The 71,883-nt window shown below is 32.8% G+C and overlaps 7 protein-coding genes across 7 annotated transcripts in view; 2 read left to right on the top strand and 5 right to left on the bottom strand.

Moving 5' to 3' along the window:
- Positions 1-17,065: 17,065 nt before the first annotated feature.
- Positions 17,066-18,762, bottom strand: LOC18588998 (EG45-like domain containing protein). Its single transcript, XM_007013784.3, has 3 exons — positions 18,597-18,762; positions 17,354-17,630; positions 17,066-17,253 (listed from the first exon to the last, which is right to left on the bottom strand). Exons 1-3 carry the CDS (start codon positions 18,691-18,693, stop codon positions 17,247-17,249), a joined length of 381 nt encoding a protein of 126 aa, XP_007013846.3. The 5' UTR covers positions 18,694-18,762; the 3' UTR covers positions 17,066-17,246.
- Positions 18,763-22,964: 4,202 nt separating this feature from the next.
- SHS1 (Mitochondrial substrate carrier family protein) lies at positions 22,965-27,454 on the top strand. Its single transcript, XM_007013783.3, has 3 exons — positions 22,965-24,137; positions 26,503-26,664; positions 26,746-27,454. Exons 1-3 carry the CDS (start codon positions 23,586-23,588, stop codon positions 27,217-27,219), a joined length of 1,188 nt encoding a protein of 395 aa, XP_007013845.1. The 5' UTR covers positions 22,965-23,585; the 3' UTR covers positions 27,220-27,454.
- Positions 27,455-29,211: 1,757 nt separating this feature from the next.
- Positions 29,212-31,656, bottom strand: LOC18588996 (uncharacterized protein At2g34160-like). The gene is made up of 5 exons (XM_007013782.3): positions 31,390-31,656; positions 30,983-31,031; positions 30,446-30,508; positions 30,288-30,352; positions 29,212-29,562 (listed from the first exon to the last, which is right to left on the bottom strand). The coding sequence occupies exons 1-5, from the start codon at positions 31,513-31,515 to the stop codon at positions 29,473-29,475; spliced, it is 393 nt and encodes a 130-aa protein (XP_007013844.3). The 5' UTR covers positions 31,516-31,656; the 3' UTR covers positions 29,212-29,472.
- A 486-nt stretch (positions 31,657-32,142) lies between these two features.
- On the bottom strand, positions 32,143-39,527 carry CESA1 (cellulose synthase 1). Its single transcript, XM_007013780.3, has 14 exons — positions 39,282-39,527; positions 38,521-38,716; positions 38,237-38,418; positions 37,570-37,690; positions 37,289-37,475; positions 36,723-36,989; positions 36,254-36,599; positions 35,463-35,600; positions 35,234-35,359; positions 34,707-34,919; positions 34,345-34,609; positions 33,817-34,013; positions 33,378-33,728; positions 32,143-33,235 (listed from the first exon to the last, which is right to left on the bottom strand). Exons 1-14 carry the CDS (start codon positions 39,360-39,362, stop codon positions 32,648-32,650), a joined length of 3,258 nt encoding a protein of 1,085 aa, XP_007013842.1. The 5' UTR covers positions 39,363-39,527; the 3' UTR covers positions 32,143-32,647.
- A 3,089-nt stretch (positions 39,528-42,616) lies between these two features.
- On the bottom strand, positions 42,617-44,737 carry HY5 (Basic-leucine zipper (bZIP) transcription factor family protein). Its single transcript, XM_007013779.3, has 4 exons — positions 44,512-44,737; positions 44,002-44,185; positions 43,722-43,878; positions 42,617-42,800 (listed from the first exon to the last, which is right to left on the bottom strand). The coding sequence occupies exons 1-4, from the start codon at positions 44,606-44,608 to the stop codon at positions 42,726-42,728; spliced, it is 513 nt and encodes a 170-aa protein (XP_007013841.3). The 5' UTR covers positions 44,609-44,737; the 3' UTR covers positions 42,617-42,725.
- A 9,042-nt stretch (positions 44,738-53,779) lies between these two features.
- On the bottom strand, positions 53,780-55,988 carry OCP3 (overexpressor of cationic peroxidase 3). The gene is made up of 3 exons (XM_018126801.2): positions 55,372-55,988; positions 54,784-55,101; positions 53,780-54,129 (listed from the first exon to the last, which is right to left on the bottom strand). The coding sequence occupies exons 1-3, from the start codon at positions 55,864-55,866 to the stop codon at positions 53,980-53,982; spliced, it is 963 nt and encodes a 320-aa protein (XP_017982290.2). The 5' UTR covers positions 55,867-55,988; the 3' UTR covers positions 53,780-53,979.
- Positions 55,989-71,139: 15,151 nt separating this feature from the next.
- LOC18588989 (tail fiber) overlaps positions 71,140-71,883 on the top strand; it is a 4,856-nt gene continuing 4,112 nt past the window's right edge. The window contains exon 1 of the mRNA XM_007013775.3: positions 71,140-71,451. Coding sequence (XP_007013837.3) covers positions 71,342-71,451 — 110 coding nt within the window. The 5' untranslated portion in view covers positions 71,140-71,341. The remainder of the gene's footprint in view (positions 71,452-71,883) is intronic.

Genomic DNA, 71,883 nt, shown 5'->3' with positions numbered 1-71,883 from the left:
AAAAATAATTGATTAAAAACCTAAGATTATGATATCCCTCAACACTTCATCTGAATCCTTTTTCTTTCTCTAAACTTACTTCAATGGATTGAGTTGCTAATGTAAAGTCTCAAGTTATTTATAGGTCTTTGTCGATGTGCTCATAAAAAATATCTCTCTCAATTAATTTACTATATGTTTATGTATATTCAACTAACGACAGAATCATTAAGTTTGAGTTCTATTCTTGGTTACATGCGACTACAAATTCTACTATCCTATATAAAAATCAAACCAACTAAGTGAATTTGAACACATGCTATTCCATTCATGGCCTAATCTAAACTCCCTTTGTCAAGTTATATTTAGATATCCAAATGAATCTAATTGGTAATCAAGCAATTAGAAGCATTAAATACGAAATTGGAATAAATAACTTATACCCATTGAAAATAAGCAAAAGAGATATTAAAAATTCAAATTATATGTTGAGTTCAATCATAATCCTAGAAAAAGCAAAATTAGTTCATAACTACTATTGAAAACATCAAAAGAAAATTAACTATTAATCCAAGTCAAAAGAAGTAAGATAAAAACAAAAATAGAGAGAGGAACTAATAATTGAAGTTTTCGAATCTCAATTCTCCTTTGAATTTGCTTGCTTTCTTACTTTATTTTTTATCTTTTTTTTTTCTCCAGAATAGTTACTCTCTATATCCCCTTTGAAACCTCTAAACAAGACCCTTTAAATACTCTTTAAAAAGACCCTAGGTTCAAAATTATTGTAGAAACACATCTGGCATTGTCGCCTTGGTCTCTTTGGCGCCACGGTGCCCTACTCTTGGGTCAATGTGTGGGATGTTTTCTCTTATGTTGTCTTTACTGCATTACTTCATCTTGTGACATACTTTTCTCCTTCTTTTAGGTTGAATTGGGCAATGTAACATAAAGTTGTAACCCTATCTCTTAGATTTCTAATGGTTTAAGAATCACATCAATTAATTGGGCTTCTGTAGTGAAAGTTATACTTAAAATATTACAACATGTACGAATGAAACTATCACCATACTTTCAAAGATAATCACCAAATAAGACCTTTTCATAAAATTTTCTATAAAAGCAATAAAAAAGATTAGCAATAACTAAACTTAAAGTAATTTAAAGCAATATAACATAAAATTAAACTAAAATAACTTAAACTAAACTACTCAACATGCATTAAACTTAATTAAGAAAAACAACTAAAATACTCAATTTCAAACCTAAAATCTCAAAAACTTAGCTACTTAAGCACCAAAATGTGATGAAATAACTCTATATAATAGAGTTATCATTTCTTACATTATTCATTGTGAGAAAACCATAAAATGTAAATAACATATCATATTTTATAACTAAAAATAATTTAAAATAAAAAAATTTATGCCATCCGCTATATATAATAATTGGCATAAAATTAACAGCATAATATATTAAATTTAAATTTTTTATGTTTGAAGTATCCAAATATAGAAAAAGTGTTAGTCATAGTATCAAAATGATGAAACTAATTGTTTTTGAATGATTTGATACTTTACATATACACTACCAAAGTTTAGGTGGTTAATAAAACAATCAGGCTCTTTAAATACTACAAGTATTATGAATTGTTGAAAATATACAATTTATTTGAAAAACACTTCATTGTAACAAAATTAAGTAGTAAACTTAAACAAGACTTTAATTCCTTTCACAATAGAATAAGTCTAGAAAAAATTTAGGCACCTTATAATTAGATTCAGGACATGTTTAGTGCTACTTGTTTATTAATGGGGCAAGGTGCAAGTAATGAGTCGGGGCTATATAATCATATAAGTTATTAGGTAAAATATCTTGACTTTCTTAAGTTTTGGCCATAATTTCACGTGATCCATTAGTGTTTAAAATGGACAGTCCACCTAAGGGTGTAAATGGTGTTAACAAGTAAATATGAAAAGGGCATTCTAAAAAATAGTCCTTAAAGATAAGATGTTTTTAAAAGTAACATTCTTTATAATTTTAACTATTTTTAACCAAGTTAGACAAAATTACCCTTAATGAAGTTACACGCTATGATGTTACACACCATGTACAAAAACCTGTGACAAGCCATGGTTAGTGTGTTACATGCCATGTACAAAACCCTGTGACAAGCTATGGTTAGCATGTTGCACGCCATGTAAAAAAACCTATGACAAGCCATGGTTAGCGTGTTACATGCCATGTACAAAACCCTGTGACAAGCCATGGTTAGCGTGTTACACGCCATGTACAAAAACCTGTGACACGCCATGTACAAAAACCTGTGATAAGCCATGATTAGCGTGTTACACTCCATGTACAAAAACCTGTGACAAGCCATGGTTAGCATGTTACACGCTGTGTACAAAAATATGTGACAAACCATATACAAAAACCTGTGACAAGTTATGGTTAGCTTGTTATACGTCATGTACAAAAACCTGTGACAAGCCATGGTTAGATTGTTACACGCCATGTTGAAAAAAAATACTATTGTTACACGTCATGTACAAAAACATATTACACGTCATGGTTAAAAAATGTTGTTACACGCCATGTTGAAAAAAAATACTAATGTTACACGCCATGTTGAAAAAATATTGTTGTTACACGACATATTCAAAAACATTTTGTTACACTTTAATACCTAAAATGTTGTTGTTACTTACGAACCAAAACTTCAAATCCTCTCAACTTTTTTCTTTTTTTTTTATTTTTTTGATAATTTGACACAAATTAAAGTGTTTCTAACATGTTTTCATAAATCAAAATACAAATATTTTTTTATCTAAAACACCTACTTTGACTAAAAATAAAAAAAAAATTATTTGAAAACCTAAATTTATAAATTTAAAAATTTTGAGTTTTTTGGTATCTAGGTCCCTAATTGATTCAATTAAAAGCTATTTCATACATTTGTGATTATTTCTACCATTTTAGTTTTATCCAAAATACCTAAAAATTGAATTTTCCAAATAGCCACCCACCAAAACACGTCAAAACCATTGCTTGGTGTCTTGAAAGCGTAAGAAAGAGAAATCTAAAAACGCGAGAGAGAGAAATCGAAAGTATAGCAGACGAATGCTGAACAGAGAAATCAATAAAATTTGAGAGACTGGGATGGTGAGAGAGAAATCCGAAGCACAAATGGGGAGAAATTGTGATGAATGGTTTAATTTATTTGAAATAGTTTAAAGGGTATTTTCGTCTAGTCATGACTAAATATGACTAAAAACAGTTAAATTTATTTTGATGGTTACTTTTAAACTGTCTTTATCAAAAAAGGTCATTTCTCACAATTTTCTCAATATGAAATGTTTAAAATATCTTTCTTCTTTCTCTACTTTTTTTTTTCTCTTAGGCCGATTGATGGTTTTCCTTTATGCAAGTTGTGGAAACACCAGATTTGGTTCTCCTATGGCCAGATTTGACTAAGGAAACACTAGATCTGATGCTCTAATGGCCAAATTTGGCAACATCGAAAAGCATGAGGGAGCTCCAAATCTGACATTCTTGTGGTCGAATCCAATCAAGGAACGTTCGATTGACATTCACTGTTGCCATCTGCAATTGAGAAAATTTAGTGAGAAAAGAAGAGACAATGCTTAGGTAAAGAGAGAAAGAAATTGTAAAATGAAGAAATTGTATTTTATATAGTGGTAATTTTTAAAATTAATGAAAGGTAAAATTATCTTAAAAACATTATCACGTCATCAAACTAATGGAAAACAATGACCGTTGACTAACGATAAGACTTATATTAGTAATTTATAAAGTTATTTTGTCACATTTTGAGTATTAAAATTGGCTAAATTTTTGAGTTTGTATTTGAAATTGTCACTTTTTACTCATTTCTTTTAAGCTTAGTTTTAATTATTTTAAGTAGTTTGATTTTAGTTAGATTTTATGTTGATTAAGTCATTTTTATGTTAGTAACTTTGTTTTGTTTGTTCTTGAAGATGCACGATTGAAAGGCTTCAAAACAATGAAGAAAAAAGAAGCCAAGCAAAAAATAGCAAGTTGGGTGCTGCGGCCATGGAAGAGTAGGCGTCACGGCACCAAGAAGATGAGGTAGCCGTACATGGGGTAACAAGTAAGGCACTGCGGAGCCAAGGCATTAGGGAGTTGGGCATCGTGTCACTAGAAAGTGGAGGCCGTGGTGCCAACACGATATCTTTTTCAGAATTTTTTTTTGGATTTGATTTAAAGTAAATTTTTTGTAAGCTATTTAAAGGCACTTTTGGAGCAAGCATGTTTGAACTAGGGTTTTTCTGAAGGAAAAATAGCTGTCAAGCATACAAAAAAGGCAAGAAAGACTTTAAAGGATTGAAAATTGAAGATTCCACAAATCTCTAGTTTTCTTTTCTTCTTTATTTCTTCTTAGTTTTTCTTGTATTGTAATTGATGGTTAAACTTTTTTTGCTTATGTTTTCAATATTTAGGATGAGCTAGATTTATTTTTCTATGATTACAATTGAACTCAACATGTAGTTTGGTTTTCAAATACTCTCTCTTTCTTATAATTAATGGTAGTTGTGATGTTTATTCCAATCTTGTGTTTAATGTGTCTGATTGACTGATCACCAATTAGATTGATTGGATAGCCAAAATAAACATGGAAAAGAAATTTAATGTAAGTCATGGATGGAATAGCAATTGTTCAAATTCATTTGGTTGATTGAATGATTTGTTTCGCAAGTTAGATAGGAATATACTTACATGTCATATGTAACCATTATTAGAGTCTAAGCTTAATGGGTTTTTCTTTGATTTAATTTGCATAAGAATATAGTGAATTGGTTGAGGGAGATATTTTTATTAGAACATCGGAAGATTCTTATAAATAAATTAGAACTCTAGGTTAACAACTCATTCTATTTAGTAAGCTATGAGATAGTAGAAGAGATTCAAATGAAGAGTTGAGGAAAATTGTAATTCTAGACTTTTTCGGATTAATTTCTCAAGTTTAGATTATCATTCTTATTGCTAGTTTAGATTTTTATTTTACTCCTTAATTTAAATTGTGTATTTGGATAAAATTAAATTGTTTTAATTTTAGTAATTAACAAATTTTGGTAATAAATCCTTATGGGAACGAACTCTACTTTTCACTATTTACTTGTTAGCGATATGTGCACTTGTATAAAAAATCAACTATATCAACGAAAGATATTTTTTTGGGACGGACTATCCATTTCGAATACTAATGAACTTGCATGAAATTATGACCAAAACTTAAGAGGGTCAAGGTATTTTACCATAAGTTATTTAGTGTGTGCTTACTTTGTGATCTATGAATTTTTTTTATGTGGATTTTTTTACTGAAGTCAAAATTCAATTAATAAGCTGCTTGAGCTAAAGCTACCAAAAGCAAGTCCTGCTATACAAAGACGTAGCAAGATACATAAAATAATGATAACAAAACATCCAAATCGACACTAGGAAAGAGTTTGAACAAGCATCAACCATACATAAGAAAAGACTATTTAGCTTGTTTCTGCCTTTACTCCAAAAAAGAGAAGCAACCTAGCTTCAAAAGGAGGAAAATATTTTCGAATCAGCACAATCCACAAATAATTCACTTCTGTCCACACCTATTTTCGCAAGCAAGTCAGCAAAGTAATTCACTTCAGAGAGATATTCCTAAAAAATAAATAAAAAAAATTGGAAAAGCCTTCATAGTTTCCAAAGCCTTTGCATGGGCTAAGAATCCACGTGACAACAACCTTCGAGTTGGATTCGATAAATGAAGAATTTATTTCCAAGCCAAGATGATTCACAAAAAATTCCCGGAACTACTTTAATAACATAGAACTCAGCATAATTAGAATTAAATTAACTAACGAGTTCAAAGCCATCGACATTAAACATGATGAAGTCAGGTTTGGGGAGGTTTCTATTGGGTATCCATACAGCAAAGTGTCTGCTTAGTGGCATGTGCTCTGAGGATCTTCTCAGATCCGTCCACCCAATGATCTCAACAATGTTGTTTTCCTCCACAGCTAGCTTTTATCCAACACAGAGAATGAAGTTTTACTTAGTTTTAATTTTCTTTTATTTTTCAATCAAACGCAACGTCATTTGCAGTCCCCAAATAGACCATGAAACCGCCTCACAAACTGCTCATTATTGTGTCTTACATCTTGCATGTCCTACTAATGAGCCACATTGCTGCAAGAAGAGTTGTACACAACAAGGGAGACAACATGCCAATTTCCACTGTTTCAAAATTTCGAACTCCATAAGCAAGAAAAAGAATATTGTTACACCAAGGGCATAATGTATTTTCCTCAACTAAATGCAATTCCTCTCGACAACGGAAAGGTTTTTTTTGTCGAAATGCATTCGAAAGCAAACCATAGCAAACATTGAATCTTGGGAGAGATTTTGAGATTCCACAAAGCATTAAGAGTTGCATCTGAGCCTTCTTCACCATAACTACGAAGGGAGAAAGAGAGTTTCTTAACCAAAAAGATTACATAAAAATTTTTATGTGCATTTGATTTAATGATGAGTATATGTATTGTTTATAAAAAATTCAAATCCCTTGGTTTTTTTTTTAAAATTATTTTTAAGAAAACATGCCTTAGTGAAATTATGAGTGTACAATATGGTAATTGAAATGCATCAACTTTAAAAACCTGAATTGCATATCAAATAATTTAAAAAATTAAATATTTATCTTTATGTTTCAATCTTGCAACAAAAATATGCTTTGCATTAATGTATTTGCCACACCCCGCACTACATGTGTAAGCTATCGTACAAGAACAAATGACGTGTATCTATCGAGAAACCAATATAACTACTTTTCTTTTAGTCAAAACAAATCATCAGCTGCGGCAGGATCATCACCAGAAGCAGGAGTAGGATTAAGGGCGGCATCACTATAGGCAGCATCAGCCCGATTCGATTGCCTCTACTTAATTACTTTTAAAATGGCACGAATGGTAACATTTATCTCTCAAATAGTGCCATGGATATCCGATTGGTGACTAGGGTAACATTTATCTCTGGAATCCTACCATAGATATCGGATAGGTGCTTGTGATGTAAACTTTATCAATTCTTTTGATGTTTTGCTCTGTTCTTTTTTTAAAATCTCAATTCTTAAAACACGTTCTTAACTAAGTTCTTAATGTTTTTAGCAACGTTCTTTAACTTATCGGATTTGGGAAGAAAAGATGACAAAATTGGAGGAGGCAGAGCATTGCTTGTGGGCGGAGTTGGAAGAGGCAGAAAAGGGCGAGGAGAGGGAGTTTTCAAAAATGACGTAAGAAAGAATATGAACATAGCCATTAGAGTGGAAGCCAAGAATGGTGCGTTTTGTACTAAAAGGGGATTTGCATGCAGAAGCTAGGAGGGGTAGGGCTGGGAGGAAGAGATGTTAAAGAAGGCTAAAAAGGATATGGGAGAAACGAAATGAACATGTTAGGGTAAAAATTATTAAGTTAAAAGGGGAGGCTATTGATTTTGCTAGATAAATGTTGATTTTTTACTTTATTTATTGTTTCAATGATTTCATGTATATGGCTGTTCTTTGTACAATTTTGAAATCTAAGTAATATAATTATTTTTAGTTCTTTGTACAACTAAAGAAAGAGTCTCGATCTAAATAATATAACTATTTTTTGGTATAAGGGAATGTTCATTCAATTTTGAGTTATATATATATATTAACATATAAAATAAAAGTATTCATAAATTAGACCTAAAATAATTTTAAAAAGTGTTGAATTATTATAATGAGAATTTTAAGTCAATAATGAAAATACCATAAACCTTCATCACGCAATAAAATGGAAAAGTGTTACAACATGCAATGTCATTAACGAAGACAATATATAGGTGTACCAGGGTTAATTAAAATTCCATTTCAGATGAAGCACACTGTTCTTAAATAGTCTTGGAAGTTTTAACAATTTCTAGCATCGCAGAAAGATATTCATTTTAGGTTGTTCAACCAGTTCAATGCCTATATTCTCTAGGGAACCAGTACTTCCAAAAATCAATTGCACGGAAACCACACCATTATCAGACAAAACTAAACGAAAATGTTATTTTTCTTTAGTATTAACTCTAATTGCCTTTCCCACCAATATAACTACTTTTCTTTTAGTCAAGGTAAAACCAATCACCAACCGAGATAGGGCGGCATCACTAGAGGTAGCATCAGCCCGATTCAATTGCATCTACTTAATTACTTTTAAAATGGCACGAAGGGTAACATTAACCTCTTGAATACTAGCATTGATATCCGATAAGTGCTTATGATGTAAAACTTTACCGATCCTTTTAATGATTTGCTCAATTCTTTTCTTAAGATCTTAATTCTTGAACACGTTCTTGACTAAGTTCTTAATTTTTTGGCAATGTTCTTGAACTTATCAGATGATTTGAGAAGAACAGGTGACGAAGTTGGAAGTGGCGAAAATGGGCAAGGAGGGGAGTTTTTGAGAACGATATAAGAAAGAATATGGATTTAGCCATTAAAGGGTTCAAGTCTAGAATGGTGTATTTGATGGGTTTGGTTATGGACAACATACTTAAAATACACAACGAAAAGAAAATTAAAACTTTAAAGCTAAACAACCAAAACATGCCTCCATCTATGGATCACTTTAGTAATATTTAACGCATAAAAGAATAAAATTAATTTTTTTTTAGGAAGTTACCTTACCAAGTAAATTCGTAATCACATTGGCATTTCCCGAAGCAATCCCACGAACATCACAAAGAGTAAAAAACCCCAACCAATTAAGTTTTAGGCCTCCAACGGTAATACACACGATTGCACATGAACTTTAAACAAAGGAGAGAGTTTTTAAGTATACTTTGTACTAGCAAAGAGGACAATAATTGTCTTTTTCTTCTTTTTTTTTCACAATCTTAGCCAAACTTTTCTTGAAAATTGCTTCAAAAGCAATTTTCTCTTTCACACAAAAGGAATAACGACAAAGAGAGAAAACGTTTTTTTTTTTTCTGACAAAATCTAGGTTTTCTTTAATTGTGAAAAAACTCTCATATGAAAAATAGTTAAAAGGTGACTTATATAGTTAGGTTAAAATAACTTCAATTTGGCAATTAAGCCCTCAATATTATAACACATTATAATATTGGCCCATTACTTAATTAAAGTCTTTTAATTAAGTCCTTGAAAATTAAAATCAAAATTAATTTCTTTTATATTTTGCAATCAGGGCCTTATAATTATGTCTAAAACTTAATTAAACTATTTTAATTAAGTTTATAGAAGTTAATTACCTAGTATGTGATTTAAGTATGACTTAAATCATCACTCTCCCAATTTAATTCAAACGCAATCATTGTGTGTGACCCATTAGATTCCTAACATATGGGCAATAGAATTGATTAATGACTTACTAATTAATATAAATTTCAATCAATTAATTTATAATCAATTCTATAGACCAAGATTGATATCTAACAATGCATCATGACCACCCAATTGTTAGGAGAGTCAAAGGGTTCTTTGATAATCTTTCAGTATATAGTTTATTAGTATAATTAAGTCCTTCATTATATATTCTAAAGATAATAAGAGCTTAGTACAGTGTCTACTCTTATTGACCTCCATCTTTGTTCCTAAATTATAACAGTAACTTTATATAGACTTATAAAACTTTTTCATAATCTCCATGTCGTCTTGGCCAAGAACTTCAATAAGCTAATGTTAACTAAGAACCGATAGGATATTTCTCCTAAAATACTTGAGGTGATGATTTCTATCTTGACCACTCATTTACCTTCACATGCTTCATACTATACACAAAAGCATCCTGTTTTGACATCTTTGGTTAGGCATTTGTAAGGATGAAATTAAAGCATAGTACTCCACATATAAAACAACCTGATATCTCAAGTCTATGGAGTATGTACACGACTAACAATGAGAAGTGTTGCATAGACACTGTATACACATTTAAAATAAAAAATAATAATAAAATATAAAATATAAAATAAAATAATTAAAAAATTAAAAAAAAAGAAAAGAATAGAGGAATGGCTGGGCGTATGCCCAGCCATCCCTTCCCCCAACCACCATGAGTAATGGGGGCTCTGGCTACCAACTCTTTGGTGCCAGAACCCCATTACCGGGTTATCCAAATTTTTGGACAACCCCATTTTTAAAGAAGAGGGGAGAGCAAAGCAAAAAGGGGGGATTCATCTCTTGGCAAAAAAAAAAAACCATCTATTAAAAAAAAAACTGAAACAAAAAAAACACAACAATTAACCCAAAAAGCCACAATCAAACACAAAAAATAGAGCAAAAAGAAAAAAGAAGAAGACGAAGAGAGAGAGAGAGGTGAGAGGTCGGCGTAGGGAAAAGGGAAGGAGAAAGAGAGAGGAAAGAAAGAGAGGCACCGGCAGTGGGGAACGCTACGGCTGGGAGAGAGAGGAAGATGGAGAAAGAAAAGAAGAAAAAGAGAAAAAACAAAGGAAAAAAAAAAGAGAAAGAGAGAGAGAGAAAAAAAAGGAGGACAGCAGCTCCAAAACGACATCACATCAGCTGGAGAAAGTCTTCTCCCTCTCCCTCAGGTGGGCTGGTTGCTAGATTGGATTCGGTGGGCTGTGCACAATTACTTTGGGTCATTATTCTGAGCCCAAACTAAGGTAAAATCTTTTTCTTAATTGTCATATGGGCTTGTTTGCTGACCCAATGTGATGTTAAGGAGCATTGAAAGTATAAGAAAATTAAGAAAAAGAATTAGAAGTGTTATTATGGTTAGAGATTTTAAAAGAATAAAGAAAGTTACAAGTAGATAATAGATGAACGTTTAAATTTAAATAAGTAAATATATTTATGCATGGAAAACATGGTGACCAATTTAGGTAGGAGGATAAGTCAATTTTAGTAGGTTATTAACTAGAATAAAAAGATAAAATACAAATGAGATGTTAGGAGAAAATATAAAAAAATATAAAGAAACAAAACAAAATGAAATAGGTGAGAATAAAAATAGAGTGTTTTGTAATATAAAAAATGGGAGTAGATGGAAATATAGGAATACATATATTTAAATATATGATAAGTGATAATAAGATTAGGTTGAAATAGTTATTTAGTTATAAAAGCAGACCCAAATGTAAAATATATAGGGAAACAAAAAATACACTTAATTACTAAAATTAAATATATAAAATATATATATGTAAATAAAATGTAATGGAATAAAATTGGTAGATGACGAGCTAGTTAAAAGAGATAGTTTTATATAAAATATAGAGATAATGAAAATGGGACACGATAATGAATTATTTAATATAGATAAAAAAAATCATGATACAAACATAAGAATTATAATTATTATAAGTAAAAAAGTAATGATTATATGAAATTTCACTTAAAAAGGGCAAAGAGTTACCTTTTTCGGGTGAATTTTTTAGGTACGAAGTTTGAGACGGATTTTCACCGAAGCGTCGGGATAAATCCGAACTCTACACTCCAATACTCATTAATTCAAATAAATATATATATATATATATTAAAAAATAATAATAAATATATGAACAAGGTAATAAATCACTTTAAATGATTAAATATTTATATCGCATGAATAATGAACTAACTACATTAACAAATGCGTTCATGTAGATATCACCATTTTATCCTGTCATAGCATGCCACGTTTATATTCTTAATGAGGCGAAAATTCCGATGATGGGATTTCCTCGAGGAGCTTGTAGAGACTAGTTCTTCCGGGGATATCTTTAGGTGAGAAAAATTTCGAGACTTCACCAAAGCGTTGGGATGGTCTTCGAATGATGTTCCAATAAAAGATTACCGTCCCCATTATTTAAAATAAACAAGTCATGACATCATTTTACGCTTGCATCATGTGCATACGTAAAACCAAATAAAATAAAAAAACTCAATCAGCCAATTTAATAAAAAATTAGTTAATAAGCAGGGATTAAATCAAAAGTAGGCTACAATAAGATAACTTAAGATTAAATGGTACTGTTCGTAGAACGGGCGTCACGGAGGTGCTAACCCTTCTCCGTGCGTAACCGCACTCCCGAACCTATCTCTGAAAAACGTGGATCAGTTCTCGTTCTGTCGACGAACCTAAATTTAATTTAGGACTTCGTCGATTAGAATCGGGTTAATAGGTGTCCAATCGCACCTAGATACAAGACGATTGGTGGCGACTCCAAGTTATTTAATCTTCGCCGACGTCTAGCGGTCGAATTCTCGGACCCGCACGTTACGACAGACACTTGAGTGTATTACCAAATGCACTTCTCATGTCGAGTCATGTTCAGTGAACTTGCTCTTCTAGGCAAGCACCTATATTCTCATTCTAAGTATCTCTATACTTCAATCTATAAGATCGATTGCTTACTTCTAAAGTAAGGAACATAGAATATACTAGTCTTTAAGCATCATTGATGTCTAGTCTCTCAATGATACATTGAACAAAAACATTTTAAAATTATGCTTTGATGCATAAGGATCTCATAACTGCAACCTATTACAATTCTCTTGCAAGACATATGAATCTCATGAAGTTCATCCAATTAGACTTATAACTCATTATAATGGATGACCTATTAATGAAGGAAACCTTTAATCATTTAACATGAATGATATTATTGCATGATTGGAATCAAGCCCTAACCAATCCCAATTTGCTGCACGGCTTATCCCAACTGTAATTTTTGTTGGATTTTCAAAAATAATCACTCAAACTAAAAACTTGAAGGAACAAAAATGGAGACAAAAACCAATAATGAAAGAAAATGCTCGAAAAGGAAGGAGAAGAAAAGCACAAGATATCTTGTTTTATATTTAAAGAATTGGTAGAAATGTGATGTTTTGAACATGAAGATTTGGAACCAGAACAGTTGGAATTTAAGCAAGTGAATATGAAAATGAAGTGACTCTCCAAACTAAGCTTGGTTTCAATCAACAATAAGCATATTAGCATCATGAAAATAGTTGACACAAAGTATAAATTCAAAAGGTGTCTTTCTTTAGACTGCCCAGACTATGCTTTGGAACTAATATATGATTACAATGCTGAGTTAAAGTTGAAAGCAATGTTTGCAAAAAGGCAATTTAATATGGTTTATCCACTGTATTGAGATCAAGGTGTGCATTTGGGGTTTGAAGCATGTCTAAACGAGTATCCTCAACCACTGAATTTTGATTAGTCATTTTGGCTATAGTGAGAATTTGAACAAAATGATATTTCACATATAAGATGATTTTGTTTGAATAAAAGTCAATTATGGAGATTTTGGTTTTTGCTATCTTTGATTGTATTGATTCTAGGAATGAACTTGTTTACTATATGTATTAACCAGTAGTGGGAATTGCTTTCTTTTTTGCTTTCTAGAAAGGTACAAATGTTGTTTTGTTGTTTCTTAAACTACTGGCAAGTAATAAAGAGGCCAGCGATCACTTATGGCTTGTATAGTTTTTTGTGTAAAGGTTGTTATGATGATTGAGGTTTGTTACTCATAATTTTGAGAGCTACAAACTTGAATCAAATTATAACTTTTTTCAAAAGTGAACTTTTGGTTTCCTTTGTCTTGAATATATCATCAACTTTAAAAAAAAATGGTAATTTGACTATATAACAAAAGGCATAAGAAAACGACAAAACATTGAATAAAGAAATAGATGTTGCATAACTGTAAACTTGTGAGTTGTCCTTTACACACACAGATCGAATAAACTAGAAACACGTGGCCTTTACAATACCAAGACAGTAACAACCAAACGAAATTAAAAAAGGGCATGTGAGAACCATGACTATATAACTAATTAAGAGGGCACGTAAGAGGCACAGTCATGTATCTTTGCTACTTTGGTTTAAAACTTCGTGCCAAATAAATGCAAAACAGTATTCCATTTCAATAGTTTTGGACTAGAAGGGATTTGTTGAAGCTGAGGAAAGGCAAGAGTGGAAGTTTTAGGAGGAAATGTTCAAGGGAAGGCTAGAAAGGAAATGGAATAGACTTAATGGAAATGTTAGGACAAAAAATATTAACCTAAAAGGGGAAGCCATTGGCGCAATACATTAGTATCGCACGAAAACTACTCCATTATTGCATAGAATTAATAAAGAAAGTTATTTTTTTTTAGAATTACCATAGGCAAGGGGACATCAAAGAAGAGGTAGCGATGGCTTGATTTGATTACCTTTGCTTAATTACTTTTAAAATGGCACAAACGGTAACATTTACCTTTCGAATACTGACATTAATATTCGATAAGTACCTGTGATGTAAAACTTTATCAATACTCTTGATGGTTGGCTTTACTTTTTTCTCAAGATCTTCATTCTTGAACACCTTATTAACTAAGTTTCTAATGATTTTGGCAATGTTGTTGAACTTATTGGATGATTTGGGAAAAATGGGAGATGGAGTTGGAAGAGGTGAAAAAAGGCGAAGAGGGGGAGTTTTCGAAAATGATACAAGAAAAAATTTGGATTTAGCAATGAAAGGGTTGAAGCTGAGAATAGTGTGTTTTGGATTGGAGGTTATCACCTCACGAAAGCTTAGCTACTAAACTCCCTTAATAAAGGACAAAAACTAAATAAAAGCCTCATGCATCAATATAAAACTTGTGGTGTGTATGAACTAACGTATCGGACTTTAACCACTACTCTCATATCCCTCTATCTTAGATTCTCTGCATTTATTAAAGCAAAATAACAACAAAAAATATGTAATCATAGAGAAAATGAATAAAATAATATTATTTAAGATTCAAGAAATAAAAAAACATAAATTAATTAAGATTTAGGATAACTTATGATTCTTAATTGGCTCGACTCTCAACTTATCCAAGTGGAATCACCAATTTATCATCACGTGCGAGTTTGTTACCCATCAGTAGCTACCCACCATAAGTGAGGAATCCATAGGGCTTAGCACCTCAAGCATGACCGTACCTATTCTATGGAATTTCTTTATGCAGAGGTTCATCCCGGCATATGTGCAAGCAAGGCCGATAATGGGAATGACTCCCTTGGACCCCATCTCGATACCAAACTTGGATGATCCTCGAGAACAGGAGAAAGTGAAAAGTTGCTCCTCTAAAACCCATCAAAAGTATGACTTATTAAAAAAAAGGTTATGCATGGTGGAAAGGATGGACATGTACTACTCCATGGACGCGATAAAGTTATGCCTTATATAGGATCTGGTCATCCTAAAATTCTAAATTTTCGAATTTGAAAAGTACAATGGCACTAAATGGTCAGTTACACATATCACCATGTATTGTAGGAGTATAAATGCCTATGCACACGCTGACAAACTCCTGATCCACTACTTTCAAGATAACCTCACGAGTTCTGAAACAAAGTGGTACATTAAAGTAGACTGAAACGGGATTCATATGTGAAAGAATCTTGCTAGGGCATTCATGGCCCAATACAAGAATGTTACAAACATGGCTCCGAGTCTTCTATCACTATCAAACATTAAGTAAAAGTTGACTAAGACTTTCAAGGAGTATGCTACAAAACATTGAGTAAAAGTTGATCAAGAGTTTCAAGGAGTATGCTCAATGATGAAGGGATATGGCTTCCCAAGTTCAACCCCCGTTCATTGAGAAGGAAACAAAAACTACCATTATGTTTGTCAACACCCTTCGAGCTCCTTACTAAGAGAGGTTAGTTGGAAATGCTACAAAGAACTTTGTCGGCATAGTGATTTCTAGAGAAATGATTGAGAGTGCTATAAAACAATGGAAGTTAGCAAGGAATGAAGCAATGAACTTGAAGAAAGAATGGGCCTCTAAGAAAAAAGATGGAGAAACCCAAGTTATATCCTTGGAACAGTCACAATATGAGCTTCATAATCCTTACCATCCATACCCTTCATACCCTTACTACCCAACAGTGAATAACACTTCTCAAGGTCTATACCCATACCCACTAATGTCAAACGACTTGCATAATCCTTTCCCATACTCTCTTGTTTCACAAACACCATATTTTGCAAGTACTTAACCATATGCTCCGACACCTATCTCTGTTTCAACCACACAACCCACAACACTTCCTAACAATACTATAAAGGGACCAAGAGGATGGTTGAACAAACAAGAGAAATCGCAACTCAACCCAATTTCAATATCATATGCTAACTGTTTACCTAGTTGGTCGAGAGTCATTTGATGGCATTATGAGGGGATTTGTTGAAGTTGGAGAGGAGTAGAAATGAGAATTTTGGGAGGAGATGTTGAACGGAAGGCTAAAGGGAAATGGGAGAAATATAATGGAAATGTTAGAACATAAATTATTAAGCTAAAAGGGAAGTCTATTGGTGCAATGCATTAATGTCGCATGGAGACTACGCCATTATCGCACAAAATAAAAAAGAAGGTTATTTTTCTTTTCGTTTTAACTCTCATTGACTTTTAAAAAAAATGGCTTGGTGATATAGGAGGGTTTGAAGGTTTACGAAAAGAAAAGATTGTTCCTATCAATTTGGTGATTTTGCTTATAAGCTCATGAAAGTTGGTTGGTGTACCGGTATCTATTATTCACTTGTTAAATTTCATTATGTTATTGCCAGTCTTCTTGCTCTTTTAATTATAAATATTTTTTTCTATTGTATTTTAAGCTTTATTTAGTCAATACTTATGCTATTTATCTCTTGTTATTTATTTATTTTTTCCATAATAAACAAAAAACAAATAATTAAAATTTCCACCAAACAAAACGTTAATAATTTAAATCATATTCAAGAAAATTATATGAACATTCAAAAATTGATGAATTTATTAATATCAGTATAAATGAATATAATGTCTACATAATTAGAAGGTGGACATGAATTAAGAAGAAATTAAAAAATAAAAAATACAATCTTTAAAAGCATTTGCCCATAGCATATAGTACAAGGTCAAATAAAATTAAGATAGTGAAAACTTGCTCGTGAATATATTTGCTGGGTGTTGCTATTGGCATCGATTTTTACTTCTTAGTACGTAGATTTTCATTTGGCATATAAGTTGTTAAAATAAAAGCATGTCAATTGCCAGAAGAACTGCTAAATATACTGCACAATTCTGTTTATATTCCAATATTATTGATTAAATAGGCAATTACAAATAAGAAACACGTAGGGATGAAAAGACAAGGGCATCAAGCACGATATATATAAGCATGCATTAGTCATTATACATCGGCCTTTAAGTATAATTAAGCAGCTGCAGATGGAACTTAGGTCGAACCAAGTCATACCCTGCAAGAAAATCACAAAAATAATTTAGCTTCATATATGTAGATAAGGTATTTGAGCATAGAAGAGAAAGATTAGAGGTACGTAGTAGAGATTAACGTACTGCACATATTCTATGTTAATTCTGCCACCAGGACGCGAGATGGCGTTAAAAGCAGTATTGGACATGACCATGGCGGCTGGACATGGCGATTTAGGGCAGAAATCCACCACCTTCACATCAATATTACCACTTTTGCATGGCCTTCCATTGCCACTCAAACACCTCACTCTGTAACGCCTCCCGCAAGCAGCACCATTATCCCACAGTCCTTCACTCACAGCGACAAACAAATTTCCTGGTGGAAATTGCTCTTCACTATTACCATAGCACTTGGTAGCTGAATAAAAATTGAGGTTAAAGGGGAAACAAAAAAAAAAAAACAAATCAGAAAGTTGAGACAAACGTATATTTCACAGTGCTGCATTGGCCTGCACAATTTTGCAACGTGACCAATAATTCATATACAACTAATAAATTAATGATGCATCCAAATATTTGATTTAATAGTAGTTGTATATGTTCCATGCTCAAAAGACTTTAAGAGCCTGTTTGACTTGATTTTTTTCTAACTTAAAAGTTATTATGAAACTCTTGTGAAAAATAATAACTTTTAAAATTAAGGTAAAGTTGTTTAGTAAATTTCTTTTTATAAGTTATAATTTTTGTTAAAATTATCATAGAAGGTATTTTTTTTTTTGAGAGAGTAATATTGTAATTATTTTTAATAAATGAGGATATTTTTGAAACAAAAATAAAAATTCTCTTATATTTTTAAAAGAAGAAAAGAAAAAGCTCCTCCTTAGAGCTTTTTTTTAAGTTCTTTTTTTAAAAATTTTGTTCTTAAAAAAAAAGTTACTTTTTTTTTATGAGTTTATCAAAAAATCATATTTGACTTGGCTTTTGCTTTTAAGAAGTAGATAAGCTGAAAAAAAACTAGGCCAAACATGCACTAAATTTGAATACTCTTTTCTCAAAACTAAAATAATAATAGTAATAAAAATAAATTAATGATAAATGAAAAAAGCTTGCAAAATCTTTCCTTTATATGTCGTTACCATTAGAAACCTAGCTCTATACTACAGAGTCCACCTTCTTTGGTACCAAAAATAGCATTTGGATTCGAATTTAGGAATTTTATTCATATCTTATCTCTCTTTTACCACCTAAGTTAAGCTTTGACAGCTAAACCTAAACCTCACCATTAGTTGGTAACTGTAAGTTCTGACATGTTTCGCATTCAGGCTTCAATTATATACGGTAGTAGCATTTTGTAAATACAAGCAAAAAGGTAGGATTTACTCACGTATGTAGGGAGGATCATAGGATGCGGCAGTTCCAACATCCCCAAGAACTTCTCTGCCCAATAAGCTTAATACCATCGCCACCAACAAGAGAGCCATGATTTCAGAAAATGGAAATTAAGGTGAATAATTATGTTGAAGGAAAACAAAGTCCAGTCAAGTTTATATACTAGGATTTGGAAAACAACCAACTAAAAAGGGAAAAGAAGAATATAGCTTATCGTGTGAATTTTCTATTTTTCTTGTGTCATTGTGTGGATACGTAGAAATCCCACCCTCATTGTTCCCTTTCTTCTAGATGATAGATATATATAACTCGTCAATCAAGGGAGTATAAGGCTACTTTTGACACTTTATTGTTTTGTTTAACTTATTATAAAATAGAGATGAGAATGCTAACTTGATTCCAATTCTCTACACAACCGATTACTATATATATATATATAGATTCATCACATCGTGAATCATGCGTGATTCTTAAGTTGGCATATATACCATTAGTGATCAACACGTTTTAGCTTTTCAAAAAAAAAAATGATCAATACGTTTTATATCTAGAACCTATAAACGTGCCATGAAAGGGTATATACTAAACTAACATATAAAAACGAATGAAGACTTTAGTTGAGTTAGTATCATATTGATTCGGTTTTTACGATATATATATATATATATATATATATATAATCTAATTTTTTTTATTAAACACAACCTTGGTGTATACTAAACTAATATATATTATGCAATGAAAGGGTTATTATAACATCAATTCCAATCTCTCTTTTTGGAGGATTTAATTTGAGTGATTTTTCACTAAACTCAACCCAATCCTCCTTTTTAATTTTTCTCCCCGTATCCCTTCAAAGAACAAAGGGATTATGATATGTGGCATACAAAAACAAGAAGGAAATTGGCTCAATGAACTCAGCTCGACACAGCAGAGGAAAAAGCTTTGATTGCAGTCTAAATCGCAGCAGAGGAAAAAGGATTATGATACTTAGACTTACTTGGAGTGCTTATCTATATTTGGATGGAATGAAACAACAAATTTCATGGAAGGAGAAGAGATGCAATTCTAGTTCTGTCATTCTAAATCGCAGCAAGGCAGTTATTAGAAGTAGGCTTGACCAGGTGCTAGAGGAAGATATACATGTTACTATAGTTGTTTCTTTTTATTGGTTTGTTGTTATTCTTTGTTCACAAACAATGCTGTTGCCTTGTGCAGTTTGTACTTTTTGTAGCAGGCTTGCCTGCTTCTTTGAATAATAATTAAAAAAAAAAAAAAAAAGAGGGAGAACCAGCAAGGCATTTCTATGGATGTGGTAGACCCAAAGCTTCCTGATTCATTCATAAGGGAAGTTTGACTCGGTGATCTTATTCTCTTTAATTGTACGCTGTAAACATTGACTGATTTTTCTAATTCCTTAATTTATGGTATAACTAATGACTTTACTTTACGTAGCAATTTATTGTAAATATTTCCTTTCCTTTTGTATTAATATTTTAACCTGTATTTAAACGCTACATGCTTCATCAATAAAACATCCAGACAATAATATTCAAATTCTCCATGATATAAGAGGAGAGGTTACAGACAACCTAAGCTATATTTTAATGGCTAATAGGGATGAGGAAGAAGTAAACAAGGGTAATGGGAGTTTGGTGTCAACTACAGCTGCAAGTTAGGGCATATTCTCTTGGATCGCCTCTCAGTGATTCCAAACTTGGCTGTTACTCATACTAGGGAAGACAATTTTCTCTGTGATGCTTGTTGTAGGGCAAAATCTCCTCCTTGATAGCTGGAAGCTGAACGCAGAAGTTAATTGTTGCAATTAATGCCAAAATTAACGGCCAAAATATCAGTGATGAAACCCCACCACACCCACCCACTTACAACTGGGCATGCACTTTTTAAGAGGATAAAGCACTAGCTGTATTCATTAATCAGGCGGCTTATTCCACCCAGCAGATTGCGGGGCTATCTACTATCAAATATATACAAGACCAAACGGAAAACTTGTAAACAAGCACCGTTCAGTTTTGGTGGAGATATCAGATAATAGTATTATCATAAAATTTTTATTCTATACACAAGGGTTGAAGTTTTTAAATTTCGTATATGGATTTATAGAGTTATTAATATCACGCATTCATTCAATAATTATATTAATATCTTTAAATATAACCTAACAAACATGTTGCATTACAACCTTCTTAACTCATTATCGCTGCATGAGATAATATTTCATTTAAGAATTTTATAACGTGAGAAAGTACGAATGATTTTATTAAAATCTATTAATCAGAGAGTTCAATTAGTTTTTGGTCAGACTGATCATTGGTTCTGAAATGATTATTATCTTTGAATAAATAATATACATAGTTGTTATTTGAATTTAATTCTAATATACGGGACAAGTTTCAAAATATGAATATAGATATATTTTCAATTGTTTTTTGGATAAAAGTAGATGGGTTGGGTTTAGCTTTGAAAAACTCAGGTCCAGTTGAAGGCCCAAAGTCACCCATTGACAATGACACCTCCGCTTTCATCTCTATGAAGTATGTTGCACTTGGGTTGGGCCTTATTTGTACCATGTCCCCAAAAAAAGTGCAAATCAGTACCAAACAAATGAACGTGGGAGAGAACAACTGCATTTCTTCACCGGAATAATGAGAGTTATAGTAATTATTGAATGTAATAGTGAAGAGTTGTGGACGAGGCCTTGAAACTAGGCTTCAGACTCTAATTCAACCATGTTTTCTGCCAACTTTAAGTTCATTTTTTTTTATAAGTTTATATTATTAAATGTAATTCTTGTGTCATATATCTAAAAAATTTATTAAATTATAATTATTTATAATTTTTAAAATTTGAGTGAAGAGTTTCAAAAACTTAACATTGATTAAACATTTTTAGTTTTTCTTTATTTTTCTGCTAATAAAAATTTGAGAAAGTTAAATGCCATTTAGGGGGTTTAGTTTGATGCTCTGTCCTGCTTGTTCAAATGGCTAATATGTGACCATTTTGAAGTAAAGGAGTATAAGAATGGTGCTTAATGAAATTTTAGATCAATTAAGTTTGGGTGTTTTAAATAAATATGACAAAAAAATCCTCACTTATTATTAAGTTATTTTTAATTATCTATTCATTTAAAATTTAATAATATATCAAAATAAAAAATAATTCATGTCATTAACAAAAAAATATAACAAAAGTTTATTTACGTTTGAACATTGCTTTAGAGGACAACGTTCAACCACTTCCCAGCCACAGCAGCAGGCGTCCGCACGTGTTTTTGTTGCTTCAAATTTGCAGGGACACGACAAAGTTGACCCCACCGTCGCATGAAAGAAACCTCAGAGAACATGCCTAACTTTCAACAAAGTGTTGATGCTTGATACTAATCTAGTCCTGTAGTCGTGAAATAGTATCATCTTTCTTTTTCTGTCTTTTTTTTTCTCCCCCACTCTTTTGACTTACTAGAAACCAAACCTCAATCTTGGGAAGATAAATGTTCCACTGTCTATTAATTATTTATTAGGGGGATTGATTTCATTATTCAAACCCCCTGTCTTCGAAAACAAATCCCCTTTCCAGGTTTATACTTCCCTATGTTTTGTTGATGAGATGCGAAAACTTGGTGAGGGAATGTATAGGTAAAAGTGAACTAAAATCTAAAATATATATATAAATATAAAACATAATGTTTTATAAAGTTTTTGAATTATTTAAGACATTTTTAAATAATTTTTTTTATATTTAATCAGATAATAGTTGACTAAATGATATTAATCATGATGATATTTATTATTTTATATTCACATAAAGTTAAAAAAAAGTAAAATATTATATAATTATATCATCATTCACTATAATATATTAACATGTTACGTAATATAAAAATTGATAACTAATATTTAACTATTAATATTAAAAAATTATTTAATTAAAAATAAAAATACAATAACTTGATTCAACGTAACAAAAAAATAAAAATTTGTTTAAATTTTTTTAATAATGTAGAATTTTTTTTAAGTGGTAGGTTAAAATATAATACATGAGGGGAGAAATTTAAGTACTGGGCCAACTGCCAAAAGTTGGAAAATGGGCTTTCCTCCGTTGGGCTTAGGTTTAGAAAAAACGCCCAGAGATAAATGACAAACAAAGCCAGCATCAGCAGAAGATCCTTCCTGCTTGGCTTGCAGAATTGAGTGGTTTTGAGTGCTGACTGGAAAGTGGATTTGTCTATATTTTCGAAAGAGGATAATCAATTCAGGGGCGGCCTTGCCCTTGTGGGTCGTATAAAATTATATAATTCAAATATAAAGCACTAAATTTGCGTAAAATCACTGCAAAAATATTAAAAACTTATATGCATCGATTGTCCGAGTTCCCAAAAAAAACCAATATTCAAAGAACATCGAAATTACTTAAATCTCCAAAGCAACAGTAGAGAAGAGAGGAGACCACCTTCAGGTTCACTCCCATTGTTGGAAGTACAATAAACACCTAACACCTGCCTTCCAAACTCCTAAACCCACCAACCAAGGCAACCCTACTATATATATAATACCTTTTGACACTCCCACAGACCTGAGTCCAGCGTCATTGTCTTTTCGGAGAGAAAAGGAGGAAAAAAAAAAAAAAAGCCTGAGAGAATCAGATTCATTCACCTACCCTCCTCTCTTCTCTCTTCCTTTTCCCTTTTCGTTTTCTTTCATTATAAGGCTTCTAAATTTTCTATTGTCTCTTGTTTTCATCGCCTCTTCTCTTTGGATTTTTCGAAAAAACTTGATTTTCTCTTGTACCTATACCTCCAAAAATAGATTTTTTAGGCACTCATTTGTTCAAAATCGAATCTTAGCGTAGAAACCACTCTCAATTCTCTTGAAACAATGAGAAAAACGGATTTTGATATTCAATAAACCCTAGGAAAAAAAACTGTTTTTTTTTTCGTTTTTTAATATTTTTTAAAGTTTTAAAAATCATGGGCAAGAGAGGAATTCAGTTGTTTGATGATAAAAAAGATGGGTTTTTCTCTATATCTGATTTGGGGTCTGAATGGAGTCTGGAACGGAATCACTTATATCCAGGTGGCTTATTTGCAAGCGTTGGTCAAATGGGAATGGGATTTGGCGTTTCACCAAGCTCCCCAAATCCCCGTGACAATGGTGGAATCAAAGCTCCATTTTCCGATTTGTTTGTGAAGTATTTACCATCACAAGAGGAAATTCGGGTTGTTGGATTACCAGAAGGTGAAGTAGCTTTGAAGAAGAAGAAGAAAGAAGTTGGCTTAAAACTGAAAATCAAGGTTTCTAATCCTTCATTAAGAAGGTTAATAAGCGGTGCCATAGCGGGGGCGGTTTCAAGGACCTGCGTTGCGCCATTGGAGACAATAAGGACGCATTTGATGGTTGGGACTAGTGGGAATTCTACAACTGAGGTGTTCCATAATATAATGCAGACTGATGGTTGGAAAGGGTTGTTTAGGGGCAATCTGGTTAATGTGATTCGAGTTGCACCTAGCAAGGCGATAGAGGTATTTAATCCATGAATTCTTATTGTGTTTTTATGAATTTAATTCAGTTTGTTTATGGTTTTGTGATACTGGATACTATTAAGTATGTTGGTTAATCAATTGCTTGGTTTTGAGCTTTGTGGTGTTCTTTTTGCTTTAGTGTATTTTGGTTCATATGTATACTCATTACTAGGTTTTCTTGAATGCGAATGAGTCAAATTAGTATTGTTTGCTTTCTATTATGTAATGCACTTGTATACTTAATATGCACCTTTTTAGCTTCTGTTTTCTTGATGTCAGCCTTTTCGCTTGTTATTTATTGTGTCAAACTGCATATCTTGTTTGTTCTAGTGGTTGTGAACTGACGTATTGCAGTTGCAAATTTATACTTTATTGTTGTATTGGTGTTTCTGGATAATCTCATTTTAAGAATGAGGCTCTCTGTTCAAGAAAAAGTATAGATTGCCACCTTTATTACATCAGAGTGGTAGTTTTCTAAGTGGATAGTGAAACAGAGCTCCATTTGCCTTGTCTAAGAAATTTGATAAAGAGCATCAGCCATTAATCCTTTAGGGAACCACTTTGTGATGACACAACCTTGAAACTGTAAATACAGTGGGTGGAAAATTGTGGCACCCTGAGAGCAAAGGATCAGGGAATGTATTTTTTTTTTTCCATTTTCAAATTGTGTACCGTGATTCATTACTAAATTTTAAGCCTTTATATGTCATCTTCTTCTACTGCTAATTTCTAACTGATTCTTATCTTTCTCAAGAATAAACTCTTTAACAAATGAAAGAGGTGGACAAAACAATTATTGTTGTCATTTTTAATGATGATATCCTATTTGGCCCTTGTCGTTTAAGAAAATGTCTAATGTAGTGCTTATACTAAAACATTGTTCAATGCGGTATTTAAACCCTTATTCCATGTAACAATCTACTCGAACCCATAACATTATTAATGAAACTTGATGACGAGGCTGGCAACCAACCAAAATCTAACACATGACCAAAAATGCCATGTTAGCCATTAGGGTCATCTCAATTTGCTTATATGGATGTCACATGCAAGCACGTGGTTCCCACGTGTCATAAAATTATTGCTCCCTCCCTCCCTTTGCTTATGTGGCTGTACAAGGTTATTCAACAACCAATAGGAGATTTGACTAGGTTTTCTCAGCCCCACTAGACTCACTTGATTCTTGCAAGAAAAGCTAGGAGATTCAACTGCCACCAGAATTGGAGTCTGAGTGCCTTCTGCAAGAGATCAAGAAAAAAAAAGGAAAGCTTTAAAGAAAAGCAAATCAAGTGAGTCTAGTGGGGTTGGGAAAAACCATTTGAATCTCTTGGTGGCAATCGAATTAACTCGTAAAACCCAATTGAATCTCCTAGCCTTTCTCGTTTGCAGTGATCACCTTTTTTGTACATTTCATTTTCACTTTTCTTTCTTTTGGGGGATTTTTTATGGAAGAAGGAAGAGAACTAGGAAAATTAGGGCTTTTCAGGTACAGCTCTTGGTTTTGATGTTTTTTAAACCCTAAAACCAGCCAATAAATTTCCCCCAAAGAGAGGGACGAGTAATTATATGACATGTGACTGTCATGTGTGTGCCATGTGGTAGACACGTCATCATGTAAGCAAATTGAGATGACCCCAGTAGGTGATGTGGCTTTTATTCAGCCATGTTTCATATATGGTTGACAGTCATGTCAAGAGGTTTTGTTAGCGGCATTATGGATTGGAGTAGATTGTTTCACGAAATAAAAGTTTGGTTACCACATTAAAAAATTTTTTTGTATAAGTATCACATAAGACATTTTCTTAAACTACAATGGCCAAATTGAACATTATCCCTTTTTACAAATCACTTGTTGGTGAAAATTGCTGTGATTAGTTCTATGCTTCGTACTATTTTATCATCATTGGTTTTGCTTTTGTAATTTAATTCCTAAACTCAATTATCTGGTAGGAGCTTGTTGCATGAATTCATATATAGGTTTGAAGCAAGCTTTTCTAAGAGGTCATGCTTGCATTCTTCTTTTTATTATTAGCCAGAGGGGTGTTTGCTTGTTGGTAGTTTCATACTTGCTATGTATCAAATGCATGCAATATCTTGTCTACTTCACTAATAAAAGCAATTAAATATTGCACTATATCCAGTCTTTGCTCCTTTTTATGTGTCATCTCAGTACCATTAAGAAAGAAACTTACACATGAATTGAGCCATTGTTAATGAATTTTTCTTGTTTTAAGTAAATTGGCCTACAAGATGGTAGTGGAGAAACTCCGCTGCATCTTTCCAGATATTAGCATCCTATGTTGTAATCATCTTTCCTAACATGTTCAAATACTAATTCCCTATGCCTGAACTTCATTATCTGCAGCTATTTGCTTTTGATACCGTGAATAAGCAGTTATCTCCCAAACCTGGGGAAGAACCAAAGGTTCCCATTCCTGCCTCATTAATTGCAGGGGCGTGTGCTGGAGTCAGCTCAACTTTGTGCACCTATCCTCTTGAGCTAGTTAAGACTCGATTAACCATTGAGGTAAAGGCAATCTATATTTTTAAATTCACCGAGTAAAAATGGTATTTTTTCACTAACATCCGAGATTTGTTAATTTTTCAGAAAAATATGTATGATGGTATAGTTGATGCTTTCTTAAAAATACTGCAAAAGGAGGGCCCTGCTGAACTTTACAGAGGCCTTGCTCCTAGTCTCATTGGAGTAATTCCGTATGCTGCCACTAATTATTTTGCATACGATACTTTACGGAAAGTGTACAGGAAAGTTTTCAAGGAGGAGAAAATCGGCAATATTGAAACCCTTTTAATTGGATCGCTAGCTGGGGCTATTTCAAGTAGTGCAACTTTCCCACTTGAGGTGGCTCGCAAGCACATGCAGGTTGGAGCTCTCAATGGAAGACAGGTCTACAAGAATGTACTGCATGCACTCTCAAGCATTCTTGAACAAGAAGGGATTCATGGTCTATATAAAGGTTTGGGTCCTAGTTGCATGAAGTTGGTACCTGCTGCTGGGATTTCGTTCATGTGCTATGAAGCATGCAAAAGGATACTTGTAGAGAAAGATGAGGAAGCATAGGATCTCGTCCAAGGGATTAAACTCATCTTTTGGATCAGAGGAATGAGCTGGCATACATTTTAGGTTCATCTTTTTTTTTTTTATATTTTCTCCTGCTGAATTTTGGTTTTGTTTTTTTTTTTTTTGTTGAGGGCTCAGTTCAGGTAGCGGCTTTTGCAAGGTAGGAGATGATATTGAAAGTAATTTAACTGGCATACAGTTTTCATTGGAGACAAATAAAATTATATTTGAAGAATGAGAGACTTTTTGAGTGCTGTTTAGAACTTGTTTATTTCTGCCATTCCTTGCATGTTTTCCAGTATGTACAGAAATTGTTACTCTTTAACATTTTACTGTATAATTTTCTGCATTACTTGCCTCGAAGCGAGACAACAATGGAAATATAGGAGCATCTTGGAAGTGCTAGCTATAATCACCACGACTATTTTTACCTTTCGTAAGAACACTTCCATCTATGATCATGTTACCAGGACTTCCTCACCGATGGTGGATGTGAAGGATATTATTATCATTATTATTATTATTATTCGGTTTGAGGTCTCACTGGCTTCAAAATGTCTCATCTGCATGGCCAGCAGAAATGGACAACTGACAACAAATACCCAGCACCACGTGGTTGCCCTGTGCTTCTTTTGCAGTTGCACCAACTTTTCTCATAAAATTTAAGGGAATAAAACAACATTAACATTGACTTTGTGTTTGCGTGTGTGTGTGTGTGAGAGACAGACTTTGTGTTTGCGTGTGTGTGTGTGTGTGAGAGAGAGAGACAGAGAGAGAGAGGGAGAGAGAGAAAGAGAGAGAGTGAGGGGCAGATTGTCACCTCTAGAAGATTAAAGTTTTACCGGAAGGGAAAGGAAAGCAGAAAGGGTATAATACTTAAAAAAAAAAGTTTTAATTATTTATAAAAAAATTTAAATTTTTAATATTTTTATTTTAATTTAAATAAATTTTTATAATTAACGGTTGCGTTAGTATTTCATTTTATGTGACGTTGTGAACATCTAATATGGCATAGCATTTAAGTATTTAGTTCATTAATTGATGCATGATTTTTTACTTGAAGAGTAAAATTCGAATCTTCATTTTTTCAATTAAAAGATAAAAAATCTAAGATAATATAATGACATGATTGTGTATATTTTGACTTGTCATTAGTCAAGAATTTATTTAATATAATATAAAAAATATAAAAACTTAACTAAATATAATAAAAAAATAAAAATTTATTTAAATTTTGAATAGTTCATAAATTTTTTTGAGTATTATGTCAAAGAAACAAAATCTAGAACGAAAAAGTAAAGTCAAATGCCTTCGATTTTTTATAATTAATTAAGGGTTAAATTGACAGGTAGATGGGCGTGTATCACACACAATTAAAAAATCACGTTGAAAATATAATTGTTATACATCATATTGAAAATTTAGTTGTTATACATCATATTGCAAAATAGTCATTACACATTATGTTAAAAATTTAATTGTTACACGTTACTTTGAAGATTTAATTGTTATATACCATTTTGAAGATTTAATTATTATACGTTATATTGAAATTTTAGTTTTTACATATCATAATAAAAAATTTTTTTTAACAAAATTACCTTTTTATATTTTATCCTTCCAAGTCCACATTCATGTTATGTGCATATTCTACATGCACCGGACACCACTCATCTTTAACCCTTAATTGTAAACAACAAAAAATGTTTAACCTTGATTGTTACAATTGACGCATTTAGCTCTAAATTGATAAAAATCCAAAAATTTTAACCTCAAATTGAACATTTAATCCAATTTCTTTCACCGGAACGTTTAAAGGAAATAGCTTCCGAAAAACCACCAATTTGCTTTTATGGAAAAAAATTATGGTTACTATAATCCAAAACAAAACTTATGTAGCTTCCTCATAGAATTTCATGACCAGATACTCCATTGCTAAGATATAGAGATATATCATATTGTTTGGAGGGAGAAAACGTTTCTAAACATGGATAAAAGAAGGGAACAAGAAGACAACATCTGTAAATTATCTAAACATAAGGCAAAAGTTTTTCAAATGTTCAACTAAGTAAGCAGGGGATTAGCAACAAATTTTGAATTTTGAATAACAAAGAGGCCATAGTATTTTACAAAAATTCCTAAAAATATCATCACAGCTAGTAAGCTTCACTCCATACACCAATCAAGAAAAGAACTGTTAAAGATGCTCGCAATCAAGTAACACAAGCTATAATTAAGGGATCATCTCCATCTTTAGCTCTGCTCCTCATTATCTAAGACTTCCTCCGCAGAAGCTGCCATCAACTCATCAAACTTCTCTGACTTCCCCAGCAGTATTTCAATCTACAAAATTATAAACTCCATGCTGTCAGCCTCTCAATCTTGAGTTAAGTTTAAACATTTCAAGAAAATTAATATGAGCTACGTGATCAAAAATGGACCAAACTGGTACATTGAGACTTCAACCATACCATAGTTAACTCACCTGCCTTTCATACTCGTAAAATAATATACCCCAATCAGAACTATTCCTCTACACTCAACTAAGCAGGTTAAACGGTGACAGCACCTTTGACAAATGGGTAGTAGTATAGGTGTGAACAACTGAACATACTTGAAACTCAACAGAAATTAGTCCACCTAATAGGGCCCAAAACTTTTAATTCGACCAAACCGCTAAACATAATGAGATCCATTATGAATTACAAGTAAATATTCCAATCCCAGTTCCCAAGGAGGCCATGACTAAGGGACAGAACACCCACCAACCCCTACAGACAAAAGTATCACACCACTGAGTGGGTTTGACTAAGCAAATACAAAAAAAGAATAATAATAATTTGCTGTTTTTATCTTATTTTTCTATCCCACCAATTAACGGAAGTAATGTCTCATCACCTCACAACAATCAAATCCCAAGTTCATAGACTCCCTATATTTAATTGGTCTTACAGACTCACATACAAAAGAGTAGAGCTTCTGTTTATATAAGCATTGAGGTCAGTCTAATATGCCACATGACGAATGCAACTTAAAATTAAACACTAAATATTGTATCTGCAACTTACTTTTGCTTTTTGAACAGGTCGTCCTCCTGATTCCTCTCTCATGTCAACAGTAGAAGTCATGATTTCTGCATATGATGCATATATAACATTATAGTAAGTTTGAGTTCTCAAGATGAGATGAAAGCTAAAATAAATCTTGTTAAGGGTAAGAATCTCACTCTTCTCAACAGCCAGACCATTGTTCTTCAATATCTCAGCAATGGTAACCACTGTAGCAATAGCTGTAGACAGAATTTAAATGCAAGTTGTAAAGAAAGGCAAGAAAAGAAATTATTAAACAATATGTATTCCAACATTCCAAACACATCCATAATTTACATAACACAAACAATGTACACATACCATGTCTGCATGTCAAGGTAACATTTTATTTCAACCTCAGGGTTAGAAAAGAAAATGGTCATTTTGTTCTTCGGGTTAACATGGCAATCATAAAGCTAATGAGAGTAAAAGAATACATGGCACCCATAATGTGTTAGTCACTAAGAGTTGCACCTATCGACATTTATAACAGATTCCGCCCTCCTAAGTGGATAACTTCTAATAAGAAATCCGAAAAACCACCTGAATTCCAAAATTCATAGGGACAAGAGCATCTAAATAGATGCTACTTTCAGTAAACCCCTCCAAAAAAATTACTGAAGCAAGCATATTTGAAATAGAATGAAAGTGCACAAGGAGCTAAGAAAGAATACCCATTCCAAGAGCAGATAGTTCCACCTCATTGTGTTGCTGCATGTACCTCTGCCAAAATGGAGCAAAAAAATTGCTTAAATAACTAAGCAGAATCCGCTTTTTTTTTTTTCAATTTTTTTCTCTTTATTCTATTTAAGAAAACACACACAGACATGGGTATCTCGCATTAAGAAGATAAACATCCAGCAATGAAACAGAATGACATAAAATTATCCTAATACAGTTAAAAAATTGATGAAAAACCCAAATTCATAAAATAAAAGTTATCATACAGTAATAACATACTTAAAAGTAATAGTGCTAGAACTCTCTAAGCGGGGAAACAAATCAACAAGAGAGAGAGAGAGATTTGAGAAAAACCCAGAAAAAGAAAAATAAAGGAAAGGAAAGGAAACGGAGAGTGGACCTTAGCGAGATTAACGTAGAAGAAGAGGGGCTTTTTGGTATTAGAGACTTGGATACGGTTCTTCTTGTTGGAGGCTGATGAATCCGTGATGTTCAAGTTGTTCACTCCCTCGGTTATCCCCTCCATTCTTCTTCTTCGGAGAGAGAAAAAAAAACCCTAATTATTTATCAATCTGCTCACCAAGCAAATGGAGGAGGAGGAGGAGGAGGAGTAGGTCTAGGAGGCTTTCACTTTGTGGCTCAAAAACCCTTGAATTCAGCCCCCCTCACCAGTCCCCCCACTCTTCTTTATTGGGGTTTTTGCCTCCATTCTCCTTTTGCAATTGTACGGCGTCGTTTTCGTTTGTGTTGGATTGGGTTTTATGGGCCTGGACAGACTTAAGACTCTTTCCAAGGAAAATGAAAATACAAAATAATAAAAAAATAACTTTCAAATTATGGGACCCCGTGGAGAAGCAAATACATATATAATTAAAATTTCATGATTGTAAATTGGAATAATGGGAATGTAATTACACATTCATGGGTTGAGAAGATTTGGCAATGGGCATAAGTGAATCCCATTCAAACCCAATGTGTATAATTGCTTGGTGGGCTACATTAAATACCAGGAAAGACCATGCAGAATAAGCTGCTCGAGTGAAAATTGTGAATGCAATTAGCTAGGCAATTTCTCTTCTTTTTCAAAGTATGCAATGGCCAAATTTAGCATCAAACTTTATTTTTTTTGCAATTATTTTAACTAAATAATAAATTTGGCATCAAACTTAAGAGCATCCAATTTATGATTTCAGAACATCATGACATTTTCAATGGAATCCAAACTTACATCAGGATATTTTTATTACCATATGAGGATGATCTAACAAAAATTTCCACCATGACACTAAAATACAAAAGAATAACAATAAGTCCCTTTCATAGCACTGGACGAATAAATATCTCTACATGCTCTGCGCAAAAAGGAAATAAGTATAAAATTTATAGGACTACACAACATCAAGATCAAACTTCGGTCCGCACCACGAAAACATCTTTAGACCATCAGCAGCACCTTGTAGAAGAATGAAAGTGAACAGATGATATAGAGTTCTTGGTCTTATGTCCATCGGTCATAATATATAAATCCATTGAGACATACAGTCATAGCTTATATCATGCATATGACTGAAACATCTTAATTTCCCTTGTTTATATACACGATAGCCAACTGGAAGGAGAGACAGCATTTACCACAACAAAATAATCCCAAAATGAAACTAACAGTTGATGCCACATTGACCATTAGCAGCAGATTTTGTAGCATCAGAGGTGAAGGGGTCGATCCGCACCCACAGCAAGGAGAAGATTGAAGCTAGAAGAATAGACCACACGATGACAATTGTAGGGGTACGATTTTGACGACCCAACAAACCCTTCAAGAACGGATACAAATGGGCAATAACCCATATGGCAAAGAAAAGCTTGCCAAAAAGTGGACCCCAGGATTGGTAGCCACTGTTTATCGCATAAGATACACCAGCCACAATACCCACCAGGTTCACAATTAGTACCGTGGTTGGAGGGATGAGAAGGGTTGTCCATTTGAAAACATAAAGCTCTGCAAAATCTCCATCATCGTCAGATGCCTTTGAAGTGACAGTAAAGTTGGTATCAATTCCAGCAAGCACTTTCAGAAGACCCTGGAACACAGCAAAGAGATGAGCTGATGTCCCACCAATGACCCAGAATTGTTCATTTCTCCACCAGTCTTCAATACTGACACCACTCCACCTAAGCTCAAGTATTCCAGTGGCGAAAATGGAGACGAAAAGGAGAATGAACCACATGCTAGCAAAGTTGCTTATCTGCATAAAAATTGGAGGAAAAACATAAGTCCCGGTGGCTTCTAATATATTGGGAGGCAAAAATTTTTAGAGGATTGCAGGGTTAGGGATGTAAGAGAAAAGCCCATTCTAAGCAAAAAGTGAAGCTATAATAATCACTTACCTCAGGAATGATAAATTTTCCTGTCAGAAGGCAGAAGGCCGGAAGCATACAGTAAGCAAGCAAAGGAATTGAGGTAAGGGGGTAAACAATGGTGTTAATGTATGCCAATCTCTCCAGAAGCTTCAACCTTCCATTGTAACCATACCACATGGGGCAATGCCTGCTCAGCAAAATCTCAATAGAACCCAAGGCCCATCGAAGAACCTGGTTCAAACGGTCAGAAAGATTGATAGGAGCAGACCCCTTAAATGCTGGACGAGGAGGCATGCAATAAATTGATATCCATCCACGAGCATGCATCTTAAACCCAGTCAAAATATCTTCTGTAACAGAACCATAAATCCATCCAATCTGGTGGCAGGAAAAATGAGACTAAGTTAATGCACATAAAAAGAGATGCTGGCTTAGATTCTATTAAAGGCCATGGTACTTCACTGACCTCTTTGCCCCATTCGGTCTTGTCCTCATAGCCACAACTAATAACATGGATTGCTTCTTTTAAAAGAGTTGCAGGATTGGTTGATGGCGGAATGCCTCCTTGTTCCATGAAGGTAGCTGCAATAAATACCGGGGACTGACCAAATCGCTTCTCTAAGCTCTTCTGAGACATGAGAAGAGACCTTTCATCATCATATCCTGCAGACCACAATAAATGAAGTCAACACCACACAGACCTTGGGCATTCTAACACTACTGGTCATTCATTTCGTCTTCATCCTCAACTTATCAAAATGGAATATCCAGTATTAAACATAATTTTTAAACTACAGACTTTTCAAGTGATCATGATTCTTGAACAATGTTGATGCTGGAGAAACACAAAATAATGTATATTTGTAGCAGCCATGCAGAAATGGGAAGTCCTCACATTATTTCATGAATAAACCAAATTGATAGGATCTAATGCTGGTGCAGAGCAAATCAAAATCAATTGGAAATAATGGAGTAGATTTTGATGAAAGCCTACCTTCAACACCCTCCTCAATGTCTTCCATATTGAAAATAGGGATGGTGGACTCTGTTCTCTTAGCTGCCCTTTTCTTGTCAATGTATTTCTTATTTCCACTCTTTCCCTTCTTTCTTGAACCACAACAACTCTTAACAATAATATTTGGTTCCAAATCAGCTTCTGTCAAAACTGGATCATACCCATATAGAGCTTGCCTGTTGAAACAACAACCAGTTCCCACATAGACTGGACCTTGGATGCCATCCAACCCTTTCAAGTTAATCTGCAAAATTCAAGTTCAAAATGAACTACCATTCTCCATGAACTAATTAGTAATTGGAAATAAATTCTATCCTGAGGACAAATTAAGTGAACCATACATCAAAGAACACAACATTCCTATTGGCATATCGGTCATGGAAATCAATGCCATCAAAACGTTGTGGGAACTGCACATAGCATGTCTTCTTTCCAAGGAGGGGATCCATCAAGAAGCACATTGCTTCTTTAAGAGCTTTACTGTTGTTGAAGTAGTGATCACAATCGACATTCAACAAAAATGCCCCATTGGTAAGGACAGCTGAAACTCGAATCTGCAAATCCAAAGATAACCAGATTAGTTCTAGCCCTACAAAGTTGCATGTGCCAAAGATCTTAAATGATATTCCTGATGTAAAACTAACCCAGACGTCTATGCGACACATACCTCAGTAAGAAATATCCAGCAAAGGGACTATGGCAGGTTAAAAGGCATGCATCTAACCATAAATATTATGCTCAAAAACACTTTGATTAAATAACGCATTTATTATATACAGAACCCCCCCCCAAAAAAAAAAAAAGAGGACATCTGTGACAGCTTAAGAGAAAACATGGTGAAACTGAAAAAGGGCCAAGAATGGCATACCAAAGCATTCATAGCTCCAGCTTTCTTGTGGTGTTGGAAGCCAGGTCGCTTCTCACGAGAAACATATATAAGTCGAGGTAGCTCATTTCCATCAGTATCAAGCCCTCCACTGTGGCCTAAAAACACCTGTCATTCCACAAAAAATACATTAGAAAATGAAAAGATCCATGATAGTCAAGAAAATCAAAGAACCAATTTATATAAACACGACTGGGTAGCAGGATAAAACCTGTATCATTCCTGGATGATCTCTAGGATTATTTCCAGGCCATGGTGTACCATCCTGCATTGTCCAACCTTCTTCGGGCATTTTCTGAGCTTTGGCAACAAGGGCATTGATCCGCACCTTGAATTCTTCATATTCTCTCTGTTGAAAGAAAATTTCACCTTTTCCATGTTAAAAAATGTGGCAGACAATTCTTTTTTCTAGTTTAATAGGAAGCAGCGAGTATAAGTGAAATGGCTTATTGATCTCATATTCTAAAAATTCGCCTTGTACTTGGGTTGGCACTCTCTTGATGCCATCTGGGGACTTGTTTTGCTCATTTATTTATTTTCTGAAAAGACTGACTGCATGGACTATTTAGCTCAAGGCTTACCAAGAAATCCCCACAAAAATAGCATTTACTTAAGAAATCATCCACATATCCCCTATGTCCTAATAACTATTTTAATAGATCCATGAAACTATATTTCACAAGGCACATGATACTTTACTGATTAAATTTTTGTTTTGTATGTTATCTCCAATTCAAATAGTCTTATATTTTACCACCATTCCATTCATCTCAAGGTATAAACTGCACTTGCATTATGTTAAAAGAAATCTAATTCTAGGTTAACACCCAAATTTAACCTAAACATGTCAATAGCCAGACCAAAAACATAAAACTAAAATTTGTAATATCTAAAAGTGTCAGAAAACTTATGTGACAATTAAAGAACTTCTCAAGAAAACATTTAATATATACCCAACAACATAACACACACCTAAGCATAATTATGTATCTTTACACTGACCTTCATTGCACGGCGCTCCTTCACAAAAGAAGGCTGTATCTTATCCTTTAGGTAATCAATCTTTTGAGCAAAATAAAACTCAGGAGCTCTAGGCTCAATGTTGTGCTTCTTGCAGAAAGGCACCCACTTCCTCGCAAATTCTGCAGTTTCAGAGAGGGCTTCAAAAGTCAACATAGCTGAACCATCATCTGAAACATAGCAAGCTACTTTGTCCACAGGGTAATCGACTGCAAGGATTGACAAGACAGTGTTCGCTGTGACAAGCGGAGGCTCTTTGAGTGGATCCACTGTACTGACAAAAACATCTACAGGGGCTAGCTGTGATGGTTCCCCGTCCCGATCATATCTAGAAAATAAAGCCAACCACTATCAGTGGTATGATCACAGGCAACAGCACCAACAACACACAGGCCCAGAGAAATTTCAGCCACATAACCAACAATCTATCAGTAAAAGTAATAGAACTGACCTCAAAGCTAGCCTGTCAAGGTAGGTCTCACGATTGATGGGAGACCATTTTGGAAACTGATCCAGAAGCCAAGATAAAGCAAACCAAATCTCACAGATAACAGATGTTAGCCACAATGGATATGCATCTTTCACGGGATGAGTTGCACGATATTGTAAGAAAAAGCCCAAAATGATAAGCCGGAGAATGATCACAACACGATAAGGGGTCAAGTGAGACGAAGAAATAGGCACCACACGACTCAAAGGTTGACGAGCATCATCAGCCCTGCAGTACAAGAATTATGAAACTTCAAAGAAATGCAAAGATTAAATACATAGATGAGAGCAACTTAGTGAAAATCATATCATTTCTTTCTACAAAATCAGAAGGAATGCACATAATTTTCATCTGGAAATAGAAATATAATAAAGCAATAATACTTAGAACTCAAATTTTACCCAAAAAATATGAGGAAAAAAATCATCAAGTTGATGTATATTTATAAGGTCATAAAAGATATACAAAAGCACTTGAGGGAACAGAGTAAACTAATTTTAGCCTTATTCCAGACAAGATAAACTCACATTTGCAATTCCTCCCCATTTGAACCAGTTCCTTCTATATCTCCCTTCCCTTCAGGGTATCTACTGCTCATCTGCATCACATTTTTCTCCTGTTTGAGTTTCCAACTTTCAACCCTCTCCTTCCAATCAACATTCCCAAGGCCATAAGAATTCAAGTCCTTTGTTGGGTCCACAATTCTCACAGGGACTATAAGAACAGAAAACATTATCAATTGACAGATCATAAACCCCTTCAAAAGAATGAGGTAAAAGCTTGTAAACAAACTCAAGAACTTAATTACCTGGCTGCCTTGGGTCAATATAAGGAGATGAACTAACATTCTTTTCAGAAGGACCTAAAGGACCTGATGTTGTTCGCACAGATTCATTGTCCGGTGTAGCACATGGAATTTCTCCCGAAACCTGAAAATGTTGGCCTATCAGTGAGCATAAATGATCAGATGCTAGAACATTACTAAATGACATCAAAACCAGAGAGGAATCCTAATCTCAGTGTAAATCACCAGAGCATATATTAACAAAACCAGTCACTTTTACAAATATAAAAAGCATTTCTTAAGATTAAATCAAACCAGGCTATACATAAAAGTTCAATGGCTAATGAACAAAAGAACTAGCAAGCTTGCAATGCATATAGCTGCTGCATAGATGTGGAAATTTTTTTTTTTAAGGAAATTTAGCAAGGAGATAAGAAATCCTACAAAACCAAGCAAGCATGAAATGACTTTGTCAATTAAAATTCAATTAAGATAAACCACAATGGATGACTTGATTTCACATGGCTTGCAAAACTTTTCCAACTTGAATACTGTAACTCAGGGATTGAAACAGCAGTGCGTAACACCCAATAATAGATGAGAGGGTATTAAAAGAAGAAAAACAACAGCATCTGTGCAAGCTTCATGAAAACTTCATGACATCAATAACTGAACCACATAAAATGCCTACCGAATGGCCATTGGTGAGAAGGGGGATTGGTTGTTGAGATTCATGTCTAGAGGATGAAGAAAGATCTACATCTTCACCCTGCCACTGTCGTCTTGCCTTACTATGTCCTTGAGCATAATCAAACTCATTCTCCAAATCATCAACATCATCCTCATCATCATCTCCCTCAACTCGGGGGCTCCCTGAAATATACAGACATTACTTATTACAAACATGATATAAGAAGTTACAAGCCATATTATGAAAAAGAATTCAAAAGGAAACAATCTAACAAAAACACAAACCTTTATGCCGTTTATATCTAGTCTTGCACTGGGGGCAACACTGAGTCCCATCTTTCCGTTCATACTCATAACAAGGCCGGCAAACTGGGAAGGCACACTCATTGCAAGCAACAAAGACATCACCTGCAGCTGTGAGGCCAACATTGTCGCCGCAGATCTGACATGTCTGTCCATTCAAATTCTTCAGCGGTTTGGGCTGCATTATCAATAGACAATGATAGCTATTAGAATTCCCAACATTTGAACACTTCAACCAAACCAAGCCATTAGGTTAAAGGGAATATCATGCAGACACGTATATGGTCCAATAAAATCAGAGCCCCAGCAAATCATCGAATTCTAATATGACAAATTGTAAAAATAAGAACTTCACCACACGACAAATAAATGAATCGTAGGCTAAAAAACATAAGTAAAATTTCAAGATCCGATTTTGATCACTACCCACTTCTTTACTTCCTCAGTTAACCAAAACAAATACCAAACTTTAAACTGTAAATGAACTTTCACCCAACAAACATTTAGATCTAAACCAACAATAAAATCACTTTCAACGCTAACGAACTCATCGAAGTTAAGCTATCAAAATTAAGCAACGACTACCCAAATTCCATTTCTACAAAACGGTCTAACCATTTAAGCTGAAAAGTCACTTTCCATGATAACAAACTCAGATCTAAACACCACAATGCAAAGCAAATAAAAGAATGAAACTAGAGGGCTGGGCTGAAACTAAAAAGGGGCAAGCTGAAAACACAAACCCCACTATCAGAATCGTGGCGAATCCGAACCAACTCGTTCCTCCGGTGGGAGCCGGCCACCATACCGGCACTTGCTTCCATGTTTTCCACAGATCAAGAGGGAGAGAGAGGTTTTAGAAGGAAATGTAAGTGTGGGAAGGGCTTAGACAAAAGCTGTGAAAATCTTCGCCCATTCAACACGCCATCTCTATCATCTCTCCACTCATTCCAGCTATTGGTATAATACTCTCGCTCTTGGGCTCAATGGCTTTGTCTTTTTATCATTTCTTTTTTCTGTTTATTTTAATGTCATTATTCTTTTTCGTGATGTAAGGATCTTCACCGGGTGAACCAGTTGCTACTGCCTACTACCTAAGTGGACTCGGCTTGCTCATTTCACAACCTTTGCGGCTCACAGCTTATGGCCTTCTTCTTCTTCTTCTTCTTCTCGGTTATATCTTATCTTTTTTAAAAACTCTTTTTATTACTTGTAAAATTGTTAAAATATTTTTCTCTTATTATATTTACTTTCTTGGACTATTGTTCTATATATACATAGCCAATGAAATTTTTAAATTTCGCAAACAGTATTAAAATAGTGATACATATCCTTTTATTTATCATATTAATTTATTTTTTTAAATATATCCTAACAATGTATATGATAACCCTTTAATGGCACCATTTTGGAGTTTAAAAACTCCACCAATAGTATATACAATAATAATCACTTTTCTCTTCTATTTATTAATCATTCTAAATTTTCAAAAAAAAAAAAAGAAAAGAAAATATGTATTAGCACAATATGATCTCGTTGGGTAGTTGTAACATGTGATAATAATTGAAATTATGTAAAAAACAAAAAAAATAAAATCATTGACTTCATCAATGGAAATTAAAAGTGAGAGTGGACGGGCTTTTCGATTAGAGATTGAAAGAGGAGTTGAAGAAAGGTTTTAGAAGGAAGAGAAAAGGATTAAATCATGATTATCACTCTAAATGTACACCTTAACAACATAAATAGATTTGGAATTTTATTTGAATAAGTGAAGATTTGAATTCAATTTTTTGAGCTGAAAATATATGTTCTTATCATTGATCTAAATACTTTGATATAATAAATTTGCAATTTCAATATCTAAGAAAATATATTTTTTTGCAATATCTTGAACAATGAAAAGGAGGATTCGAATCCCCTTTTACCTAATTATTAAAATATATATATAACATGAAAAAATGAAATAATATGTGCTATAAAAACATACTCAATTGAATAAAATAATACAATTGAAAATGCTTGATGGTATAGTTGATAAAATCTTATATAAAATTTTAAATAAAAACATATCAATTAATCACAAATGGCTATTAATCAAATTAATTTTTGGTTAATGTTAATTACTTAATATATTAAAACTTAAATTTTATTTTAAACTTTTTGTTTTTTCTAAGGAAACATAATTATTTTCTTCTAAAATTAAAAATAAAACATGCATATATACACACACATAGAAATATTAGGATTTTGTTTTTAAAAAACATTTTCTTTGATTGAATGATTATTAGGTTTTTTATAATTTTTAAAAAATAAGAGAAAGAAATAAAGAAAATATAATGAAGTAACATGTGATAATAAATGATATAATTGATTAAACAAAACAAAAATTAAGTGAAATAATCTTCAAAAGAGATAAGTTGAATGCTAATAAATCTAAAATACTTAGTTATTGCAAAGCATATTTATCTTTTAAGTAAAAGATTAATTATGTGAGTAGCTTTTCAAAAAAAAAGATTAATTATGTGAGTACGGTATAAACATCCGGACCTAGCAGTTTAGCTCTTAGCCACGACTCGTAAGCCACGTACTGTTGCTGTCCATCAAAAACCAAACGAACTTAAAATGTACTACCATGAGCTCAATGATATGTCAGACTGCCATTGGGTCTTGTAAGAAAAGCCGTCAAACTCCGGTTTGACCGTTTGCTTAACGAGCCAATAACAATATTACACGTATCCAGCTGCTAGTTAACCAGTTTCTTTCATGAAAAGGACAACTAGGAGACATTCTGAAACGTCTTTCTTCGCTGGTAACAGCCTGTTCTAAAAAGGTAACCGGCTATAGCCGGTACTTCCCATCTGCCGCTCCAGTGGGTGTCGGTGGATACAATTTCTCTATGTTGGATTTAATTTTTAATTCTTGCTTTTTTGGGCTTTCAACTAATTACGATTTTACAACTTTACCCTCTTCTCATTATGAAGTCGACACACGTGTCGATCTTGCGTGTAGTTCCTTCTCAAAGAAAACAGCAATGCTGGCTGCTGGCGCTGGCGCTGGGCAAATCATGCTCTCAAACTTTTTTTTTTTTTGGGTTTTACTGAAATAGAAATTAAAAATTTCAAGATATTTTTTTAATTCAGATAATTACGAATTATTATTTAATATTTCTGCGCTTGTTTTTTTTTCCTTGATTGAATATTACTAATTGATATTACTTCATTTGGTATACGAGTTTAATCAAATAAGATATTGTTTTTCTTTTGTTCTCATTTGATACAACACATGCTTTTAGTTTCAGAATACGAAATTGAAAATAATATCAAAGGCAGATTCATTGGTTAGGGTAAGGACAATAATTAGCAGTTAGCAAAGAGCAGAAGGTATGGTGCAAAATTAGAGGCTTATTATTTAAGAAAGAATATAGGTAGCTATGGCCGTATGGGTGTCCCCATTCTTATTTTCGAAAATAAATAATTAAATTTTATATTGAATTATATTTGTTTTCAATCAGGGCACGAAATGCCGGTGGATTGAAATTCCTTTGATCTTTTATGCCTTTGAAATTACAAGAAAAAATAGTAAAAAGAATGAATTAATCAAATGAGATAAAGCAGTACCTATCCTATTAACAAGATGTAAAGATTGAAGATAATCTTGAAATGGGAGACCCAAAAAGAGTGGATTTAAGATTATGATTTTATCTACTAATTTGATGAAAATGCCAACTCAAAACAACTTGCAGTGTTACCTTTGACAGGATTTTCGATACAAATTATATGAATTTTAGCAACTCATTTGCTGTTGTTGCCGACAGGCCGACGCCCTACCTAATTCCATCATCTTTTTCCACAACCAATACTACCATTAAATACTAGCAGCATAAACCCATTGACCAAATTTTGGACAGATGAATCACGATTCGTTTTAGCCGTCGCAAGCCTAAAAAAAAAAACCATTAGGCAAACTCTTCATTGCCATCATTGTGAGACGATAACATTTTAGTTTTCTCTAACTTTAAAACATTCATTAGATGGAAAAAGTGTCGGTGGTGGCCCCAATCATATTCTAGGATTTAAGATTTGCCAAAGTTCTATACTCTTGCTGCTTCATTGCATAGGTAATACAAGTCTCTTTACATTAACTTTTTTTTTTTTCAATTCCCAGCAATTATGTACTCAAGTCATTCCTCAAAGGGTTCCATCTGCTGCAGCATTTGAACTGCCATTTCCTCCTCTCCTGCTCGCCGTCGTGTTCTTCACTATCTGCAAATTACAACGAAGTTGAGGTGATCATTCTTCTTACTTACCACGTTATTTACTGTGCATCAGATATTTATCACATCCGCAAAAACCTACTCAGTGCTAACGCATGCAACAAAACCAACACCGGCCTAATCCCGAAACAGGCACAAGGCCGGCCAAAAACTTGGGCTCAAGTCAGAAACTGAATCTAGTTGATTAAAACTGGGCCGTTCCTGTCTGTCCCAAACCTAACCACAGCATTCTCCTTACGCAACTAGGCCCAGTATAGTCCTCTCCTAACCATCCTTCATTTTTCTCTTCCGGGCCATATGCAGAAAAGCTACTCCTTGGCCGAAAATTGAGAGAAAACAAAAAAGATAAAAGGAATGCTGCAGCCACCAGAAAACTTCCAAGGCACATCCTAAAGGAAAGACTAGCTAGGGTTTCACATCTACATATTCTCAAGCCCCATCCTTGTATGACGGGACAAAAAATCCATCATCTAGTAGTGGCCAGGTGGGCTAACCCCACATGCCCCATTAATGATAAGCTCGTGATCTTTCACTTCTTTTTTTTTTTTTTGGGGGGGGGAGGGGGGTGGGGAAAGAAACAGAGGACAAGAAATTAGACGTGAATAACATGCAAGTTGGGAAATTATGACGTAATAAAGCCATTTCATGATGGTTATATATGTATGCACATTTGTATATTCATTAACACCGATAAATGTTTTAACATTCTATCCTTGATATTGATATTTCGAGAATCTTGATAGTATACGAAGAAACATGGATGTATGACCCAACTGGTTCCATCCAAGGGACAATTATGAGGTGATGGTAATGAACGATAATGATGATGAAAATGATGATGATGATGATGATGTAATGTTATGGATGGTGATGGGGATGGGGATGGCGATTTGACAAAATAATAATTTACTTGTCTAAGCATCTGATTCTCATTCTGCAACGTGGACAGCCTCTCTTCAAGCTCAGAGTTTTTCTTCTCCAAGTCTTTAACTCTGGTCTCCAGCTCATTCAAATATGCCTTTTTCCTCTCCCTTGCTTGTTGTGCCGAAACTCTGTTCCTCAACAACCTTCCCAACACCCACCAAAAACACACAGAATCACCAATATGCCACCGGCCCCACAGAAGAACTCCCCCAAAAAAGGGGCAAAACAGTAATATCGGGATGAACCCACTTCCGTCCAAATCTTACCTCTTTAGGCGCTTGTTTTCTTTGTCCGCTGGGCTCCTTCCTCTTTTTCTCTGGCCACCCTCCCCCAACGGCTGAAGCCGGTCCGGACCGGCCACAGAACCGGCTTCTCGACCGGCAGCTGGAACTGCAGACGCTTCCCCACCTATCTCAGGCACTCTCCGAATCTCTTCATCGCTTTCCATACCTTACAAAAACGTTCTGATTTTTAACTAAAAAGGAAAAAAGAAACGTTTCTTCTTTCCTTAAAAGGAAAGCAATGTAACATGTGAAAATGCTGTTGATCTCAATGGATTTTCTCGAGAAGAGTGATTCTCGAGAAAAGAAATAAAACCCAGTTGAGAAAGCTAAAAACTTCATAAAATCCACATAGAAAAGCCATCTTATTCTACAAAATCAAGATGTAGGAAGGAAGGAAAAACAATCAAGGACCAAAGATAAGCCATTTCTGGTCAAAATTTAAAGCTTTAATGTAACAATAGCGGGAAAAACAGAAAGAACCAAAAAGCTTACCTTCTTTGACTTCAACTTGAAGAGCAGAGCTCGAAGATCTTTCACTACTTGAAGGCAACGAACTAGCTGCAATTGAACTCGTTGGTTGTTCTTGCATTTCTTTCTGATGTAAAAATTTATTGAAACAAAAAGATGGAGAAAAGAAATAGTACTATGGCATAATATACTATAATAAACAAATTGAGAGAGATTTTCTCTGGGTTTTTTTTTTTTTTTTTTTTTGGAGTGGAGAAAAAGAGCGGGATATTAATGTTACAGTGAGTAAATTAGAAAGAGAGTGTTGCAAAAGAATATCAACCGTCAGATTTGATTTGAATCGAAGGGATATGAGTGAGGGAGCGTGGACGTATAGGAGCCATGAGGAGGCTCTTGAATCAAAGGTTAATGAGAAGTGAGCGTGGATGGGTTTGACCCGTTGGATTGGGATTATATCGGACGGATGGGTTGAGTTGAGAGGAAGGAAACGCAACGAGGATAATATATTTGGGACCACCGTATTTGCTGGTTGCGATTGCCCATGTTGCTCCAACCTCTACTTTTTGCCAAAAAGTTTTTCGTTTTTTCTTTTTATTTTTCTTTAATAAAAAATATCTGTGCATGAGTTTTCTATATTTGGTTTGTTCACGTGCGACACACGTGTTTATTATTTTGGAGTAAATTTTAAAGGCGAAAAATAATATTTTTTTTTAGTTCAATGAATAAGATGTTTTGAAACTTAAATTGAAGTATAAATTTATATTATTTTTACCAATTGACTAAAAGAAAATAGCATATCGTAATTGTTTAGATCTATATAAAAAATTTTAAATTTAAAAAGTTAATAAGTTAATAGTGTTTGGATTCAGATCGCGACATATATATTTAAGATTTTAGAGTTCAAGTAATTAATGTTTTCGTACAAATATAATATATAGAATTAATTTTACATTAAATATAGTAGTTGATAAGTAATGTGATCATTTTTTATACTTTATTAAATGGAAACATTACTTTCAAAAGTAAAGTTAACAAGTGCTTGAATTTCCATATTTATTGTCAAAATCCTAATTATAAAAAAGTAATTATTTTGGCGTTAGTACTAAATATTAATAAACAAAATTAACTGATCATACTTACTTATATACTTTTAATTATTTGGATTAGCCGTAAAAGAAATTTTGTTTATTTATTAAAGTATTTTAGCAAAGAACCGGTTAACAATAGTTTACAAGTACTAGTTAAGGATAAATAAAATATATTTTTTTATTTAAAACATTATTCTCATTAAATTCAACAAAAAGCTTTACATTAATTAGTTTTTTTGTAAATATCATCTTAAGTAACGTTAAGTTTTTTTTTTTGAAATGCATTAACTAATGCTAATCCACTCTCATTAGCAACAGGCATTAAAGCTGTAATTAAATTTAATATGGAGTAGACGGCTTATTCATTTCACTGGGCCAGGATTCATGTACGTTTTGGACCATTTGGCTTGGCATAAGGCGTCAGAGTTTTAATGCAGTAATTAAGCTGACCAAGAAACCCTTGCTTTTCCTTTTTTTCTTTTGAAAGTCCTTGCTTTTCTTTTTAAAGTATTACTTTTATAAGTAAAATTTATAATTATTATTAAATAATTTGCAATATATATATATATATATATGATATAATTTACTTTTGATTTGTTTAATTTTAACATAAATTTGATTTTATATTAATTTTTATACTTAATAAAATAAATTCATTGGGTCAGGAAAGTGATCAGATTGTTTTCGTATAAATAATAGTAATTAAGGACGATGCTAATCAATTTTTATTGGAGGTCAAAGACAAATAAAAATAATGCATAAAATATAAATAATTAAGTATAATATATAAGATTAATAATTTTCTCTCATATAATCAATGTTATTTAAAGACGAAGAGTTTATTTGGCCCAACTTTTTTTTAGTTTAAAAGCTATTATGAAGTTTTTATAAAAAATAATAATTTTTAAAATTAAGTTAAATTTGTTTGGTGAATTTACTTTATAAGTTTTTTTTTTTATAAATAAGTTGTTTGACAGAATAATTTATATAAGTTCTAATTTTGATTAAAATTACTATAAAGAGTGTTTAATAAATAATTTTCTATTAATAACAAACTCTTTTGTTCGTAATGGAAAACAATTAATTTTATTTTTTTATTTATAAAAAGTATAAAATTTTTTTATATAATATAAAATTTATAATTAATTATAAATCATATAAAAATGAAAACAAATAATGTTGGAAATATTTTTAATAAATGAGGATATTTTTGAAACAAAAAGGAAACTTCCCTTAAAAAAAAAGCGTGTTTTTTTTTAAATTATTTTTTTAAGAGCTTTTCAAAATTTTTGTTTAGTTTAACTTTTACTTTTAAAAGGTGAATAAGTTAAAAAAAAAAAAAAACCAAACAAGCACTAGATACTCTAACTCTTTGTAATTTCACAATGAAAAGACAAAAAGGAAGAGAAAGAGAAAAAGAAAGAGATGAAAAGAGACAGGAAGAAACTTCTAAAAGAGTTGAGAAAAATTTAAGAGTTAAGAATAAAGTTAAATGAATCTGTAAAGTCATTTTATTATTTTTTATTTATATTAATAATTTAATAAAAATTATTTTAAAGATTTATTAAAAAATATATATAATATATAAATATTTTTAAAATTTTTGAAAAGGGACGCTCCACCCCTGATAGTAATAATATTTTGCATAATATAATTAAGAACAACAAAATAGAGAAATGGCATTTTTCAAAAAAAAAAAAACAAAAAACAAAGTAGAGAAATGGTAAATAGGGCGACGGAGAGCCATAAAGGGTCGGGGTTGCCAACCACAACTTGTATGTGAAAAAGTATCTAAAATATGTTACTAATATAATAACAATTCGTGTCTAAACTTAACATTTCTATACACCCAAAGTTGAACAGTTTCATATCCAAATCTAGGAATGGGAATAGATTGGGACAATGGCAATGTTTCCTAGCTTTCTTTTTATCATCATTTCATTGCCTTGTAATAGGGATTTAATCAGGCGCATATCATCACTCCATCACTGTGACAATATGGAAAAGGAGTCTCCAAAAACATCCCATTTGTAGTGATGCTTTAATTTGGATGATTCATTTCCAAAAACATAAACATCTTTACCTTTACCTTTGATACATACATTATGAGCTCATAGATAACAAAGGAAATGAACTGGAGTCGAGACTCTCCCTCTCCCTCAAAAATAATTGTATATAAAATTGTTATGAAGAATAATAATGAAACATAAATCAAATGGGACCTTGGTTAATTATGCCTACGATCAATACTAGGGATATTTCTCATTGCTATACCTACCGTAACAAGAAAACAAAATTTCGTTTTGGTTTTCAATCTAGAAGTGTCTTTATTTATAAACCTAAAAATCATCTCATTTCTTATTGATATGAGATCAATGACATATAATAAAAAATATTTATTATATTAATTTTTAGATATATTAAATAAAATGTGTAATCCTTTATTAAAAATTTTTACTTAATTTGGATAAAAGAGTCGAACTTGCAAGTCTAAACGAGTAATTTGATTAATGAACTGTTCTAATCCACTCTAATTTACAAATAAAATTGATCAAAAGTTATACTGTTAAAGGTGAGGAACCTTAAGGATAATGTATATATAATTATCCAAAAATGGTCACGTTGATTCTTTTTAATGGAATTAATATTATTTTATACAACAACAAAAAATATTTTAAATTTCACAATTATATATGTTTATAAAATGATCGCATGTTTATTAAATTACAATCAAAACATAAATAAATGGATGTATGTGTCAACCAATAAAGAAGGTTATGATAATTTTATTATCAGCAATACTAATAGGGCGAGAGAATGAGTCTAGGGCAAAGCCTGAATTTTTGGCTTGAGTGGTCGGAATAAGAATGATATATATATTTAATTATAATTCAAATAGGTTACAAAAGTAAAGAGAATATTTTCAGTAAAAATATATAGTAAAAAGCATACGAAAATCAAATGAAATGAAATAAATAATAATTAATTGCGTAATTAAACCGTATAAATACTTTTGGTAACTAAAAAATAAATCTGAAAAACTGATTATATTTAAAAATTAAATGTTAAACAAAGTTGCAAACCTTGTAAAAGACTAAAAAAGTGATTGATAAAAATAAAAAAAAAATCAGAAGAAAGAAAAGTTGTATGCATAATTGGTTTTATATGCAAAATATAACAACTAAAAATTATTAACTAATGTATTTTCTTATATTACTCTTGATACAATAATAATATAATATCAAGATTATTTAATTCATTGAATAGTTAACATTACAAGAAAACAAGTATCTCGACGGAATTGATTCTATTACTTTTACTCATGGATTTTCAATTGATTTTTGACCAGATTTATTTTTAATTTTCAAATAATTATTAAAATATATAAAAAATTATTTCTCTCATTCAAATATTTATTCACGTATAAGGGTATTTTTGTTTTTTTGTAATTTTATTAGAAAACTCCAATAGCCTAACTCTTTATGTGAATAAAAATTATACACAAGGTGTTAATTGAAAAAAAAATCACAAAATACCACAAGAGAAAAATTGAAATCATAAAAAATATAAGTGAAGTTTACCTCAAAAAGAAAAAAAAAAGAAACTCCAACCTACAAACTCCTCTTAGTCTCTAATTTAAGGGAGCTGTAATCAATGAACAATGAGTTACAAAACTCATGGATCAACGTAAAGCTGTAATCAATCAAATAAAGAGTTACAACACTATAAGATTAATGTTTTTGTTTTTCGCCTGAACAATAACAACAAAACACACAGGACTATTCTCTGTTGCTTTATATCAGCCTAAACCTGAGTTAATGAAGACAATTTTCCTTAGAATTGTCCCAAAACTAACTTACATATGCTAAGAAATTACATTCATATAAAGAAAGAGGTGCAGTTTCATCATATAATATATATAAGCCCATACACTCCAAGTTGTGAAAACTAGTGTTGAGAAAGAAATATAATATACCTAATTAATGGAGCTAGCTGCTGCTATAATCCATGGTAGCTAGAGTTAATATCAGATCCATAATCCCATATGCAGGCACATATGCATAAAAAAGTATCAAAAGACCGGAGAAAATAAAGAATTAGGAGCTCCCTTCAGTCCAAAGCAAATATCAAGAAGAGCTTAGATAGGCCACAAGACCAAAATCTTGAAGCTGTTTTAGGCTGAAAGGAGCCCCCACTTCTAATTATTTCTCATCCCCTCAAGCAAGAAAGACACAGAGACACAGAGAGAGAGAGAGAGAGAGAGAGAGAGAGAGAAGGATTTGCATATACATTCTTTGGCGAAGGAATAGTTGGAGTAGCTGGGGTTGGAGTTAAAGGGCTATAGACAGAAATTAGTGGAGTTCTGCTATAGCTAGCTAGCTAGTTACACTCTCTTTCAGTGTGCAATAAGTGTTTCTTGGGGTGAGAATGGTGTTAGCCTTTTGAGGGAAGTGAGTTCGACAGGGATGGAACCCTGGGAGTAATTAATGGATCACAAATTGGTTTAGGTAGGCTCAAACTTTTCTAAGTTGATGGCTAATTGAACAGATTGTACAAAGTAAGAAAGTACAGTAGCTAGTTAAACTTGTTCTTGGGTCATAACTCCATGTTTGGTAGGAAATATTTAAAAGTCGAAACGATGAAAAACTTGTCAACAAAATGACTAAGTTAATCATCTAAGCTCTTTCATTTTAGATAACTAACTATTGTGTAAAACAAGTTCTCATCATTCTTACTAATTAAACACAATTTTAACATTCTGGTTCATGTCAACAAGTATAAACATCCAGGCAATGAAGTTACCCTCAGTGAAAATTGAGAAAAAGGGGACTCAAAACCAAAAAGAGTGACACGCTCAGGTAGGTTAGAATTTTGCCAATGTAAGCCTTACTTGCTGCAAGATGGAGCTGCTTTTCTTTAGTGCAGAAAGTGGTCCCGAAAGTGAATGGCAAGCTTTCAACTTTGAACAAGCAATTCTTTAAAACCCTTGAGAATTGAATGGTCCCTTTCTTCTATACTGGGAACTTCAACCCCTACTTCATTCCTACTTTTTCCTCATCAAGTATTGGACGTCGAACCGCTTGCTTTCCTACCACACCTGTACCTTTTTCTTATCTTCGCAGCAAGGAAAGTCATCTTTCACAGCCAACGTTGTGGAAATTGGATTTTTTTTCCTACCTTTCACTTGGATTTTCCTTAATTTCAAAGTACCCTTGAAAAATTCCACAAAAAAAAAATCTGACAAAAGGGTTTAACGCCATTGTTCCATTTTCTACAATTTCAGGTCTGAATTATATGTATATATATTGGAAATATTGGGTAGAAATTTGTATGCGATTCTGGCTAATGCCATTAATGCCTATGCCTTGTGGGGGAAAATTTTCTTTTATAAGCTCCACGCAAACCTATTTGTGGCAGTGAGTTGAAAACAAGGACCCTTTTGTGTGGTTAGCAATACTAGTGGATTAAGACAAAGTGTGACTTAAATTTCTGGAGAAACAGAGTCACGTATCCTTGTCAAATTGGAACATTGAGATTCAAAGCCAAACATAACTAATTACTTGTAATCTTTTTCTCTGAATCCTTGGTTTTATTTTAGATTAGTTGGAACCTTTGCTGGTGCTACTTGGTAGCTCTTGATTCAAGCCCTCCTGGACGTTTGATCCTTTGGGTTTGGTCTTCGCATATATTTAAGATATCTTTTTATTTTTTTTACTAGTATACGTAATAGTTGCATGAACAATGCTAATATAAGGACTTGGTTTGTTCGAACTTTGTCTGATTTGAAAAGAAAAGGGAAATGTCCTCGAAATCTATGCCTTTGCATAAAAAGATTGGGTCTTTGGCTAACATTTGGCAGGAGGATTTTTTTCGGATGAATTTACACGGATATAATTTATAAATAAGAAAGTTAAGAGATGAAATTAGTATAGAATAATTCAGATATTTATGATAGAGATGTAAGCTCCAATACTAACTATATAATGCTGACCAAATTTGTACTGCCATTTATTCTTTAAAAGATACTAGGAACTTACAGGAATGATATAATATTTGAGGTAACTTAGAAGTTACTTGTCATACCATTGAGGTATGTTAAAGAATTTTTCTACTAAATGAATACATAAAATATGGTTTGTCAAGAAAATTAAATGGGAAATTAAGGAAAATGCATAGGGGGAAGCAGAGAACCCAATGACAACAAATGCCGAATATCTGTTAACCTGAGACTAAGCCTTGTGCTTTTTTGACTTGGATTGTGGTAACTTTGGGACTTCAGGAAAAGGTTTATCTTCACGAGACAATTTGCCAAATACTTTAATGAGAGAAGATGGATCCATGGCCGGGGTTGACATGCTACGAGGGCAAGCGTTGGGCACTGGGGTTGAGCTGCTGCGCTCTCTGGTGCTCTGGCATGGCCTTAGCTGATCCCTGTAATGCACCGTGCCGTCTTCCCCCAGCACATACAAGTCATCCCAGACCGAACCTGATGACCCTTCCCTCCTGAACGAAACTGCAGACCTTTGCAAAGTTGCCATGTTTTTCTGAACTCTATTGGAGGTTGTGCAATAAGAGACACAGAATCTCTGCTGCTTCAGGCTTGTATATAGGGAGGGGGAAGACAGAAGAATTTGAAGGGGAGAATGAAGGAAACGGGTTAATGGATGGAATCTGAGAAAGATGGATAGTCTATTTTTACCATGCATAACATACTTTTGTCTTTATCTTTTATTTGAGTTGACCATGTTGGTTCTGCTGAAGGTTGTTTTGTTAAACTTGTGGCAAAATATAAGGAGTTTTGTCACATATTAAAGTACTTATGGGAATCGAATTTTTGTTAACTGAGGTCGTTCTGGTACTAACTTGGACGGCTATCAGTATCTTTTATGATGGTGTTATTGTTTTCTTCTCTTTTCATAAGTATGTGAATATATATATATTAAACGTTATGTCACATCTCGCCTAGTGGAAGGTGAGATTTTGGTTCAATCCTAGTGAACAAACAATTGGTCAAATGCAAACTCACGAGGTCTCAAAAGTGACTCATCTTTCGTCCAATGGGACCAAAACTCCCCAGACTGCAGGACTTGGCAACGTCGGCATTTGGCCGAACTGGGTTGTTAATCATAGCACAACGATTATGGTCAAAATGCTTGCAACGCCAAGGAGCCCATTGACCTCCTAGGCTATGCGAACTGAGGCTTGGAAGTGAGTTAAGTCTATTCAGATGAACACATTGAGCAAAAATTGTGAGAAGAGATGCATAGAGACTAGAGCCTCTTGGAATTGAAATGTTTTGGCAATGAGTTTGCTCTTTCACTGTTTCACTTTACTTACGCAGCAGGAGTAGGGTACTAGTGTTTATTATGATTATTTGCTCTTTCTTTCGCATACCAGCTGAGCTTGGAAATTCCTGCTTCTCTTTCCCTTTCCAATAACTTCTATGTAATTCTTGTATGCAGTGTTGTCACATCAGAATGCAACCACAGGAACTTGAATGTAAGATGCATAAATTTTCAACTTGCTACCTTATCCTTGTCTTAAAATTACTTATTAACTGTACAAGGCCCTAAACTGTCATCAATATCCCCTACTCAACTCAGGCAGAAACGAAAAAAAAAAAAAAAACTTTCCCCCAGAACTGAAGGTGGAGCATTGAATCAACTTCATTGCTCAAGGTATGCCACTTGGACACAGCTCAAGTGGTAAAGTTGGATTGGGATTAAAAGATATGGTTAAATGCGAGTCATAGTAGTTTTACTTCCCTACATTAGATAAAATAGATTGAACAATTTGCGTGGAAGAAAAAATGAATTAAAGATCAACTCAATTGGTGCAAAGAGAACAGAAGAAGATATGCAAAAATATGAAAAAATTGTAAGATAAAAAAAGATAAAGAACTTTCATAAATAACACATTAGAAAGAAAAAATCAATTAAATACTTTTATGATTTGATTCCAATCCCTTCACAGTTTAAATAAATCCCTAAAGAACACCACTTTATGTTAACCCCTATATTTTGCAACTAGTACTGGGATAAACCTATCCATGAAACCTCCATTCTCCTGATAAGTCAGTACTATACTATTCATTTTTAAGCAATGAATATCCAAATTCTTATTTATTAAAATAGTTAAAGGTCCAATATAAAAACTCATTCAAATATCAGACAACCTGGCACTAGATCATAGTAAGTCTTCACTAATCAAATCCACCTTGCTTGAAACGCCCAATGTGGGGCTCTTGAATGACATAAAGATTATTTACATTTTATGGAGTATAAACATAAAGTTGCATAAGAAACAAACACATTATGGGAGCTTTGACTACGATACTGTTACATCCAGTCACTTTTGATGAGTCTAGGAAGCACATAAAAAGGCACGAAATATACAGAGTGTGTCAATTGGAGAAGACTGTTTCCGAAACAGACCTCTGGTATGGCTGGTGATGCTCTGGAATTCCATCCTCATTGCGCTTATCCTCAAACCATTTTACAACTTTTTTTCGAGGCAAGTTTGTTACTTGCACAATGCTGCTAATCATTGCATTCTGCATTGTTCATAAAAAGCATGCACATGTAAGATGACATCCCAGCATGCAATTTTTTAATCATAAACAGCCATGAAAAATACAGCACCATCTCTGTAATTTAACCATATCAAAATCAAACAAGAGATAAAAGAAAAACAAGGCTCCACCAACCAGGCAGCTAAATGTAGATAGCAACAAGCATCATTAACCTTAATATGGATGGCTTCTAAAAAGACATCGTACTCATATATTGAATTCGATCTTATTAGTAGAAAGAAACAAGTGGAAATTGCTCAAACACAATAATGTTTTAAACTTCCAAAAGCAACAAATTTAATTCCCTCAGTTAAAAAGTACCACTTGAGTCTTTTATAAATAACTTGATAGGAGGACTACCAAAGATAGTCACAAAGGACAATTATAAAGAAAGAATACTTTTCAACAATATGACTTCCAAAATCAACTCTAATCCTTGAATAATATTTGCATGAAATCATCCAATTTTCACCGCCAATATACAGGGTTTATGATAAATTGTCCAGATTCTCACTACCAATGACTTGTACAATAGATAGTTACAGCAAATACCAAAAATTGCTTAGGTATAAAATAACATAGATAAGTGGTAAGTAACAGATACAATTAATCTTAAAGTGCATAAACTTTACTTACAGTTGGCCGCTTTGATCTTCTATAAACTTTTTCAAGGGTTTCAACTTGCACTTTCTTAAGTCTCTTTTGGGCAGACCATCTGTGTTGCATCACATGGACTGGCTCTTTCACCTTAGGCTCCTTGGGCTCATGTTTCACACTATCCACTGTGGTCTCTAGAGCAACAGGTTCTACAGGTTTGGTTTCAAGCACTGGTTCCCTCTTGGGAGGTTCATCAGGTAAAGTAGCACTCAACATAAGAAGCTCCGGAGGAGGTTCACGGAGCAATTCGAGAACCACATGCCTATCAAGACAAAGCTCTGTAGCAAGACTCTTAATCTACAAAAAACAAAAAAAATCAATGCTGGTGACCAAATTCTATGAAAAGAGACAATTCTTTTTAAAGCCAATATTGATAAGGCCTCTATAGCTCTTTAAGTATCATGAAATTCATGAGGCTACTATTCAAGAAAAAAAAAAAAACAATTCTTTCTAAACCTAATCAAATTTCAGATAAAAGTAACATTCACACAATTCAAAATTTAATCTTGGTTATCCAATTTCAATCTATTGCTTTGCAATGAAAAATGAAGTATATGAACAACTCACACTAGTTTTACGGCGACCAACTTTGACAGCAGCAGCCAATCTTCGAAGCTGCCAATTCTTAAGCTTTACAGGCCTTTCTTCTTCTTCTTCTTCAGCATCATCTGGAGTTGAAGTAAATGCTTCCAAATCAAAATTCCCAAGTGCATCCGCCAACTCACTTGCAAGCCTATCAACGTCTTCTTCCTTTATCTCATCATAATCATCATCATCTTCAATGTCTGAGTTATCATTTTTAAGGTCTTCTTCCAGCTGACTGAACAATGCTTCAAAAGGGTCTCCATCAAAATCGTCCTCCTCCACTAATCCTTTCTTCTCTTTCTTTACTTTCTTTTTCTTCACAGAAGAAGTGGTTGAAGGAGTGTTGCTCCGGCGGCGAGAGAAAGCCAGGATAGAAGGGCGAGGAGACTGACGTGGCAGCAGAACATCGAACGGTCTCGGTTGAGTTATGAAAACGCGTCCGCTGCAAGAAAAAAATGGCAAAAGCCGTAGAGCCATTGACGATTTCACTGATAAAGCAGAAGCCACGGAGGCCAAAATGAAAAATCTATTATCAGAACAGAGTAGAAAAGAAGGGTTTATGGTCTGATCCGTTGGTTGGGGCGGTGAAGAAATAAAATTGACTCGAATTTGGTTCGGTTTATTAGCAAGGGCAAAAAAAAATTGACTCCGTTTAACTTAGATCATAAATTTTTTATAATTTAAAAATAAAATTACCTCAACCGAATCACTGTAAAATGTTTAATCATTTAAAAATAAATTAAAAATATTCTTCCATGAACATCCAATGTCTTTATTTCAGTTTTTTCATTTTAACACTAATGTAACCCTTTTTTTTTTAATATTTCCATAACGTTTTTTATTTTTATATAAAAACTATAAAATTATAAAATCTTAAAATTACAAAAAAATATAAATTTTTAGCATATAAAAAAACTAAAACCCAAAATATTTTTTTCTAATTTTTGTGTTAAGTTAAAGTTGACAATTAGTTGATGATAAAACAAGTAATTCTTTCAATAAATTTAAAACTCAATTTTAAAAAAAAATAAATTACGAAAAAGTATCATATTGTTAAAAAAACACCCGTCATTTGATATTATTTTTAAGATTACTGTAGTAATGAGATTGCGATTAACTACCTTTAAGACCTTATTAGAATAGAGTTGTATTCCTTCTTTATTTTTCCATCTTTAGAAGCTTAAATTCCCTTGAAAGATTTGGAATTTGCATCACCTTAGTTTTATCATTTCCTTGGAATTCTTCTGTTAAAGTATCCTAAATAACTTTTAGATCATCAAAGTTTATTATTCTTACAAATATTGTTTCAGAAACTGCTTCACGAGAGAGCTTTATATCTCTTCATTGTGCTGTTTGATCCAAGCCAGTGTAGGATTTGCATGACGTTGGACAAGAGGTTCTTCAGCAATCTCGACTACTTGCCTTCAGATATGATTTCATCTTCAATGACTATATGTTGCAATTAAAACCAGAAAAAGATAGGAGTGGAGGTAGAGAATCCTGTTGTTGCCATCAAATTTTGGTTTAAAATTATCAAGATGAATATTCAAAGGAATTGAGCAATGAGTTTATAAGTCTGCTAAGAAATTAGCTCGAATACTATGTTGGATTTTGAGCACATACTTTAATCTAGAGGTTTTTCTAGAAGAGTATTAATAAAATAAAGAAGTTTCAATAAAGCAGAAGAATTGGAAGAAAAATATATGAATCACACTTTTTCATTCATATTACTGCTTTATATACTACGCAAATTCAAAGACTAAAACTTGAGCCATAGATGTAGCTTCAAGATGTGTAAATCAAAGCGAAACATTAGCGAGGTACTGATAATAAACATGAAAAACAATGCCAAGCAACAGTTAACCGAATTGAAACCAATTGGTGGCATGTATCCTAACAAAGAAGAATAAAACGACGCACAAAAGAAACGTTTAATACAATTAAAAAATAAAACGACATGCTACATTGTCGTATAGCGAAGACTTAGAAACAAGCAGACTAAATGATATTTGAAGGATTCGTTTTACTAAGTTAATTTTGGTGTAGTTGAAATGACATAGTTCTGCATCTCCGAGTAGTTTCCTTCTACCTTCAAACATCAATTGCTTCCCGCCTTTACTCTATTGCTCTCGTTTTTCCGTATGAAGGTTATTTTTAAACATACCCCCATGACCTTCGTATTGGTAAACTCTTAGATATTCAAATTTCTTTTTGTTGACATTGTTTGTAAAAATATCAGCAAATTGTTCTTCTATAAGACAATACTGAATATCAATTTGATTCTCCTTTACAGCCTTTTGTAATGCATGATATTTAACTTGATGTGCTTAGTTCGACCATTTTGCACAAGGTTTCTAGTAACAACAATAGCAGATTTGTTGTTAATATTCAGAATTGTTCCATTAGCTTGATTAAAACAAAAATCTGACAAAATCTTAATTCATAGAACATGATTTGCAACAATTGAAGTAGCTATATATTCAGCTTCTATAAATGATTGGGCTGCCACATCTTGTTTTTGAAAATTCTAGGAGAAAATTCCACTCGTAAGTGAGAAACAAAATCCACCAGTGCTTTTTGAATCATCCATTGAACCCGCCCAGTCACTGTTAGTATACCTTGAAGGATTCCACTTTCAGACTTGCACTATTTTATACCAAAGTCCAAAGTTCCTTTGATATACCTTAATAACCTCTTAGCAGCTTTCAAATGTATCTCATAAGGTGCTTGCATGAATCTTGATAGTAAACTAGTAGGAAACATTGTACCTGGTCTAGTTACAAATAGATATAATAATGAACCAATTATACTTTTATAAACAGAACTATCTGCTTTAGCAACACCATCATTTTTACTCAACTTGTCTCCAACTGAAAATGTTGTTTACATAGGCTTGCAAGCATCATTTTAAACTTTTTTAGAAGATCATTTGCATACTTTGATTGATGTAGGAAGATTTGATAAGCATATTGTTGAACTTCCGTACCAAAGAAGTAAGTTATCAAGCCTAAATTTGTCATCTCATACTCACTCATCATTTGACCCTTGAAGTCATTTAAATATTCAATATCAAGCCTTGTGACTAGTAAATCATCCACATACAAAGCAACAATCAAAATGACTGAGTTATTTAAGCTTTTCACATAGAGAGTAGGTTCAATTAAGCTTCTGCTGGATACTAAACTCTTGAAATGCTCATCAATCTTGTCATACCAAGCTCTTGGAGCTTGCTTAATGCCATACAAAGCCTTAACCAGCTTGCATACTTTGCCTTTAAATCCCTTTTCAATATATCCTTTAGGTTGTTCAATAAAAATATCCTCTCTTAAAATACCATTTAAGAAGGCATATTTGACATCCAAATGATAGAACTTCCAACCTTCCTTAGTAGACAGAGCTACAAGTAACCTGATGGTATCATGTCTAGCAATAGGAGAAAATGTTTCAAAGTAGTCAATTCCATATGCTCGAGTAAAGCCCTTCACAACTAACATTGCTTTATGTTTGTTGATAGAGTTATTTAGATTTAGTTTTGTCTTGTAGATCCATTTAACTCCTATAACATGTTGCTTTTCAAGTCTTTCAACTAGAATCTAGGTTCCATTTTTGTTGATCATATCAATCTCAGCATCCATAACAACCTTCCAATTTGCATATAAATTAGCTACAATGAAGTTAGTAGGTTTAGCTATAGTTATATTACACGTGCTATAAATATCAGTCAAAGTTCATGTGTTAGAACTAGAAAAGTTAAGAGGAGTAGAGGTTGAGAATCTTCATGTTGCCATCAAATTTGGTTTGAAATTATCAAGATAAATATTCAAAAGAGTTAAGCAATGAGTTTATAGTTCTCTTAAGAAATTAGCTTTGATACCATCTTAGATTTTGAGCATATACTTTAATTTAAAGGTTTTTCCATAAGAGAATGAATAAAATGAAAAAGAAGTTTCAATTATTTATTAATATTTAGGTGCTGCGTGTCGCAACATGTGGGTCCGGGAACCCGATCGCTAAACGTGGAAAAAACTAGGAGTTGCCACCAATCTTTTTTTTTTATCTAGGTGCGATAAGTCATCTATTGGGTTTATTCTAATCGATGAGGTCCTACATTGACTTTAGGTCCATTGAAATAATGATGAACTGGTCTGCGATTTTTTTAGAGTTGGGCTTGGGATTACGGTTATACACGAGGAAGGATTAGTTCCCCCATAACACTCGTTCCACGAACAGTACCACTTAATTATAGGTTATCACATTGGAGCCTTAATTCTTAAATTTATTTCATTGTGTTTCCTTAATTATCATTTATTTATTTTATCTTTTATTTTATTAAAAATTAACATATTTTATATGGTTTTATGCGTGTGACGTGCACTTGATTCAATTGTGAAATGCATGACATAAAATCCAAATAATGTTGAACAAAAACCTTTTATTGAAGATGTTTCCTAGATTCGCCCATCATACTGGTATGATTTGGGGATATTTTCTCACCAAGGGAATTATCCGAGAAACTCGCTTTCATAAGTTTAACGGATAAATCCCATCATTAGGATAGTTATTTACGTTTAAAAATAACATTTTCATGAATGCTAGCATATTATAAGCAGAAGCCTTTTGTTAAAAATATTCTCTGAGCCATACCATCATACTGGTGGGACTCGGAGGTATCTTTTCACTTAGAAAATTTTCTAAAGAAACATGCTTTCGCAAGCTCTTATGGAAAGTCTCATCATCGAGGCTTATACTCGTGTATAGAATATGCTTACATGCCATGACATTTAATAGTACAATGATGATGTGCGATGTGCTCAATATTTATTCTTAACTTTCTCATAACTCTTTTGTACTTAAAGGCTATTTCTTTAATCAAATATTTTATTTTAAAATTATTATTATTAATGCATATATTTCTTATAATTCAATTTTTTTATTTATTATTTTTTTATAAATCTATTTTTCATGATTATATACATTTGCTTTTTATATTTTAGTTATCTTCATTATTATTATGAGTTTACTATCTTTGGAAATCTTATTTTTTGCTATTTATTCATCGTTATGAATATGATCATTTTTTCCATAGTCTTATATATTTTAAGCCTATAAATTTCATTTATCACTTCCTGTAATTATTATTATTATTATTATATTACTATATTCATTATTTTCTTTATTACATTGTTTCTTTTTGTTTCTATGTTTTTATTTGATTAGGTTAATAGGTTTTTCATTTGCTTAAAATCAATAAACATCGGGATGCAAAATTAAAACCTGCCCATCGTACTGGTGGGTCTTAATCGAAATCCTGAACCTAGAAAAGTTTATTTAGAATTGTGACTTTTCTCGTTCCAAATAAACATTCCATCATCGTTTTGACCTCAAAACAATCATTATATTTTTATATTTATAATTTTATACTATGTTATATTCTTTTATTTTCTATATATACCTATATATATACACACATAAATTTGTATAACTAAGTATTTTATTTCTACTTCATACCTAACGTACTTTATTTATGATTATGTATATGTCTTTTTTTTCTCTTCTATTTCCTTTTCATTTCCAAAAGTCTATTCTATAATTTTTTTTTATGAGTAGATCTATTCCATATTTTCTATTTAAGTCTCTTTTTATTTTTTTAATTAAACATTTTATTATATTTACTTATTTTTACCATGTATTTATCAATTTTTTTCTACCCATAGTTTTTTTGTTTATATATATATATTATGTTTTTATCCTAAACTAAATATATATATATATATATATATATGCTTAAATCTATTTTATATGAAGTATATTTTTCCATTTACTATTCTTCTATCTTTTTTGTATGAATATCTATTTTTTGTTCCTATTTGTATATATTATTTATTCATTATTTATGTTCATGCATATTAGCAGTTCCTTATTTTAGTAAATTCCTTTAGCATATCTCTAATATCCAATTTGCAAATGCAAATACATTTTACTATGTCTATTTATTATTATGTTTTATATTTTTTGTTTATATCAAACAAAACTATATAAAAAAATGCTCAAAAAATAATAATACTAACAATCAAATTGCAGGCCCAAATAATCAAAGATACAAAACATACCCAAACTTTGAGCCTAAGGAAGTCTGCGGCCTAATCTAATAGCCTCAACACTTCCCTTGTGAAACGCACCGTTTAGGTGCCTAGGGAAGAGAATTTGCTTCCCTTGAAACAGAGCTGTTTAGATGCCCTTCCTTCCACCAAAGAACCTTAAGAATACTGTGTCAATTTGGCACTTACTTACCCCAAACCCTAACTATAAAAATCCCTTTTTCTCTTCCCCTCTTCATTTTTCATTCCCTTTTTCTCTCTCTACTAGACGACCTTTCTCTGTTTTCTCGACCCAAAATCTCTCATTTTTCACTCAAATGAAAACCTTAGCCCTAAAACCTTCAACCTCCTCCTTTTCACTCTCTCAACTGGCGGCTCCTTCCTTCTCTTAAACCCTAAAACCAAACCTCAAACCTGATCTCCTTTCCTTTAGAGAATCCAACTTTGTTCCTATATTTTTTTGTTGCTTTTTGGTGATTTTTACTATTATTTTTCGAGTGGGATTGTGGTATTTCACCGATTGGTAGAGGCTAGGATTTTTGGTTCTTAGGATTTTTCTTTGCTCTAGGAATTTCTAGGGTTTTCAATAGGGTTATTCTCAGATTTTGCCTAGGGTTCCCTTTTTCCTCTGAAAAGAGGGTAACTTTTATAGCTACCCTCTTTGAGAGCTGGGTGTGCCATCTGGGCTGCCCAGCATAGTGAGATGCCTTGTCAAACGCGAATTTCTCTCATCTAGCATGGGTGAAAGATGCACCTTTACTGTTTCTAACTGGCCTCTCTTTTTTTCTTCTTTTTTATTTATTTATTTTTCCAATTTTCAGAACATTCTTGAGATCAATTGGTTTTAGTCTTGGATTATTAAGTTTAATTATGTTACTTAATTTGATCTATTTTTTTTATTTTAACTATTTAGTTCTGTTTGTTTAAAAGCCGAACGCTTTCTTGCGAAGTATCAAATAACAGGCTCGGACTTCCTTAAAGCCCAATATCTATTGGACTAAATAAAATAAGATAACAATATAGAATAAAATATAAAATAAAAATAAAATGAAATATAAAATAAAAGAAGTAGATAAAATAAAATAAAATAATAAAAATAAAAATGGTGTCTATAGTGTGCACATGATCTGTATGAAAAAAAAGAAAAGAAGCTTGAAACTTCAATTATTGCACATATTCTGCACAAAACAAGAAAAACTTGAAAGTTCAATTACTACACATGATCTACACGAAAAATGCACCTAATATGTATCGAATACGATATTTATTAATTTGCTTCTCACCACCAAATGCAAAAGTTGTACTATTGCAAAGGTGTTACTTAATAATGGTTCATCCTTAAAGGTAATGCCTATGAGAAATTTGACCCGTCTACAAATTGATATGTAGTATATGAGGAAAAGTCATACGATTGTGAGGGCTTTTAATGGAACAAGAAGAGAAGTGGAGGGAGATATTGAGATACCCATAGAGCTTGGTCCTTATACCTTCACTATAAAATTTCAAGTCATGGACATCGACCTATCCTACAATTACTTGTTGAGACAACCATGGATTCATATAGTCAAAGCTATACCATTATTTCTCTATCAAAAGTTCAAGTTCATAGTAGATTGAAGGATTAAGTGCATCAATGGGGAAGAAAATTTTTCATAAGCAAACTTGTAGATACTCCTTATGTAAGATTCGTTGAAGAAGTACCCAAATGCTTTTTCCGATCCTTTGAATTTATCAATGCCACTTATGTGGGAGAAAGAGCGATGATACCCATCCAAAGGTTGTCTAAAACAACTAAGATGGCAATTAGCAAAACAATAGGAAAAACGTGCTGAGCTTTAGGATTGGGAAAAAGACTTCAAGGTATCAAAAAACTAGTGGTGAATACCAAGAATGAAGAAAGATTTAGTCTAGGGTACAAATCAACAAGGAAGGAAAGAGATGATATGATAGTTGAAAGAAAGAAAAAAAAGATAACTCGCTTTAAAGGATTTGAACTAGAAACTACAACAATGACATTTCCTCACCTGTATGAAATGTTTCAATTTGGAGGTCACGTTATTCCAGGGCACATATTGAAAAAACCCTGATATCTATGGAAGCTCTGAATGATGCTTTCTCCAACGTCTTACTATGTGTTATGGAAGAGAAAAAAGAGCGACCGGGAAATGGAGAAGGGATGTTTGCATCTTACATTAGACCATCCGATTGAAGTTGAGTAGTTAGGCCACAATGTGTTTGCTAATCACTTATGACTCTTTTTCAAAGTAATGTATAATTGAACATCCATGCTTATGCCCAAGAGCATTGGAAATATTTCATTTATAAAGGGCTTTTTATTAAACATTACTTTAATAAAATGACATGTGTGATGCATTTATCATATTTCCTTTTATTCCTATCATTTTCTTTTCTTTTCTTTGCTTTGATCTTTTGTGTTTACAATAGTCCTACATTCTTCAATTTCATTTATTTACCAGGGTTCAAGATAATGAATGTGAAGGTGATCTAGAGGTTGATTTTGAAAAAGGCACACGTGTCAATGAACTTAATAATACCAAGAATGTAAAGGATTATGACATATCCCCGGACTTGTTAAGGCTAGTACAACAAGAAGAGAAACAGATTATCCCACATTAGGAACCTCTAGAAAAAATTAATTTAGGAGCTGAAGAGAATAAGAAGAAGGTTAAAATTGGTACCATATTGCCACCATCCGAAAAACAAAAATTAATAAAACTCCTCCATGAATATATAGACGTGTTTGCATGGTTTTACCAAGACATGCCAAGTCTTAAGATAGACATTGTATCTCCTCAGCTACCTTTGAGACCAAAATGTAAACCAATTGAGTAGAAGTTAAGAATGATGAAATTCGAAATCTTATTAAAAATTAAGGAGGAGGTAAAATAGTAATTCAATGTAGGATTTCTAAAAGTGGCTAAGTATTTGGAATGGGTTGCAAATATCGTCCCAGTACCCAAGAAAGATGGGAAAGGTTCAAATGTGTGTGGATTGTCAAGATTTAAATAAAACAACCTCAAAAGATAATTTTCCTTTACGCCACATAGATACCTTTGTTGACAACACTGCCCACCACTCTGTGTTTTCATTCATCGATGGCTTTTCAAGATAGAACCAAATTAAGATGGCACCGAAAGACTTGAAAAACTAACTTTAATAATTATTATAAGGTGATGCCATTTGGTTTGAAATATGCCGGTGTAACTTTTCAAAGGGCTATGGTGACTCTTTTCCATGACATGATGCACAAGGAAGTGGAAGTATATGTGGATGATATGATTGTGAAGGCCTGCAAAGTGGAAGATCATGTAATTAATCTCAAAAAGTTGTATAAAAATTACAAAAATTTCAGCTTAGGCTAAATCCAACAAAATGCACTTTCGCTGCCATTTATGGAAAATTCCTTGGCTTTATCGTTAGTGAAAAGGAATAGAAGTTGATCCATATAAGATTTAGGCGATTCGCGACTTACCTTCTTCTAAGACGCAAAAGGAAGTTAGAGGTTTTTTAGGAATGTTGAACTACATAGCATGATTCATATCACAACTCACTTTTAAATGCGATCTAATTTTCAAGCTTCTCCGTAAGCACGATAGGGGAAAATGGAATGAAGAATGCCATATTATTTTTGACAAAGTTGAAGACTATCTTATGAATCCTCCAATATTGGTATCACCCATGGCTGAGAAATCTCTCATTTTATATCTGACAGTAAACGAAGGATCCATGGGATGTGTGTTGGGACAACACGATGAGACAAGCAAGAATGAAAAAGCCGTTTATTACTTGAGCAAGAAGTTCACTGATTATGAGTCTAAATATTCCCCTTTCGAAAAGATGTGTTGTGTATTAGCTTAGATAACACACCGGCTTCGGCAATCTATGTTGTATCATACAACTTGTCTTGTAGCAAAAATGAGTCCCATTAAATATATATTTGAAAAGTCATCTTTATCAAAGAGAGTGGCAAGATGGCAGGTCTTGTTTTCCGAGTATGATATTGAACATGTAGCTTTAAAAGCCACTAAAGGGAACACAATTGCTGATTTCTTAGTAGATAGGGTGGAAGATAATTATGAACCCATGAGATTTGAATTTCTTAATGAGTACCTAATGTTAGTATGCCTAGCAAGTGAGGAAGAGTTTGAGGATGAAAGGAAATGAAAGATGTTCTTTGATGGAGCTTCGAATGCTTTGGGGCACTGTATAAGATCAGTATTGATATCTCCAAAAAGAGACATTTATCCAATCATAATCAAGTTTAGTTTCAATTATACTGATAATGTAGCTGAATACGAAGCTTGTGTCATAGGTCTTTAAGTTGTAATTGAAAGGAAGATTTGCAAATTAGGAGAGTATAGGGATTACGTTTTTGTCATATACCAATTGCGAGGAGAATGAGAAACGCGAGATTTAAAGTTGGTCCGAAACTAGAAATATAAAACAAAGTTGATTGAAAATTTTGATGAAATCCACTTCACCTACTTACCTCGAGAAGAAAACCAAATGGCTAATGCATTAACCATGTTGGCAACTTTGTTCAAAGTAGGTATTAATGTCAAAATTCAGCCCACTATGATAGATCTCTGAAAATCCCTAGCTCACTGCTCAAATGTGGAAGACGAAATGGATGAGAAACCATGGTACCATGATATTGTGCAATCCTCAAATATTAATAATACCTAAAGTATATTTCAGAAAATGATAAGAAAGTTATCAGAAAGTTCACAATGAGTTTCTTTTTAAACGAAGATGTTTTGTATAAGAGAGGTAGGGATCGAATATTTTTGAGATGTATGGATTCAGCTAATTCTTAAAGGATAGTTGAGGAAGTTCATGAACGAATTTGTGATACACCTGCAAGTGGGCATATATTGACTAGACAAATCATAAAGCAAGATACTATTGGCTTACATAGGAAACAAATTGCATAAATTTTTCTTGAAAATGTCATAAATGCCAAATATATATAGATGAAATCCACACTTCTTCAGCCTTCTTGCATGTTTTGACATCGCCATGGCCTTCTCAATGTGCGAAATGGATGTAATTGGATTTATAACCTCAAAGGCATTAAATGGACATCGGTTCATTCTTGTAGCAATTGATTATATCACAAAATGGGTGGAAGTAGCTTCCTACGCCAATGTGACATAAAAGGTGGTATGTAAGTTCATCAAGAAAAAGATAATATACCGATATGAACTTCCAAAAAGGGTCGTCACAGATAATACTAGTAATTTGAATGGTATAATGATAAAGAAAGTCTGTGTAAGGTTCAAAATCAAGCATCACAATTCGGCACCATATCGCTCAAAGATGAATAAAGTGGTAGAAGCAACCAATAAAATCATTAAGAAGATAATTGAAAAGATGACTAATGTATACAAAGATTGGCATGAGAAAAACATCTATTAGAGCTACCCTATTCTCATTAATATACGAGATGGAAGCAGAAGTACCAATTGTGATAGAGATTCCTTCTTTAAGAGTCCTTAAGGACGTAGAGTTAGAGAAAGCGATGGCGAGAATGATGAAAGATTATGGCAAGAAAGTAGAATGATGAGAGATTATGGCAAGAAAGTACATCCCCGACAATTTTGAGAAAGAGAATTAGTCCTGAAGAGAATCCTCCTAAACCAGCCTAATCCTTTAGGAAAATAAGCACTAAATTGAAAAAGACCATATGTGTTAAAAAAAACTTTTTGGGAGAAGCACTGATTTTAGCAGAAATGGATGGAGGTGAGCTTTCAAACCTAGTAAATGTAGATGTTGTCAAGAAATACTACGTCTAAAAAAAAAAAGAATGAGGGATTCAAGTTGAAAACCTAAAATGACAGCTCGGATCCAAGAAAGATGTTTAGGGCAAAAATTTGAAAGGAAGGTCTAGACATGATAGAGGATCAATTATCACAGAATTACAAAGACTTGACACAAAACGAATGAAACCATATCTGAGATGTTCATATAAAGACAAAGGGACTGGCACTTGGGTCCACTTTAAAAGAAAATCTCAAATCATTGTCCAAGTCTATTTGAGCAATCTTTTTGAATTGAATTTTGCCTCCATGCCATACTCTTTGTCACTATGCCTGAATGTTAACCTTTCCCATATTTTCAATAAGATATCCTTCTTTCCACTTATGTTATTATTGTTTTTACTTTTATTCCATGAACAGAGGAAATATGGATGCATTGCATTTGTCATGAGAATTTGAATGATATCTAATTAAAGATCATGAAAAGCAAAAAAAGACATTTACATTGCTTGCAAATAAGAGTTGATTAGAAAATGAAATGGGATTCGATAATACAACTAAGGTATGGAAAACAAATAGCAAGGAAATAAACCATGCAGAAATTGAGATGCAAATCATTATGGGCAATGAATCGAGTGGATGAGAAAGAAATGCACACTTTGTTCACCCCCTTATTGACCAATGAAATGATCATAATACACCATGAATCAAAATTAAGGAAAATTATTAAGATCCTTGAACAATCATTCTTAAAACTCTAGATTATCATTTTTACTTGGATGATATTTATCTTTTCAAATTGTTTTTAAAGTTGTAAAGTCTCGAATGAGGAGTTGTTTATCTTTTCAAATTATTTTTAAAGTTGTGGAACCTCGAATGAGGAGTTATTTTTAAAATTGTGGAACCTCGGATGAGGAGTTGTTTTTGAAATTGTAAAGTTTCGAATGAGGAGTTGTTTATCTTTTCAAATTGTTTTTAAAGTTGTGATGCCTCAGATGAGGAGTTGTTTTTAAAGTTATAAAGCCTCGAATGAGGAGTTTTTTATCTGTTCAAATTATGTTTAAAGTTGTGGAGTCTTAAATGAGGAGTTGTTTTTAAAGTTGTGGAGCCTCTTACGAGAAGTTGTTTTTAAAGTTGTAAAGCCTTGAATGAGAAGTTGTTTTTCTTTTCAAATTATTTTAAAATTTGTGGAGCCTTGGATGAGGAGTTGTTTTTAAAGTTGTAAAGCCTTGAATGAAGAGTTGTTTATCTTTTCAAATTGTTTTTAAAGTTGTGAAGTCTTAGATGAAGAGTTGGTTATAAATTTGTGAAGCCTCGGATAATGAGTTGCTTTTAAAGTTGTAAAGCTTTGAATGAGGGATTATTTATCTTTTCAAATTATTTTTAAAGTTGTGTAGCCTCGAATAAGGAGTTGTTTTTAAAGTGGTGTGGTCTCGGGCGAGGAGTTGTGTATCTTTCCAAATTATTTTTAAAATTGTAAAGCCTCGGATGAAGAGTTGTTTTTTTTGTAAGTTATAAAGTCTCAAATGAGGAATTATTTAACCAAGTTGAGTACGGTGTCTACATCTTTACACTATTCTTGATTTTCAAAAATGTACAAAAATAGACATTTGCCAACATCATTTTTGAATATATCATTTTCATTTTATTGTCATTCTTAATTATGTCCATTGTTTGTCCACATTTAACAAATCATTTAAGTGGGCTTCAAAAGACCCAGGGTTTGTTTGGACCAGTCAAATTTCCTTGTCTTATAAATGAAGCTAGATTAAATGGCCATTGCCTATTGAGACTTAAAAGTCAAGCTTGATATTGAGCCTGTTAATTAAAATAAGCCCAATCAAATTTAATCAAATTTAATTAAAACAAAAGATTTAAGTGAGATTAACCAGAGTATATTTTGGAAAATGAGGAAGAAAAGAAAAATAGAAAAAAAAGAGAAAAGAAGCCAACTGGGCGCGGAGACAAAGTCGTACCCAGCCTTGTAACGTACAACTGTCAATATGGGCTGGCCCAACCCAAGCCCTTGTGGGTTAAGAAAATATAGGCCGGGCCGGGCCAACCCATTTTTTATATGGGTTATGAAAACCTCAACTCAGCCCACCCCTTGTTAGCCCACGGGTTGGGTTGAATCAGCCTATTTTTTATTTTTTTCAAAAAAAATATTTTTATAATTTTATAATAAAATTATTTTATGATTTAATTTATAAATTAAAATTATTAATTTGATAAGCATAGGTTAAACACATTAAAATATATAAAATAAACAATATTATTGATAATTAAACTATTAATCTTATATAATTAAATATATAAAATTATTAAATTAATTAAATTATTTATTTTTTGGCCCATAGGGTTGGCTCGCTCCAGCCCACCCAACCCACTGATTTGGTCGGCTGGCCCATTTAGGCCCAGCTCAAATATGGGCATAAATTTTTAGGCCCAACCCATCTTATATTTGATAAAAAATGAGCCGACCCAATAGATCAAGCCCTTTTTGACAGGTATACCTATAAGGTGCAAATGCACCTTGCTAGTGTCGTAACCGCATTCTCGACCGCCAGGCACAAATTGTGCCTTACCAAATGTGAATTTTTTTTTTTATAAATATTTAAGTTTGAATTCCCCATTTATAGAAAAAATCCAATATTTTTTATAGTTATTTTTTTAAATATCATCATTAAAATCATTATCATTTAAAATTTTCCTTTTTTATATTAAACTTGATATTATTTTTAATGAGATTATTTCATAATCCATTTATAAAAAGAAACAAAAAGATTTAATTGTCTTTTTTTAATATATATATATATATATATATATATATATATATATATATATATATATGAAAACAAAAGTAAACCCATTAAATGTTTTAATGAGAAAATAATTTGTCCAGAAATCATCTCATTTATCGTTGTAATTTTGAGTATTTGACAAAATATGACTTTCCTTTTAAGTATTTTGTTTACCTTATAATTAAATTTAGTTATTAATGCCAAAAGCCAAAAGCTTGATTCTAGCATTTACAATTTAAAAAAAAATAACAAAAATTTTATTGAGATTGGAGGCAAAAGAGATCATAAAATTTATTAAACTTACAAATTAACCTTATAAATATATTTTTTTCAATCACCAAACCCTACAAAACAAAAAGAAATATTTCTTATTTTTTTTCCAAATTAACATTATCATTCTAATATTTTTATATATGTTTTGATCCAAGATCATAAAGATGAGCATAGTTTGCATTCCAAAAGATAGCAATGGTTCAAAATAATCTAATAAGCTTGCGATCCACAATGAGTAAACTCCACCATTAAATTTATAATTTTTTTATAAAAAGAGAATTCAAACTTAATTTTTACAAAAAATATAAATTAATATACCTATTATGAAATTAAATAATCAAATAAGAAAATATTTATATTTATTTTTTAACATCGTAAATCTTTTACATTTAAATTTTTGACTTATTATAAGTATATGTATCATCTATTTAAATATTTATATTTTTTAAATATTTTTATTTAATTTTTAAACACTTCAATTTTATTTAATTTAGTTTCTATATTCTATATTTTTATAACATAGTACAAATTTTTTTTGAAAAATTATTTTTTCTCCATCCGTCAACACTGTCACGTGTTACTGTTATATTATTATGTTAGTACCACAGGATACCATCATGACATCTTTTAGTGCCATATGATATTATCGTGTCAGTAAATTTATAACGTAAGAGCTAACATAGTCACTTTTAACAGTAAAATTAAATGATGTAAAAAGGGATTAAATTATTTAATTTTTTAAAATTAAAGAATTAAATTGATCAAATTTAGAGTATATGGATTAAATTGACGAAATGCATAGAAAGAGGGATTATTGGAGTATTTTGACCTATTCCTACTGATAAATACATTTTTGTCATCATTCACAGCGGTTGCGCTACTCCGATCTCGGAATTTGAAACGCAGGTCTTGGTTCAGTATATAAGACCTATCCGACCAGATCATCACTACCCCTCCGTTGGTTTCTTTCTCTGGTGCGTTGGAAGGTCGCTCTGTTGAAATGGCAACTACTGCAGCATCAACAGCGTCAAGGGGATGGCTGAGCAACCTCTCGTCAATGTCATCTCGGATTTATTTCTTCCTTATCATTCTTCAGATCCCTCTTTTTAGGTAAATCTCCTTTTATTTCTTTTATCCTTTTCAATTTCAACGATCTCTAGATTCATAAGCTCATATCCTAAGTTGTTTCTCAATCTGGGTATTTCTAGCTTTACTTATTCCCATGTTTTAGCATCTGGGTTTCGGCTATTTGGACGTTTAGGTTGATTTGGATATACTCTTTTAGCTATATTGGTTTATGTTTTTAGTTGCACTCTTTTGCTTTTAAGTTGCTTGTTTTCATTTTTAGCAACTGCTGATAGAATTTATTTCATATAGATGCTTGGCCTATTTGGTTGTTCTTTGTTGAGATCTGTTTTTCAATTTGGATTAGATAAAAGAAACTGTGAATGAGAAAGAAAGCACTGAGGAGAAGCTATGGAAAGTCAGAACTAACGCTGCTATCGAATGGATAATGTAATAGTGTTGTTTTTATGATTACTA

The sequence above is a fragment of the Theobroma cacao genome, chromosome 9 (assembly GCF_053813885.1).
Source record: "Theobroma cacao isolate CCN51 chromosome 9, ASM5381388v1, whole genome shotgun sequence".
Taxonomy (NCBI): Eukaryota; Viridiplantae; Streptophyta; class Magnoliopsida; order Malvales; family Malvaceae; genus Theobroma; species Theobroma cacao.
The sequence above is the reverse complement of the archived record's forward strand: the minus strand, read 5'-3'. Positions and strand labels throughout refer to the sequence as shown.

Coding starts and splice junctions, on each gene's coding strand:
- LOC18588998 (XM_007013784.3), bottom strand. CDS start 18,693: ATGGCTCTCTTGTTGGTGGCGATGGTATTAAGCTTATTGGGCAGAGAA. Junction 17,631..18,596: donor CTATGATCCTCCCTACATAC/GTGAGTAAATCC, acceptor ATTTTTATTCAG/CTACCAAGTGCTATGGTAAT.
- SHS1 (XM_007013783.3), top strand. CDS start 23,586: ATGGGCAAGAGAGGAATTCAGTTGTTTGATGATAAAAAAGATGGGTTT. Junction 24,138..26,502: donor CACCTAGCAAGGCGATAGAG/GTATTTAATCCA, acceptor CATTATCTGCAG/CTATTTGCTTTTGATACCGT. Junction 26,665..26,745: donor AGACTCGATTAACCATTGAG/GTAAAGGCAATC, acceptor TTAATTTTTCAG/AAAAATATGTATGATGGTAT.
- LOC18588996 (XM_007013782.3), bottom strand. CDS start 31,515: ATGGAGGGGATAACCGAGGGAGTGAACAACTTGAACATCACGGATTCA. Junction 30,509..30,982: donor ACTATCTGCTCTTGGAATGG/GTATTCTTTCTT, acceptor TTCTGTCTACAG/CTATTGCTACAGTGGTTACC. Junction 30,353..30,445: donor TGGTCTGGCTGTTGAGAAGA/GTGAGATTCTTA, acceptor CATCATATGCAG/AAATCATGACTTCTACTGTT.
- CESA1 (XM_007013780.3), bottom strand. CDS start 39,362: ATGGAAGCAAGTGCCGGTATGGTGGCCGGCTCCCACCGGAGGAACGAG. Junction 35,360..35,462: donor ATCATCCAGGAATGATACAG/GTTTTATCCTGC, acceptor GTGGAATGACAG/GTGTTTTTAGGCCACAGTGG. Junction 33,236..33,377: donor GAAAATTTATCATTCCTGAG/GTAAGTGATTAT, acceptor ATTTTTATGCAG/ATAAGCAACTTTGCTAGCAT.
- HY5 (XM_007013779.3), bottom strand. CDS start 44,608: ATGCAAGAACAACCAACGAGTTCAATTGCAGCTAGTTCGTTGCCTTCA. Junction 44,186..44,511: donor TCAAGTTGAAGTCAAAGAAG/GTAAGCTTTTTG, acceptor CGTTTTTGTAAG/GTATGGAAAGCGATGAAGAG. Junction 43,879..44,001: donor GAAAACAAGCGCCTAAAGAG/GTAAGATTTGGA, acceptor GGTGTTGGGAAG/GTTGTTGAGGAACAGAGTTT.
- OCP3 (XM_018126801.2), bottom strand. CDS start 55,866: ATGGCTCTACGGCTTTTGCCATTTTTTTCTTGCAGCGGACGCGTTTTC. Junction 55,102..55,371: donor TTGGTCGCCGTAAAACTAGT/GTGAGTTGTTCA, acceptor TGTTTTTTGTAG/ATTAAGAGTCTTGCTACAGA. Junction 54,130..54,783: donor GAAGATCAAAGCGGCCAACT/GTAAGTAAAGTT, acceptor TGAACAATGCAG/AATGCAATGATTAGCAGCAT.